The sequence below is a fragment of the Protopterus annectens genome, chromosome 8.part1 (assembly GCF_019279795.1).
Source record: "Protopterus annectens isolate FY-2018-M chromosome 8.part1, PAN1.0, whole genome shotgun sequence".
Lineage (NCBI taxonomy): Eukaryota > Metazoa > Chordata > Ceratodontiformes > Protopteridae > Protopterus > Protopterus annectens.
The window spans coordinates 255,980,669-256,052,757 of record NC_056742.1 but is presented as its reverse complement, the minus strand read 5'-3'; positions in this window follow the sequence as shown (position 1 = coordinate 256,052,757).

The following is a 72,089-nucleotide window of genomic DNA, read 5'->3' as shown; positions in this document are numbered from 1 at the left end:
ACTGATAATAGCTAGTGAGGAGTTAGTTGAGATGAAAAACAAAGAAAAACAAAGAAACATAAATAAAACATGCAAATGTTATTATAAGGATAAGGACATCAAAAATGTGAGACTGTAGTTCAGTGATTTACTTCCATTATAACACTTTTACATAGAAATAGTAAGGTATTACCCACGATGTCTTGGTGTTAACAAATCAATTACCGATTAATATGTCTGTTGTAATTCCAGGATCATACAAGTGCAGTTTAGCAGTTGAAATTATTCCAAGTAGCTGAGATATGAGATTAGAGCTAAGCAGAAATTCTATAGTTTAACATTCATTGCATCTGGAATGCCTATTGTATTTTACAAACCATGGTAAGGAGAAGTTCTACAGTTAAACATACATTGCAGCTAGAATGACTATTGAAATTATTCAAGCTATTTTAAGGAGTTATAGCAAAATGGTGATTTCTCTGTAAATGAAGTATGCAGTGCCAATAAACCCATAGTGACTAAGACTGAAATTAAAACAATGGGCTACATTCACATCCACAAGGCTGCTAGTACAATATTTAACACTGAGGAGATGTTATAATGCAGTCATAATGTAAGGTAAATGCCCTATAATGTGATAGCAGGATTCAACAAACACACTATCGTCAGTTATAACAGCCAGAGTTACAAACAGAAATCCACAGAAATATAATAGCAGTATGCATTAGTGCAGTTGCTTTTGAGTAAAATAAAAGGCAGGTAAAGTAGCCTGTTTCAATTTACTTGCGTGGCTTGAGACCAGAAACACTCAGTCAAGCCGTGGCTATCAGAAAATAGATATATAAATGCTTACCAAAGTCCCATACAAAAAATAGCTGCAGAACACAAAACACTTCTAAGTGAAGTAAATGTAGTTTGAATGCTGTAATCAACTGAAACAGTGCTAAAAACAGTCAATTACAGACCTGCACACCACTGAGATGAACTCACAGACTATTAGTAAGACGGAAAGATGGTATAGAAACACTAAGACAGTTTGAAATGCCCAAAAGGATTCTGGGTGAGAAACATTGAAAGAGGGATGTAGGGAAATGTAGTAATTGCAAGAGTGGTTATGGATCAGAAAAAGCGAGAATGGGAAGCAGGGAAATGTAGCAAACACAAGAAAGGAACAGAAAAGAAGGTAAACAAGTATTATGGACCAGAACCATCAGTTGCCACAAAAACAATCAGCAGGCCAGGAGGCAAACAGAACGGACCACACAGTTTGAGTCTGCAGGTAAGTAGAAGAGGTTGGGGAGTGAGCAGAGGTGTAGTCAGAGAAGGGCAAGATGTTGTAGCAAAGTAAGCACAGAGGCTAGCAGTTTGAAATAAATACTGTTGAAAGGAAACCTCAAACAGAAAATAAAAGACTATAGCTAACTAAGAGATTTGATACTGGGGTAGTGACTAACGTATTAATACCAGAGAGGTTAAGGTCTTTTGAGCAAGTAACCTGTGTGCCATTTGATTTGAGAATCTGCAGCATTTCCATTAAAGCTGGGTCATAGATTGCTCTATATTCAAGGCACAGGGTTCCTCTGAGCAGTCTGTATGACACAGAGTAAAGTGACAATGATTTAAGACTGTCCTCATAATTCAGATCTTGAAGACCCAGAATTTTCTTTGTAAGGATCCACTGTTGTCTCTACAATTGCTGCAGCTGTTTGGAAAGGAACAAATGAAAGGGAGAACTGTACTCTATTATTGGCCTGATGAGGGAAGAGTACATGGGAGTTATAACCTCTTTTTTTCTGGAGGCAATGCCCTTACTTATGAGATGAGCAATATTAAATGCCCTTCTTACCACTGTGGAGACATGGTGATTGAAGTTAAGTTTGCTGTCAACCTCTGTGCCCAGATCTCTCACCACTGACTGAGTGCTTAGGGTATTGGTATTGATGTGGCAGTTTGCAGGAACATCACCCTTGCTGAAGGGGATGATAATGCATATTTTTTTGCATTAAGTTTAAGACCATGACTTTGGCACCAGTCGTTAGTCCATGTAAAAGCTTCTTGCAGGATGTTGACATCAACGATTGCTCCCAGTTTGCAGTTATCTACAAACTTTGTCAGCCACAGTTCTTTAGTTTTAGCCTGTACTTTGGAGAAGTAGATTCCAAATAGTAGGGGTCCCTGAATCGATTTCTGTGGAATACCACTGTTTACAGGTCTGCTGGAGGAGGTGGAGTCCCCTATTTTGACCATATGAGTTCTATCATTGAGCCAGTTGGCAACCCACCTGACAATATATGGGTTAATACCCAGCTGGGTGAGTTTATCAATGATGCCCAAGAGGGGGATTGTAACAATGGCCTTAACTAAGTCTAGGTAGGCTGTATGCACAGATGTGCCCTCGTCTGGGGCTTTGGTGACTGTCTCAAAGAAGTCCACCAAGTTTAGCAGGCATGATCTCCCCTTGACAAAGTCAAACTGGAGTGGTCAAGCATTTGGACATTTCCTATATCTTTGTTAATAAGGTCCATGATGATTTATTCCATGGCCTTGCAGATAAGGCTGGTCAGGCTAATGGGTCTATAGTTCCTGGGGTCCATGGATATACCCCCTTTGTGTGAAGGGATGATGGTAGCTGTTTTCCATTCTGCTGAGATGAAGCCACTGGTTAGGCTGTGATTAAAACGTGTGCTCAATGGTGAAACTAATTCCTGTTTTAACACATGTAGAACACAGCCTGGGATGTTGCCTGGTCCCACAGAGGCTGTATTTTTGGCCTTGGAGAGGGCATTTAAGACTTGCTCCTCAGAGATACTAGATGGGGAACAGGTGTTAGGAATGCTTTGGAGTATATGTGGTGTGGACAGGGGAGTGAAGTGAAGATTTCAGTGAACCTATCAGCCAGCAGGTTTGCTATATCCTCAGGTTCTATATATTTAGTACCATTAACTACGAGTTCAGTGCAACTCTGGGCCTTACCTTTGAGGTTATGGATGTAACTAAAGAATGCCTTGTGATTATCCTTAGTTAGGGAAGCTAATTTGGATTCTAGTTAGCTTTGGAGGATTTCACTAGGAGTCTTATTTGCTTGTTTAAATTGAGGAGGGAGTGTTTCCAGTTTTGAGACCATTCCTTCTTACTCTTAGACAGCAATTTCTTTCTCCTGTTGTATACCCTATTAACGTCAGTTGTACACCAGGCATGTTAGTTGTTCCTCGAAGATCTTGCTTTAGTTCTATCAGGCATGGCTGAGCCAATACAATTGTAGGTGCTTGTATAAAGCATTTGTGTATAACTCAGCATATGTGTATGTTCCATCAGTAAGGGGAAGGGCTATGAAGCTATTTATGCCATCACATAACAGGTTGTAATTGGCCGTGGAGCAGTTTTTTAATGTAGTTGTTTTGTGTTATAGTTACTTCTAACAAGACTGATTTGTGGTCAGATCTCACCACTGATGGCCACACACTGGGGGTGGTGCAGCAGTCCCCCATGCTGGTGAGCACCAGGTCCAGGATGTTTGAGCTCTTTCTGGGTGTGTCAATGAGCTGGTCCAGAGCATTGGAGTTAACAAAGTCCAGGAACCTTTGGGCAAGTGAGTTAGAACACGTACAATGTACCCAGTCTATGGACGGATAATTAAAGTCACTCAAAACCAGGGTATTTGGTTGTATCTTGATTGACTCAAGTAGATCCAAGTAGGCTGAGTGGATGTCCTGATTCATGTAGGGGGTTTTATAGCTGGCAATGACCAGAAGAGGGATCTTACCTACAGTCAATTGCACCTGAAGCAATTCAAGGGAATCGTGCTGTTTAACCAATCTGGAGGTGTATTTATCTTTAATGAATATTAATACATCACCTCCTTTAGTTCTAATGCTTTCAGTTTGTGGTCTGAACATGTGAAAGGAAATGTAACCTGATATAGCTAGGGTGCTCCCCACAGCCTTAAACCAGGTCTCAATGACTGCACAAATGTCAGTATCTTCCAGGGTAAGGACTGCTTCCAGTGAGTGCAGTTTCCTGTTTAGACTCCTAGCATTTAGAAGCATAACTTTGAGGTTGTTTTTAGATAGCATTTCTACATCAGGAGTTTTGTTCTTGTGACATTGCCTAAAAAGGCACTAAGGGGATGGCAAGAGCCTTAGTCAGTAACTGAAATCCCACGGGGTGACAGATAAAGACCATCTCTGGCAAAGCATTGAGGTCTGTCGACCATGTCATCCCATGCTGACAGATACTGGATCTCCTTTGAATGACAACAGAAACTAAGACAGTTGTTGAAGTCAGTCATTTTTTACTTGTATTGAGGTGTCATCATAGGCAAAGGTAAAATGCTGCTTAAGGCTAGGGACACACCTACCTGAGGCACATAATCTGAGAGCTCAGTCATGCCTCCCTTTATATAGTCCAGTGAGGTACTTCTCAAGTCATTCACACCAACATGGATTATGACATGTGTAATGTGGTGGATACTGGCACCTGACAGACAGCTGACTGTGAACTTTTCCTTATCCACCCTGGTGAGAGGGACCTCTGTGTGTCTCACAATTGAGTCACCAATGACTAAGATGTTTGATTTTGTGTTATGCCTTAGGAGCTTGACTGGTGAGACAGTGGTGTGTGATATATTATGTGTACTATGTTCTGCAGATGATGTATTATGTGAACCATACTTGTGTTTGTGTTTTGGAGGTCTCTGATGTTTAGGTAAGTGTCTTGTAAGGACCTCCGCATATGTAGGTTTATGTGTTGTTGGTTTGGTAGGTGCAGGAGGTGAGGTGTGCATACTTACAATATGCTTAATATCACATGGACTGACTAATGAGTGAGTGAGTGAGCCTGGATTCTATGCTCTTGATATAGAGGCACCTCTCACATAATCAATGTGTGTGGACTAGAAGTGAGTTGTCAGTGTACATGAAGCAATTCCTACATTGCCTCAGGATGCCCATGTTGACCAAGCTGGCTGGAGAAACTGTGGGAAACTGTCTGTCCATAATGCTAGGTAAGTTGATAAGTGCTCAGAATACTGGGAGAGGACAGGAAGAAACAGGTAAGTATAGGACAGGAGAAGTAGACCAAAAATACAAAGGGCTAGGGCTAGGATCTGTGTCGGTACCTCAAGAGCTTCGCTGAATGTATTACCTGTCAGTGAGGGACAATCATGAGAACTCAATGGTGCGCCAGCAGAGTACTAAGGGAAACTTTGCAGGCAAAAGTGTTTGCATCTATAACCAGCAACAGTGCCCACCACTGCAGGGCATTGCAAGATGCACAAATCAGGTGTTATGTAGCAAACTAGCACAAACTGATATAAACAAATTAACCAATAAAAAAGCTCAAAAGTGAGCCTTGTTCCAGCAACCTTCAATCAGATGAGCTCTAACTGCGCATTCCTGCCATTGGGATGCAAGGGAACCCTCTCCAACAAAATATGGCCTTGTTTAGGCTCAAGTTATACAAACAGAACTAGATTCAGTGAGTCTGAATCTAGTATATGCTGCAGCAAGCAAACTACAACAATTCAAAAAAAAAAAACAAAACAGTCAAAATAAGCAGGTACAATAAGCCCTCTCCTCCCACAAGAGTGTAGACTACAAACATTCTTAATGCAAAATAACTAGCCTAAAGCCCAAGTACTTAAAACATAACCAAGACACTTTTAGAATAACAGACAGATTAAGTTTTCAACCAGTAATTCCCAACTTAGAAGGATGTGAGCTACCACTCCTGCCACGAGAGTTGTATACCACAAACCTTCCTAGTGTAAAACAACTGGCAAGAAGCCCAAGTACTTAAACTAAAAGGCTTAGATTAGCAGTTACAATTTAATCAGGCTACTAACAAGAAGTAATAAATGCAGCAGAATAAATGCAATTGAACTCTTAAGAACAAGCGGCAAAAGCAAACTAAAGTAATAAAGTAGGAAGAAACACATACAATAAAAGCAGCTGAAAAAAGTGCAGTTTTTTTTTTTCTTTTTTTTCTTTTTTAGGTTAAGTGGGAAGGGTGGAAAAGATAATTCATGGTTGAGAAACTAAGGGGGTGGGCCTTCCAAATGATCTTTCTGTACTCAGAATGAGCTGATGAGAAATCCATGACTCTTAATGTGTTAATTGTACAAGATTACCTTGATGATTTACTGTATTCCTAACATTGATTAACAGAATGATATTTTGAATTTTCATCTATCTGTGTGTGTGTGTGTGTGTGTGTGTGTGTGTGTGTGTGTGTGTGTCTGTCTATCTCTCTCTCTGTGTAAAGATATTTAATAGTTTTCGGAGCATTTTATAAAACCAGTTAGAAAGCCAGTTTTGTAAACTAGTGAACCCCAACACTCAGTTTTATTTACCAGGAACAAAAAAATAATGATCTTCTTCAGCTCAGGTGATAACATTAATAAGGGCAAATGGTTCTTGTAAACATTTCTTTCAGGAAATAAGATGTCTCAACAGTTGGTGTAGGCACTTTCATAGTTCAACACACTGACACACTTCGCATTGTTAATTGTCTTTCAGACAAACAGCTCTGTACTTACAGACAAGCACAATCTCCTCTAGTACCCAGCTTTAGCAGACTTTATAACATAATGACAGAGTCACATTCAAGTTCATTTCCTCACTCAACAGAACAGTTTCTCAAACCACTGGTAACACTTCCTCCAGTACATGGGACTAAAATACCTTCCAGTTCCATTTCGGCCCCTAGAGACGCCTCAGCTCTCTCTTCAGGAATCTACTATTTCTAGCATGAGCAACCAGTTTGTATTCTGAATGGAACTTTCTCCATTTTGTTATTGTTGGTGCCCTTTCTGTATTTGCTTAAAATTGAGCAATCTTTATAGCTATTACTACGCTGCTAAATAGATATGTATGAATCAATTAATATTCACAAAGCCAAAAAGACAAAAGGCAGCAAAGCATCAAAGCCTTTTTCACCAAAACACCAGAATGATCTTTAGCAGGAGTTGTGTAAAGTGGCAACACCTGTCTAATTTGCAGAACCCAACCACAATCATCAAATTAAGATTTAACATGAGTCCTGCATGTGTATAAGTTTTATCTTCAATGCAGACCCAGCAAAATAAACCTTTGATAGCCAGTTGATGATTTGTAAGTCTGACAAAACAGAGCATAATAGTGTATATTGATCTAGCAGCTGGTGCAGAGGTTAAGGTATAATAGAGATGTAGTCCCTGTGTTACAGGATTTGATTTTTTCAACACTCATTTGTATACTGTGTGACCTTGAACAAGTCAGTTAACCAGACATTGCTCTTGGGTCACCCCTGAAAAGGGACTTTGTGTCCAGTAGGCCTATCTGTTTAACAAATAAGACTATTTTATATATATATATATATATATATATATATATATATATATATATATATATAATGTGTGTGTGTGTGTGTGTGTGTGTGTGTGTGCGTGTGTGCGTGTGCGCGTGTGTGCCTGTGTGCGTGTCTGCACGTGTGTGTGTGTGTGTGTGTGTGTGTGTGTGTGTGTGTGTGTGTGTGTGTGTGTGCGTGTGTGTGCGTGTGTGTTTGTGTGTGCGTGTGTGCTTTTCCTGAATATATTTGCTCTTGTTTGTTTCCTCACTACACATTGTAACAGTATATTTTAGATCGTTGGGTATTCATTCCTTCTGAGGTCATGGCTTTGCAGACAAGAGAAAATAATGTTTTGTATGTTTTTTTTTTTTTTTTTTTTTTTTTACTTTTTTTCCTTAATTTCTAATGACTGCTCTTTCTTTGAGTTTCCGTTACCTTGGAGTTAGAATAATGAAGTAAGTGCAGTCTGATGCTTTCGTGTCTGAGAAATCCATTCAGATTTCAGTAGTTTCCATTTTTTTTTCTTGCACACTGTTACCTTGGGTACTACTGACATTGAAACAATATTTACATACTTGATGAAGTAGTCGTGTGCAGTTTAGGAACTGAGCTTTCACTGGAGATGCATTAGTGTGGTTTGCTGGAAACTGTTCTCCTTCAAGTCTGCTTCAGCTGAATACATACAGGAAGTGTTGGCAACATTTTTCACATGCAGTGTGAGTAGAGGCAGTGATGGATAGGTGTTCAGAAGAATCTCTCCTTTTAGTTCAGTTTTGTATATTTTCCTCAAGTACCTTTATTGTTCATGAGATAATCTTTGCTGGCTGCCTGAAATACTCTAAAAGCACTATTTTTTGGATTTAGATAACGCGTCACTACCAGTTTGAAAACGTTTGAGTAGAGGCACGTTGTTAGTGAAATGTGGTGCTGATCCAGTTAAACCTCTTACTGCTGTGTTTTATAGATATAACTTTTTTTCTGCAGAAGTGAGCAAGTAGAAAAGTGCTGCTCTGTTGTTGGACTGGAAAGACATTCCTGTGAGGCTTCCATTATTTTGCTTTTAGATGCAGGCTTTATAAATTAGATGCACATATTTTACTAAGATAATAAAAACCGTAAGTCAAAGGACAATCTCACCATGTAAGGTCACTGAATGAATTACAGTTTTAATAACAGTTGTAATTAATGTAATACTTTTATGATGATCCTTAGGAATTTTAATAATAGATGCTTAAAGACTTTGTGAACAGACAGTCAAAGCAAAATTAGATTTTTCTTTAGGAAGCTTTTATATGTATAATGAAATGTAGAATTGTATGTGTTTTCTCACATAATAAAGTCTGCAATTAAAATGAACCTGATGCTGCTTTGCTGTTCATTACAAATGTGTTTCACACTCACTGCACAGATTTGAACTGTTTCTCTGCATTTGCATTATATTTTTGGAACACTATTTGGCACTGCTATATGGCATAGATGAAAGATACTTCTGCATGTATATTCAAAACTATTTTTTTATTTATGTATGGATATTTGTATATCAATATATATATATATATATATATATATATATATATATATATATATATATATATAAATAGGGGTCTATATTATATTTTCGAAAGTTTCAAACATCAAACACCATATGGTCAACACCATATGAGTGATGCTTGAAATTTCGAAAATGTAATAAAAAAATAAAAATAAAAAAATTATACTTACCTAAATGCTGTAGGCAGGGTGGCAAGCTCCGCCCCCCACACCCCCGCTACTTAGATATTCCTACTCCAAGATCGCACTGAAGTAAAGGGAAAATATTCCCTATGGCAATTTCCATGTTATGAGCGATGTTTCGAACAAATTGGGTTCGCTCAGTATGCGTTCGCCATTTACAATTTTCGATCACGCAATAGGAACCCATACATATATATATATATATATATATATATATATATATATATATATATATAGTGGAATGTTGAAGTCAAGGAACTTGAATGGATAATTAGGCTGCAAGACAACATAGGTAATGGCATTAATGATAAAATTTGCATTAAACCAGTACTAACGGATAGAGGCATTAAATAACAGTGGCTAGATAATTATGCAGTTTATCATGTATTCTATGTATTCTGAATGCTTTTCTTTAGATAATATATGTTTTTATAATATGTATATGCATTTTTAGATAGACCCAGGTACTAGGTAAATGTTTTTGATATCTTCTTTGATGTGTATTCATTATTTTTGTAGCCTATATGTACTACTAGATGAATGTATTAGGTGCAAGATGCTTTCCATGCAGTTTTACATTTTGGATTTACTTAGGGTCAATGAATTTGGCTATGTGCGTTTAAGCTAATTAGTTTGTTAATTGATTGATTACCCAGCTTGAAGATATATAAACTACCAATTTTGATGTAAGTTTTGTCTGATGTAGTAGCCTTGAGCTACGAAAGTGCTAGTAGCTGTGGTCTGGAGCCTCCTTTGTTGCTCTACATTGTATTTTTTATTTATGTATGGATATTTGTATATTTATCTATATATATAAATATATATATATCTGTATGGATCTACCTTTAAATAAAGACTCCCATAACATCGAAATGCAAATATCAAGATCAAAACAAAAAAAAACAAAATACTGACAATTCACAAAACTGAAGCTCACAATATTGAATCCCAAAACCACAAAACAAACTACTGAAGCCTGAAATTTAGTAGGGGACTACACTTCTACTGCACCCCCCACACCAACTCCAATAAAGTAAATCAGAGACCTGCATTATTTCCATCTAAACCTGCCTTCCACAGCAGCACATACCAGACTATCTCTCCAATATTGCAGTACATTCCTGACAACAAAACAGAAACACTATAATTTCTTAACTGTACACCTGCCTTTCACAACAACAAATACAGTCCTGATACAACCTATATTTATTTTAAATAATATACACTTACCAAAACATCTCCAGAAACAAAACAAGCAGTCTACATAACTCCGCTATACTCCCAAAATAATGTACTACAAATCTTTAAAGACCATTTAAAGACCATTCTCCAACTTCCCATTAAAATATTAATGGCAAGTCAGCGCACTGCAATAAAACACTTTAAAAGTACCATACATTACAGCTACCACTTCTACAAATGTAAAACATCTCTTCTGATCTACTTTCTAAACATTGGCTATCTGAAAGTTTAGTATTTTGGAATTTTGTCATTGTGGGGATTCGTTATTTAAAAGCAGATATATATATATATATATATATATATATATATATATATATATATATATATATATATATATGTGTGTGTGTGTGTGTGTGTGTGTGTGTATAGATATGTTTGCATGTATGTCTGAATTCATAATTCTTTTATAACTATAACTTTCTAAGTATGAACCTTTACTGCAAAACATTTTGGTAAGTTTTTTTTTTTTACCCTGGTTGTTTGTAATTGAATATCTCAAGAATTTTCCAGTATGTTCTGATGAACTTTGAAGGAAATTATTTCGGAACATCTAGTTATCAAACATCTTAAGATTATGATTTATTTTAACTATTTGTTTACTTACTTAATGTTGTTAACAAGGTAAATAGACTGATATGAAGTCCCTTTAAACCACATCCTAGGCTAAATAGATCCTAGGCCAAATAGTCAAATTCAAAACACTAACAAAAAATATATAGTTGAATATAATCGGATTAAAACATCATTTAAAGTAACAAATTATTTTTACTGACTTTCTATTGGCTTGTACTTGTTTTAAAATGTTTGGTTTTTGGGAGATGCTTTATCTGATGAAGGGCAGAGGCCCGAAAGCGCTCATCACTTGTATGTCTATTTTTAATAAACAGAAGGAGTTGGTATTCGAGCAGTGTCCAGTCTTATTGTTTTTTGGATATTTACTTTGGTTTATTTGACTGGACTTTGGTGAGGCACAGAACATTTGTTTTTTTTTTTTTTTTTTTTTTTTTTATAAAGTAACAAAAAACAGTAGCATATACATGTAATATAAAGTAAATTAGAGAAGAGTTAGACAATATGATTTCCAGAGGATTGTAGCCCCCCAAACATCTCCAACGCCCAGGTGAGAACTGCCCTCACTAAGGCAAAAAACACAGCATCCATGGGACCGGATGGTGTCCCCGGCTGTGTGCTTCATGAACTCAACGAGGAATTAAACCCACAGTTAGGACAGCTGTTTAATCTTAGCCTCACCTCAGGATACGTACCCAAGGAGTGGCGCACGGCAACTGTGGTCCCACTTCATAAGGGCGGTGCCTCCACAGACCCTGGAAATTACCGCCCCATTAGCTTGACAAGCCTTATCTGCAAAGCCATGGAGAGGATCATAATGGAACTCATAAATAAAGACATAGGGAACTTGCAGACTTTGGATCCAACCCAGTTAGGCTTTGTCAAAGGCAGATCCTGCCTCTTAAACTTGGTTGACTTTTTCGAGACAGTCACCAAGGCCATTGATGAGGGAAAGGCAGTCCATACAGCCTACCTCGACCTGGCAAAGGCCTTCAACACAATACCCCACTCAGGTATCATCGAAAAACTCATCAGCTTGAATGTAAACCCATACATCACAAGATGGGTTGCAAACTGGCTAAGTGACAGAACCCACAGGGTCAGAGTTGCTGGAGCCATGTCAGACTCAAAGCCTGTCACAAGTGGTGTCCCACAGGGCTCAGTCCTGGGTCCACTCTTGTTTGGCATCTACTTTTCTGAAGTACAAGCAAACACAGGAGGGTTATGGCTGACAAAGTTTGCAGATGACTGCAAACTGGGCCATAGTCGAAAACACATCTGACACAGATATCCTCCAGAAGGGCCTCACAGAAACGGATAACTGGTGCCAGAGCCATGGCCTGAAGTTAAACGCCAAAAATGCATAGTCATACCCTTCGGGAAAAACAAGGTTACCCCTAGCTACCATATAGGTGGCAATCCACTGAGCACAGAAAAAGTCATCAGGGATCTGGGGACCCAGGTTGACAGTAGCCTTCGCTTGACACTCATGTTGCTAAAGTAGTTAGGAAAACCTTCTATATCGCCCACCTGATCATGAAGGGATTCACATCTAGATCAAGGGAGGTCATCGTCCCCTGTACTCATCACTCATTAGACCTATGATTGAGTACAATGCCCCATTCGGAATGTATCTGACCAGACACCTGCTGCAGCTTGAAAGGCCCCAAAAGTTCCTCACCAAAAGGATAAAGGGTCTCAAAATATGTCTTATGCTGCCCGACTGAAAGAACTCCAGCTCTATTCAGTCTCATACCGCTTGCTCAGAGGTGACCTGTGCCTGACATATAAGGCCATGTCAAACCCAGATTTGATGAATATGCTTCACCTCAAAAATCTAGATCCCTCAGAACCACAAGGGCGGGAGACTTAAACCTTAACACGGTTATAAATAGAACGTGCTGGAGGGACAGATTCATCACCCAGAGACTCCCTATGCTGTGGAACAAAATCCCGGTACATGTGAGGCAGAGCACCTCTCTGGCTTTGTTCAAGAGGAATCTTGACCAATGGATGGGAGATTGCAGATATACCCCAGTGATTACTTCAGTGTCACTGCTTGACAGAGGCACAGCAAAATGATAGGCATAGTTTTTATTCAAACTAAAGGGGTGGCGAAAGCCACATAACTATGGGCTAGGCTTATAAATGCCCTTGGGCAGATAGCCTAGTATGAACCTATGAACCTATGAACCTATGAACCTATGTATTCTTCTTCTTCTTTCGGCTTTTCCCGGTTAGGGGTCGTTACAGTGGATCGCCTGTCTGCTTATGATTGGCAGTAGAGCTTTACGGTGTCGAGTTGCCAGCCCGGCGCCCAACCTTCCACAGAAGGCACACACACATGCACTCACGCCTAGGGCTAGTTTAGAATGTCCAATCCACTTACAGCATGTCTTTGGGATGTGGGAGGAAACCGGAGCACCCGGAGGAAACCCATTATACCACAGCAGGGACATACAGACTCCGCAAAGAAGGCACCCCAGCCAAGGATTGAACCAGAGAACCTCTTGCTGTGAGGCAACAACGCTAACTGCTGCACCACTGTAGCCACCCTTTCAGTTGCATGTATACAGAAGGTAAATAATTCATGATGTACAATATTATCAAACACGTGTCAAGATCAGAGATAACTTCTCAGTATGATATCTTATTCAGGTGACATTCAAGGGTAAAAAGCACAGATTCAATAATAACTAATGATAGGAAGTAATGATTGTTTATAGGTTCATAAACAGTACTAGGCTTGTAGTCCAGTACCATTAAGGAGCATATCCCAAATTCCCAATTGCAAAAAGCACTGCCTGGTTAAGTGACTTGCTCATGGTCACAAGTAGGTAAATGAAGGCTTAGATCATCAAACCCATAGTACTGGGAGTTATCTTATATCTCTGAACAGTTACATTTTTTCATTGACTAGATGGACATGAAGAGATTCTTCAACAATTTAAGGATGTCAATTTGTCTATTTGTTTCAGACATGGAGTACCAGCTTGCAGGGGCAATTTTAGAGAAGAATCTCTCACAAGTGTCAAGAGTATAGGGAGACTTTTTCAATTTTAGGGAGTATGAATTTTGGTGGTAGTAGGAAGTGGATTGGATGGCCAATTTGTTGATGGGGAGCATTTTTTGTGTAGAGTAGCCCTAACACCAACAGGTAGCCATTTACCTTTGCATAGTGTAGAACAATGGTGTTAGTTTTTGTTGAAAAGTTGAATCAAATAGAATGTCTAGCTTTCTGCAGATTGGGTGTGAGCGGTATTTTTACTAGAGCATGATCATATCTTAATCAGGTAGTAGCACATTTATGGCTGTGTATCATCTGGTTTCAACAGTTACTAAATTAGAAATATTTTATGACATTCTGAGTTGATTTGATTTAGTACTTCATGTGTGTTCTGGTCAAATAAAATGTTGTTGCCTGACACAGAGGAGATGAGTACCCAAAAAATCAGTAATAATGGCACTGTGTGAATATTGGAATTTTTTGGACAGTGCTAAATAATATTTCTGAACTTTTTTTTGAGTATTGACAATTTATTGATACAAAGCCAATACCATATAGTAGTGAAGTCACTCCAAGGTTCATTTTTGAGAGATGCTGGATTTATTTTACCCCTTGTGAGGACAGTAGAGTCTGTATACAGAATATGGATTGAGAGGTGCTATGGAAGGTAATTTATGAAACAAGACAAGAGGAGAGGACTGAGTACACACCCTTGAGGTGCATCTTTTCAGGATGTTCCTGAAAGATAGATGGTAGAGAACTGTTAGCCTATTACAGGACATCAGCAGAGAAACATTTTATTTGAGTTTTTGAAGTAACAAGGAACAATCTGCAGTATTGAATCCCTGTCATGGATTTAGAAAGAATACAGCAGTTATTTTGTCTTGCTTGATATTAGAGTTGATTTGGTCTGTGACTAAGTAATTGGCTGCATTAATACTGTAAATAGTGCTGTAATTGGGTCAGAATTCATGCTGCCTATCCTTAAGAATGTTTTTATTTTGAAATGTACTCCAGGATGTACTCATAAATTATATTTTCACAATTTCTGTGAGGGGGCAAAGGTTGAAAATATATTAGAAGTCAGTTGATGAAGGGGTTGCAAAGTTGACAAGGCTTAAAGCTGTGGGGCAGAGTTTTGGTAGTGACAGTTAAACTGATATGTAAAAGACTGACAGAGTAGTTTAGTACTGTTGTGAAAATGATATTAACAAACATCATTCTGACATGATAAGAAAAACAGATGGCATTTTATTTCTCCAATGACCAACAACAATTTCTATTTTCCTACTTGCAAATAGGGAAGCATCATTTCAGAACTGTCAATGTGCAAGTTTGAAAGAACACTTAGCTAGCAGTCTGAATCTTTAATATGTTTATGTCAACTTGTAAACAGTTGGGCTTCTTATGTTATTTTAACATTTTCTGATTATTATAAAGATGTCATTTAATTTTAACTTGATATTTGTAATTTTTCCTAAAGGTTTCTATAAATAATAAGTGTGGGATTCAATTTAGAAGTGCATGTTTAGTAAACAATATGGGATGACATATTTGGCCTTGCAAAAACAATTAATTTGCATCTAAGGCAAGTTCCAGAGTACAGATGTAAGAATGTATAGTTATTAAAGAAAGTGGGAAACTCACATTTCAGGTTTAAAATCACAAATAAAAATTATTTATAGGTGACCTCAGACATATATCCTTATTTAAAAGATGCAGTATGTGATATTAAAACAGCAGGCTGGCCTTTCTGCTATCTGAGGCAGACATACACACAAATAATATGATTACAGTTATTATGAAGAACTAAGTCTTAGGTTACAAAATTGTAAGCATTAATGAGCACATTTATTTATTTATTTTACATTTGTTGACTGGGATTGTCCGACTGAGCTGAAGAGCCCTTTTTCAGCAGAGGCCTGGGGAGAAAAGCACCAACATATTAAATCATTTTCATTATAAATTAGCATTAAACAGCAATATTACAGGATTATTACAAGGCATTAAGTAGCAATACAATGTTATACAATGTTAATAATTAGGAGTATAGCAAAACTATTTCAAGATGTATAAAAATAAAGATGTCATTAAGATTAATATAGTTTTTGGAGTAAGTGGTTACAAAAACCCAGTTTTATCATAATGTAGTTGTATGAAGGCAAGACAATTACAATAGAATGTTTCTCTGAGATGATTTGCTTAAAAGATTTTAGAAGACAGTAGAAAGAGTAGTCAAGGAAGATTAGAGAGAGCTAGTGAGAAGAGTGAGTTAAGGGCAGAAAGTAGATTAAGGTATGAGAAGTAGGGGTTGTTAAGGAGGGACAGTGCAGTGGCAGAACCAGTGACTTTTAAAGTGCTCTTTGGTGGCTGTCTTAAATTGTTTAGGATGTGCAAGGGTCCTGATTTCTAGTGGGAGCCTATTCCAAGCAATAGTGGGGTGATAGCTGTACATGTTGCATCCAACTTTAGACTTGAGTTTGTAGATTTGTAGTAGGTCTTTGTTAGAGCTTTGAAGAGGTCTGGAGGGAGAATAATAGGAGATGAGAGGGGATAGTGCTGGACAATAGGAAGGCTGGTATAGGATAGAATAGATGATTTGGACCTGAGAGAGAAGAAGCTGGTGGGGTAATTAAAGCCAGTTTAGGTGTTTTAGAGAGAGACAGTGATGGGATTTGTAGGTTTGTTGGGCAGCAAATCTAGCAACCTTGTTGTAGGTAGATTCGGGTTTGGTCAGGAGTGCTGAGTTAAGATTTGTGAGAATTTGAGAATTGTACATTAGACTGGGTAGAAAGTAGGTAAGAGAGAGAGTAATCTTGGCTTCAGAGGTAAGGAATTTCTTGTTGCGGTAAAGGAGCCCTAGTATTGAATGAGTCTTTTTGATACAGTTATTAACATGCAAGTCAAATTTAAGCTGATCATCAATGGTTACATCTAAGAGCTTAGTGCTGGATTTTACCTGAAAGGGAGTGTTATTAAGGGACTGTATGGAGAAGGAGGGTTTAATATTGTTGAACTTTTTAGGTAGGAAGAGTAACAGCTTTGTTTTTTTATGGTTAAGGATGAGCTGGTTGTTGTAGTACCATGTTTCAACTAAGTTAAAAGATGCTTGAGTAGCTGAGAAAAGCTTAGAGGGAGAGTTGGCTGTGGTGATGACTGTAGAGTCATCTGCATATCGCACTAAAGATGACAGGAGGTATAGAGCTGATTAGTAAAGATATTAAAAAGTAAAGGCCCTAGGACAGACCCTTGAGGTACACCCATTTTTACAGGGAGAGGAGGGGAGAGTGCAGAGTACTGAGATCTATCAGTGAGGTAGCTGGAGAACCATGCAACAGTATCAGAGGAGAAGTTGAGGTTATGCAGTTTGTGCAGCAGACGAGAGTGTGAGACAGTGTAACACCTGATGTTCATAAGGATGATTGCAAATATCCCATATGCCTCTGATACAAGAGGTTTGGGAGGCCACTCAGTGGAAGTTTTAGCTTTTGCTGGAGTTTTCATTTTGTTTTTGCTGATTGGTTTTTGAGTGACCTTCTCACTCATTGTTTTAGTTTGTTGTTTGGGATATTTTTGCAGTGACTGTAATGATAATGGACATGTGTATAACAGCCCTGTGTTTTTAATACTTAGTCAAACATTCTGCTTGTGCTGTGCCGATGAGGTCATAACAAGGCCAAATTATGCAAATCCACAGCTTGTGGGGTTTGGCTTTATTGGCCTGAAATTGTCCATTAAAACAATGAAATTAGTCATGGGCATTCAGAATCGACAATTAGCTGAAACACCTGATGTTCATAAGGATCATTTGCATATATCCCATGTGCCTCTGATACAAGAGGTTTGGAGGTCACTCAGTGGAAGTTCTAGGTTTTGCTGGAGTTTTTGTTTTGTTTTTGCTGATAGGTTTTTCAGTGACCTTATCACTCATTGTTTGAACATGTTCTTTAGTATGTAAAACACTGTTTGAGAAAAATGATAAAACAGTCAAGGTGGTTGATTATCTACCATTCTGACATATTTTATGAATGGTATCCATACGTCTAAATTGTCCAGATTTTCACACAATGTCAAAATTTTTGTCTCATACGAGCAGTTTTTAAAATGTGTCCCTTTTTTGGGCCATTGTCCCCCAATTATTTTTGGCTTTGTCCATATTTCTTTTGCTAAGAGTGTGAAATGTACGCAGGTGTCCCACAGATATCTGTATTGCAATCACTTCTTTTTGGACTATTTTTTTATGAAAATGGAAAATGGTTTATGGGCAAACAAATATACAAATTGCTACAAACTAGGTGAATCACATACATGAAGAAACGATTCCTGAGTTGCCAAGATGATCTACATAAACTATAGAACTGGTGCAGTGGTAGCAAACTTACCTTTAATGGCAGTAAATGCAGAAAGCTGAGATTTGACAAAAAATAAGTAAATTATCTTTAATGAATTACCCTAGTATTAAAAGTCTAGAGACAATAGCAGACAATCATTCAAAGTCTAATCACTCTTTAAATTCCAATGCCAAAATGTACATGCTGCTAACCTTTTAAGTGTAAAGGGTATATCTGTTCACTCCAGAGAGATCTCTGTATCATAGTATCCTTTACTGATATGAAACATTATCAAATATGGCACCATTTATGGCCTCTTATAAACACATGAAGCAAGATAGAAAGATACTGCTCCTTACCAGTAAATCCTTCAAGCTTAAAAAAAAAGTGACCTATTCTCAGAGACATTAGGAACTGTCATCTTTTTTTCTATTTCTAATCTACTTAGGGGTGGCTCTTGTCTGATTCAGTTCTATTTAAAACGTTCTGCCTGCAATGCACCAGTGGAGGAGCTGATACCAGATGAGTGATACTGAAACGAATAATAAAAATTCTAATAATAAAAACACATGAGAGATATAGTAAAAATTTCTCCCAAATTTATGGTATAAACTTCTCCTTACCATCAGGAGAGGCCAGGTATTAACTTCCATCAAAAGTAATGAGTCTAGGAAGTAGGAAATATCAATGCAAGGTTTACTGGAATCAAAATTCTGTAAAGTTAATAATCTTTTTTTTTTTTGCCAAAACTATTCCTCTACATTTTTAAACTTGAAAACACATTAACATTTCACTGTTAAACAGCTTTCATACAAAATAAATAAATAAATAAATAAAAAGAACATATATGATTGTACAGTATAATAACTGGTGCAGGCGCAGTAATGCCTGTAGCTTTAAGCTGAGAGTTGCTGATTGAAGGCTTAGTGTCTGTTATTCTAAGAGTGTATTAGCTCTGGTTTAAGCACTTGGGCTTCGGGTCAGTTATTTTACCCTAAGAAGGTGTGGTCTGCACTATTGTGGAAGGAGAGGGTAGATTCTGCCCTTCTGAGCTGGGAGTTTCTGGTTAAAGGCTTGTTGTGCCTGCTTATCTGAACTGTTTCTTTCTGAAATTGGAAATCCTTGTTTGCTGTAGCATAGACTAAATTCAGACCTGCTGAATCTAACTTTGTTTGTATAACTTGAGCACTAATCCAGCCCATCTTTTTTTGGAGAAGGTTACCCTGCACCCTAGTGGCTGGAGTGTGCAGTTAGAATTTGTCTGATCGAAGACTGTTGGAACGGGGCTCAATTTTTAGCTTTTTATTGGTTAATTTGTTCAAATCAGTTTGCTCATTTGCTACTGTTATATTAAAAAAAATATACACTTTATACATTGCCGCTTAGCTAGGGTTAAACTATACCTTGTACCATAAAGTCTGCTCTTCAAATTTTCCCTTAGAACTAGCCCGTTATTTAGTTTCAGCACTCATCTGTTTCTTTGAGCTCAGCACTTGTTAAGAACTCTTTGTAAGCACTAAATAAGCTACAAATTACTACAACTCTCAACTTTTCTCAATTGTCTAGAGGAAAACAGTTTTTAGTACTTAATAAATAAGCATGTATCCAGGCATGTCTAAGGGTCAGCTTCTGGTGTTTTCTCCTGTCTACCTGATGAATCTGGGCATCTTGGGGCAATGCAGCAATTGCCTCATGTACACAGACAACTCTCTCCTCCTAACACCCAACACTACAACCTGTGAGAGATGCACTTATATAGCCAAACTGGAAGAAAAACTCTCTTCACCCAAGACTGGACAGTCAAGAGGAGAAGGTAAACACTTGCACCACACCACACTCATCACATAGTCCCTCAAAACCTAATCCACCAAAACACATGCATAGCAACACAAAAAACACACCTACATTCACGGAGGATCTCAGTAAAAATCTGCTCAAGCAACAGAGACCTCCAAAGCAGAAACACATGCAACCTCCACCCCCAGCACAACCCAAATGACACATAGTCCAGAAACTCAGTGTGCCACTCAGCCAAAGCCCATAAGGCATAACAACGTACCCAACACTCTAGTCATAGGTGTCTCTATAGTCAGGCACACTGATGTTGCACTCACTAGACTAAATAAGGAGAAAGTTACTGTCAGCTGCCTGTCGGGTGCCAGGATCCGCCACATAATGCATGCACTCAGCTCACTCCAAAACAAGTACAAATATGACTCTGTCATTTTCCATGTTGGTGTGAATGACCTGAGATGATGTACCTCCCTGGACTACATGAAAAGAGACACGGAGGAGCTATCCCATCTTGTAGCCCAGGCAGGTATGATCCTAGCCCTGAGTAGCATCCTGCCGTCACCCAGAATGATATCACAGTACAAGGACAAAATGATTGACTTCACCAATTAGCAAAGCTTCTGGTGTCATTCTAAGGAGATCCAGTATCTGTCTGCCTGGGATGACATGATCGACAGACCACAAGGTTTTGCCAGAGATGACCTGCACCTGCCACCCTTGGGATTCTGGGTACTGGCTAAGGCTCTGGCCACCCCTATAGTGCCTTTTTTAGGCAAGGTTCAAATGACAAATTCACCACCGTAACAGGTACAAGCAAGCAAAATCTGAGGGTAATGCTACTCAATGCTAGAATTCTAAACCTCAAAATGCATTCACTCGAGGCACTCCTTAAAATGGAGAACATTGACATCTGTGCAGTGACAGAGACCTGGTTCAAGGCTCCAGAGAGCAGCCCTGCATTACCAGGCTATAATTCATACCACACCTTTCGGCCACCTAACCTAGACTGAAACAATAAAGGTGGAGGCGTGTCCATATTCATTAAGGATATCCACACCTCCAGGCTAGTTGCTCAACATAATGCATCCAAGATTATCCAAGTGCAACTAACTCTGGGCAAGTCCACAATCCAAAGTGTAACTTGCTACAAATCCCCCACCATGCCCCAGGATTCCCACACCTCATTTCTTGATACACTGGAAAATATTAGGGTACAACTCAACATCCTAATAATGGGTGATTTCAACTACCTCAGCATTAACTGGGAAAACTACTCATTTACCAACTCTTTTGCTCAACGTTTTCTGGAGTTCATAAATTCCATCTTCTTGGATCAACTTATCTGCACCCCCAACAGGGGCAGCAATATCCTAGACCTGGTCATTACCAACATGGGCGACCGGTGATCCACACCAGAGGTCAATTACTCATTGGTCAGATCCAACCTCAAGCTAATCAGCCTAGGCATCCACATCCCACCCATTAGGGAAACCACCATAAAAAATTTCTCCAAAGCCAACTTCACACTTCTTAAGACAGAAAATACTGGTATATAATGGTTTTAGGAGAAGGAGAAAGAGTAGTTAAGACAGCTCATATTATGTAGCAGTACATTGCTGTGATTGTAGTGCACAGGGTTCTGGGTTCAAGACTTGGTAGTGATGACTTTATGGAGCCTCTACCTTTTCTTGGGGCCTGGGCTGGGGCTATGAGCACATGTTGCAGCACTGAGTGGAGGGAGCTGTTACTCTAAGTCACGGAAGGATCTGTATGGGATTACTAGGTGTTTTAAAGTTTTTTTTCCTCCCTCATGTACTTACAGTGTCTGTTTGTATTCCAGGTATTGAGCTTGAAAACATGGCAGAGGTACGGGTGTTGAGGCAGAAATGCGCGAAAATTGTGGCACAAGTGGAGGACCTATTCTGGGAGATGCCAAATGAGGATGTGGCTACCAGCATGCAGGGTCCCAAGACTCAGAAGAGATGGCAGACAGAGAGTAGTACACAAGCAATCACAGCCAATGGAGGAGGGCAGATGGTGACAGTGGAGGAGAGGACAACAGAGGTTGCAACACCAGTGGCACCACCTTCAGCCCTGACAGGTAATGATTTGATAGTCTCTGCCGGGGGGGGGGCTGAGGGACAGGTGGCAGGGAGTGAGAGTCTGGGGTGAAGTTGAGGTTGCAAGGCAGAGTTAATGCATGGTCCAGGGTTTGGCAGGACGTCAGAGGAGGCAGGGCCAGTGGGACATGTTTGCAGACATTAATGGGTCATGATTTGTGTTTTGATAGTACTCTCTAATTGCTGGAGGAAGACATGGACCCTTGTTTTAGAGGAGGTAGGGTCAGACTTTGGGACACGACTGGGGGAGTGGTTGACGATGCAGGCTTTAGGACAGGAGGGTGCAGCAATTCTTTTGACTCCTCACATCTTGCTTACAGTGAAGGAGAAGATTTGGAAGGAAGAATACATAGATATTTTTGAGTTAATTGCTGCTGATGGGGTGCAGTGCCTGATGGAAGCTGAGATGGTGAATGGGAAAGACCTTTTGGCTGCCTTGGCAGCATTAGGTCTCAGGCATGTGGGCAAGTTTTGGCAGAGGACATGGGAAAATTGTGTCCTGGATTTCATATATTACTTGGCGGTGTGGTTGTAAAGGGGATAGTACTTTGGCCCTTCTATTCCTGGCCTATTTTCTGACTATACGAGAGACACAAAGGATATGGCCAGGTAACACATGGCTATGGTATGATCAGAAATTCAGCAAGAGGAAGGCAGTTGACAAATCCATGTCCTGGGAGGTTAGTCACCCTGATATCTGGTTGTCCACTATGATGGACAGCTTTGGGTTGGGAAATAGAGCAGGTAAGCCTGCAGAAGGGGGTGTCGGAGTATGTTGGGCTTTAAATGCAGGGAGATGTTGCTGGACAGGTTGCAGATTCACTCATGCTTATTCAAAGTGCATGGGCAGGCATTCAGTGATGCAATGTGGTAGGGATGAGGGTCAGGTGTCATTCTGTTCAGATCATAGAGGATGGAGTGGGTCACCCTTGGGGCTGCAAGGGGTACGGGGCAGGGCCAATTATTATGGCCAAAGGGCGGGTCCTTTTGGGGAGCGAGGGGGCACCCAGGGGACCCATTCAACTATTAATGTGAATGTCCTGTGACAGTTGCTGGCACAGTATCCACTGCCGGCAGTGGCAGGGGAATTGGTTGAGGATTTTCCGAGGGGATTTTCGATCAAGTCTAGTTTAGTGGGTGATGGTAGGATGTGGAAAAATTTGAAGTTAGTGTGAGGGAGGTAAGATATGCTGGGAGCTTTGATTGAGAAAGAATGTCAGGCAGGCAGATTGCTGGGCCCCTTTGATAGTCCACCATTTACTCAGTTTAAAGTGTCACCTTTGGATTTGGTTCCCAAGAAGAGACCAGGTGAGTTTCATTTAATACATCATTTATCTTACCCAGATGGCAATTCTATCAATGATTTCATCCCTGGGGAGGAGGTTAAAGTGTCATATGAATCCTTGGATGATGCAGTCTGCATCATTAGAAGTTTTGAGGACTCTTGGCTGGTGAAAGTGGATATTGATATGGCCTTTCTCCTGTTACTGGTTTGGGAGGAGGATTGGCCATTATTAGGCATGGTAGTGGGGAATAGTTTTTATTTTGACAAAGCTATACCAATTGGATGTGTAGTGGCTTGTTCCACTTCGCAAAGTTTAGTACAGCCTTACATTGGGTATGGCAATAGAGGGTGAAAGGGCAGAGAGCAGTACATTACCTAGATGACTTCTTGCTAGTGCATGACAGGAAAGAAGGGACACAGGTGGTGTTGCACAGGTTTTTGGGGATGTGTGATTAGATGGGAGTGCCATTAGCTGAGGATAATCTGGAGGGCCTGGCAAAGGTGCTAGATTTCCTGGGTTTGAATGTAGATGTGGATCTAGGTTTATTTCGCTTGCCAGGAGAGAAGGTAGATAGACTACAGGATAAAATAGTATGGATGAGGTCTATGAGTAAGATTCATGTGAGAGATGTCATGGAGCTGTTGGGGTTGCTGAATTTTGCTTGTAGGGCAGTGCATCCTGGATGTATGTTTTGCAGGATGGTGGCTTTTCTTTTGAAAGGAGGAAAAAGTAAGCACCACAGGGTAAGGGTTAGCAAGTTATTATGGGAGGACTTATCTTTGTGGTTACAGTTTTTACAGCAGTTTAATGGGATCACATTTTAGCAGCCAGACTGGGTAGGTCATGGGGATTTACAGTTGTTTACGGATGCAGCCGGGGGTTTGGGTATGGGAACATTTTTTGCAGGGAGTGATTTTCAGTGCCATGGCCTCCTCATTGGTCGGATGAATGGAAGTGGGATGTTGCCTTCCTGGAGCTTATGCAGTACTATTTGAGGGGTAGGAGGGTTGTGTTTAACTCGGACAATATTGCTGTGGTGAGAGTTTTGCAAGTTAAGATGGCTAAATCTGAATGTTTGTTGTTGGTTCTTCATAAGCTAGTGCTGCAGAGTTTGTTGATTCATTTTTCTTTCACAGCGGTACATGTGCCCAGGTTGAAGAATGAGATTGCTGACGGCCTGTCTCGATTTCAGTTTTTCAGGTTTTGGCAGGTGATTCCAAAAGCAGCAAGGGACCCCATGGTGGTACCAGATGAGGTTTGGCAGATTGGGCAATGCTGATCAGCAGGTTGGTTCAGCAGTCATGGGTGGTATCCACCAGGAAAGTGTACGGTAGGGCATCGCATGATTTTGATAGTTTTGCGAGGCAGTTTTCTGAAGAGGAATGTGTGTGGTCAGAAAATTTATTGTTGCATTACTTAGCAGTGCTGAGGGTACAGGGTAAGGCAGTGAGATCAGTAAGAGTGGTTTTGGTAGCAATTGGTGTGTTTGCTTAGTCGGCTAAATTGAATGATTGGACTAAGTCCTGGACAGTTGGATGAGTGTTGAAAGGATGGGGTAGAGGAGAAGGCCTGACTAGGGGCAGGAGAGGGCAGGTGACTGTAAGAATTTTAAGAATGTTGGTACAGGGTTTAAGCAGAGTATGTGGAAGCTCAGAGGAATATGTGATGTGGGACACCTTGAGTCTATGTATGTACTGTGGAGCTTTTTGGTGTCAGAGTTGCTGGAGACCTTGGCATGGGATGATGTTTTGATGTTGCCAAGGGTGGTGCACATTAGGTTGAGGTCATCAAAACTTAATCAGGAAGGGAAAGGGGCATTGATAGTTTTGGGGGAAGTTAGGTCAGAATGGATGTGTCTGGTAATGTGAGGAAGGAGACTGCATGTGGCTAGAGAGGGTAGAGCACATTAATTAGTTTTTACATCTGTATGTGGAAGGCTGTTAATGGGGGGACAGTTGAATTTCATCAATAGAAGAGCCCTTTTCAGTGTGGGCCTTGAGGAGGACAAATTTCCTACTCATTCTTTTAGGATGGGTAGTGCATCTGACCTAGTGGAAGGAGGCAATTCAATTGAAGTCATTAAAAGAGTGTGGGGGGGGGGGGCAGCGGTTTTCCAATGCATTTTTGACATATTAAATTAGGATTGGTATTTTTTATGTTATTGTTATTTTTTTTTAGAGGAAAGGATTATCATTTTAGGCTACTCTTTCATGTATTGGGCAGCTAGGCGTGCTGCAGTTAGGAGCAATGGGACTGACTTGGGCTTGCAGCATTTTAGATGGAAGGTTACCTGGCATGGTATTAGCGAGTTGAATTGGAACTGGTTACTTCAGGTATTTACGATGTTACAAATCCAGTGGAGGTTGCCTCAAGTATTGTTGATTCACCTAGCAGGTAATGATTTGGGCATGATACCAAAGAGGCAGTTTGTTTCTCATGTTTGTGAAGACATTTTGGCCTTAAGAAAGCTTTATCCATCAGTGTGTCTGGTTTGGTTGGAGATTATTCCTTGGTTAGTTTGGAGGGATTCAAAGAAGCCTTCTACAGTTGAGAGGGCTCATAGGTATGTGAATTTTACATTAGCAAAACAACTGAAGGGGATGGAGTGTGTACTATTTGGCACTGTGAGTTTGATGATAGGGTTCCCATGTGGTTTAGGGTAGATGGGGTTCACCTTACTGAATTTGGGCTTGATTTATTTAATGTGAATTTGGGGCTGTTTTTGGAGGGTCTGTTTAGTAAGAGTAGGGTATGAGGGGGAACAGCCTATGGGGCTGGTGGGCAGAGAAGAGGGACAGGCTTGCCCCTCTTCTGTTCCTCTTCTGGCAGATAACCAGTGGAAGGAGTTTGAAGTGGTGAAAGATTAATGTTGGAGATTGTTTGGATTTGGTGGTTTAGGGTTGGTGAGGAAATGTTGAAGGTGAGCTTTGGAATGCTGCCTTGTAATTTTGAGGATAAGTTAGCAAATGGGGGATGCTGCTTCTTTCAAGAGTGAATGGTTATGCTGCCCTTATGGATAGTTATTTTATGCTTTCTCCTCCAAGGAATTGAAATGGTGTTATGCTTAATAAAGTTTCTTGCATTTATTTATTATGTTAACAATAAAGGTCATCAAAGGTTTTTGGTGTTTTGAGTGGTTTATTAAAGTGGAACGTGACAATTTGTCATTTTGCAAGCTTTCAAATATTTTGCCTTAGTAGTCAAGAAATGTGTCCATTATTGAGGCATGGTCAGGATGAGACTAGCATAGCATCAATTTTCTTCTGCCCTGCTACTACATATATTTCTGACAGGAAATTTTATGTCTAAATAATCCTAAACAACTCAGTTAAGTGAATTACTATAAATGTTGGTGTTCTACATGATTATATCAAAACATTTCTTAAAATTCAACTATTTTACTGACAAAATTTGCTAGAAAAAAAATTTCACTCTATCCTGCAGCACCTTGAGTTATACAAAGGCAGCATCTCAAGACTCTTTGTTCAAAAAAGAGCTTTAGTCATTACTGACTAATATTCAAGAATTTTCTTTGAAAATAGACAGAGTGGACATCATAATAGATGACTTCATGAAAAAATGTTCCAAACAAATGGAACAAATAAATGAAGCTCTGCAGTTACAGAGAAATGGGATTTCCAGCATTGAAGACTCCTTGAATGGTATGGGAGGAAGACCAAGTGAAGGGGAGAACAAGATTGAATTCCTGTTAAAACAGAGCAACTCTTTACTAGCCAAAATAGATGACCTTGAGAACAGGTCCTGTAAGAACATTATATTTTGGTCTACCGGAAAGAACACAAGGTAACAATATGGTTACTTTCTTGCCTATCTGTCTCCATAAAACATTAGATATGCCTGAAGCTCTCTCTTTTGGTATAGAGGGAGCACACAGATATCTGGTTAATCCTCTATCAAAGTCCAGTACTTCTCCAAGGTCCATCATGGTTAAATTTATTTTGTCTCAGGATAAAGAACTGATACTCATAACTATCTGGGCTAAGTCACCACTTAAAACAGAAGGAAATATTATTAATTTTGATAATGACTATTCAACAGTAATGTCTAAAAGCAAACAATTCCTTCCACTTAGAACTTAAGAAAAAGCAGATAAAAGTACATTTACTGTTCCCGACCAGGTTGAAGATTTTCCTTTCTAATAGGGGTTAAATTCTTTGAAGATCTTGACCTTGCATTGTCATATTTACAAACTAATAACATTTTTGAACAAACAGAGGATATGGACTGGTTCATTATATCCTTAAAAAGACAAATGAAGACAAATGGAAATAAGATAGATGAGAAAAAGAAGAAATTAAGGCAGAAACAAAGAGCTTTCTTTTTCCCTTTTCTTTATTCACAAAGGAAATAACAGGATGTCAAGGATGTTTTTTTTGTTTCTTTTTGTTTAAACAAGCTTAGTTTTACTTCTTTACATATCTTTACCAGCAAAACATGAAATGACAGCATGCTCAACTATAACATAAATAGGAATCAGAAAATCAATGAACAACCTCCTAATGTAAGGTAATTGAATTTCTTTTTTTCTGTCTTATGATTGTATAATTTAGAGATAATTAAGAATCATTTTTAATAAGTCATAACAAAATATCATTCTTCTTCTTTCGGCTTTTCCCGGTTAGGGGTCACCTCAGCGGATCACATGTCTGCTCATGATTGGCAGTTGAGTTTTACGGTGTTGAGTTGCCAGCCCGGTGTCCAACCTTCCACAGAAGGCACACACACACACACTCACACCTAAGGCCAATTTAGAATTTCTGATCCACCTACAGCATGTCTTTGGGATGTGGGAGGAAACTGGAGCACCCGGAGAAACCCACGCAACCACAGGGAGGCAGGCTCAGCACAGAAGGCACCCCAGCTGAGGATCGAACCAGAGACCCACTTGCTGTGAGGTGGCAATGCTAACTGCTGCACCACCGTGGCCACCCTCATAACAAAATATCATTATTTTCCCTTAAATGAAGCATGCAGCATTTATTTATACTAGTATATGATCTGAATGGTTGCTTGCAGAATTGCTTACTCAGGTATTAATGCACATTTGATATTTGAAGTAGAAAAAGCTGCAGTATAACACATAGCTGAATTTAAAGTTGTTTAATTTATATAAACTGTGGTTACCTACTAAAGGGAAACACACACTATGAATGACATACTTGCTTGTTATAAAAAGGAATAGACATTAACAGTGTTAAATTAAAACTGCTACTTAAATGGTATACTAAAAGAAATGACAGATAAACATCTTCACCTAAGTGTGGAAGTAACTCAATGTAATCATTAACTACAGTATCATTAGAAACACTGTTTCACTAAAACTAATACTAAAACCTAAAAGCTGCCTGTCTTCCTAGTGCATAGATTTGGATATTATGTTGCAGTTCTATTTAATAAAATGATGTATGATGTGCTGGATTGGGGGAGAGGGTGATTGTAGCTGCTATGGATGTGTGTTTTGATGTTGTTTAGCAGTGGAGAGATTGTGAAGTTTTAAATGGCTTTGAAACAGTCTCTATGCATAAATGAAATGTTAAGGTTCAATATGAAAGATATGGAAATTGTTGTGACTGATGGGTTGCCCCTGTGTGAGGTGCTTCGGTGGTAGTTAGATATGAAACCGCTCTCTCCATTGTTTGAGCTTTTTTTTTACTTCATTTAGAACACATGAAACATTCTCTGATAAACAGCTAAGAGTTCAGTTGGAATTCTCACCTAAACAAGAGAACAGAGGTGTTCATGTTCAGAGAGTCTGATTGACAGGCAGCTTTAGAAGGTTAATTTGAATAAAAGGTGGAATCTTTTAAATATGCATTAGCTCAAATTTCACTGCAACTATAGTTAGACATACAAACTTGCATTGAAGAAGGGAAACAATTATAATATTACACATACTGTGAAATACCTTTGAATACATTTATAAGTAAATATATTTGAAAGCAAGCATTTAAAGTTTGATAGTAGTTGTCAGTGAATGGCAAAATGAATATATATATATATATATATATATATATATATATATATATATATATATATATATATAATGTTTAGAGCTTTATTATTAGAAGCTTGACATGCATGATATGAATATGTTGATGATATGAATATGTTTTCAATGCACTTGAAGGTCTCATACATAAAGCCAACGAAGCACTAAACTTTATGTTTGATAGAAATGAAATAGGAGGCTTTAACGTACAGTAATAAACCAATGAATATAAACAAATAGTGAAATATTTTTTAAACATTGTAGAACAACTATTTATTTGCTTTAATATAATCCTAAAAATAGGGAAAAGAAAGGTTTGAAAGTACATTGGTCTTATGGTGGGACATACCACAAAACATTTAAATTGTTGTGCAGCAGTATTTCGTATTTTATACTATTAGTTGATCAATTTAAAAACTATGTATAGATAAACAATAATAAGAGATGTAAGCATATCTTACTTTAACACCTTAATGAACACATAACATTGGAAAATGCAGATGTTAAATAAGTTAAGATGTGAAATAGTTGTTCTAACTATTATATTTTAACAATGCTTTAAAGGATACAGGTTCATCTTTATTTTACTGTTAATGACATCATATCTGATTATAGTAGAGTAGACAGTTTTTTGTTTTGTTTTGTTTTTTGTCAGAGTATTGGATGGATGTGTTTCCTTAGATAGTTAGACTATTCAAACAAGAAGTGTTTGACTCTATGGGTGTAAGAGGGATTTTAAAAGCAAATGTTTAATGATAATTATATTTTTTAGCTTTTTCAGGTCTACACAATAGTAACTATTTTTTTCTAATCAAACCTTCAACTGTTAATGTTCAAAACCCCACTCTGGGCCAGTAATCAAGAGGTCTGAATCCTCACCACTGACACTGGAGAGGGATGTTCACTTGGGATGCAAATGGATACTCTCAGTATTTCCAGATGCAGACCTCTCTGCATCAGGCTTAATTTCCCTTAAGGGCACATAGGGGACAGACTCAGCCCAGGGTCTAAATTTCTGTCTCCCCCTAAAGTAAGACTCCCCACTGGCTTAGCTTCAGAGTTAAGTCTTCAGCTGAGTCCCCAAGCCAAGTCCTCTACCACTCTCTGTGAAACCAGTGCTTTGTGACCCTGCTCCTAGTAAATGATACACACACTTTGAGATTTGATTTGCACACACACACACGCACACACACACACACACACACACACAAACACACACGCGCGTGCACACACGCACACATGCACACACACACACACACACACACGCACATACATACACATGGGAAAGGCTGGCACAGGTATAATAACTATGCACCCTTCTGCACAGACTATAAGGTAGTTAACACTGCCACCAGGCCCTACAAAGTCAGCTACCTAAGAATCTTACAAGGGTGCACAATTATGCTGAGTAAATCAATATTAATACAAATGATAGTTTGACCAACAGCAAGGCTTTCAGGAGTGGCCAGAGTTGTCACCAAATAAATATATGCAAATTCTTTCAAAGCTTATATACTTTCTAAAAAAAAGGACCAGCCACAATGGAAATTTTAAATATATTTAATAATAAATAATAAAAGAACAAGAAAATACTAAATATCTATTCACAGTAAACACCAGAGCTTCAGTCACAGGGAATATAAAAAATAACACTGATGGAAAGTTTCACACAGTTAAAGAAAAGCAGTACTTAGCTAATCACACTATCTATTCCTGATTGACTAAGAGAATTACATTTCCTACTGACTGAATAAAGCAAGGCAAGATGGCTGATTGGTCCTTGTTGTCAGATTCAAGACAGAATGCAGAATGCTGCTGAGACTTCAGTCTCTTCTAAAATTAAATTATTATTTCTTTACAGAATGACATTACATATGTCTGGTCATTTGATTCTGTTCCTGCACTGATCCCCCATCACTAGAAGTTACTAGGGTTTAGCACCTATGTGCTATGATACACACAAATAGAGTTTTGCACAGATGTGGTGCAGCTTCTGGAAGTCATAAAACCATCAAACCATTTCACTCTTTCTACAGGAGCTACCAACTATTCTGTAGCATAGATATTGCATCTCTGGCTGCATTCAAAACTGTGGGATAACATCTTTATGGCTTAATGAATAAAGTAATTTAAATTCAAGAATATTTTGCAAAGTCAGATAGAGTAAGATCAACCTCTTCACTTCCAGTACTTGCTGTTACAATGTATACATTTAAAATGTTACAATAATGCATGTACATTTCTTTTCCTTCCAGCAGGGCACACTGTTGATGGATTTTAATGCAGGGAAACCTCACAAATACATTTTGAGTTCAAGCAGCTGTACAAATCAGTTTGATATACAAATGACATATAATTATTTACAAACTTCCAGCTAGCTGTGCCGGCATATGTTACAAATCCACTGCCCTATTTCTCTTGGCATGGCTGGCAATACCTCCTATCATCACAGTTCACATAATGATTACTAAGCAGTCTCATTATCTTTGAGACGTACATGTATACTTTTGATCAGTAGGACAAACGGCATTTATTAATTGTATTTTCATAAATGTCAGTGGATTAAATAGATGTAAGAGGGGTAACTTAAACAGATATTTGAAGTTGTTTAATTCTCTAGTTATTTTTTACAGGAAACACACTTATTAACAGAAGACATACACCGGCTAGGTTCATAGGTTGGTACTAGGCTATCGGCCCAAGGGCCTATACAAGCCTAGGCATAACAATTCCCTGGCTATTTCTTCCCATACTATTTACTTCCCTGGACCCCTGTTTAGCAGGGCAACTGACGTGATCCCCGGGGTGAATTTCCTTTCTCCCATCCAGTCATCAAGGTTCCTTTAGAAGAGGACCAAGAGGTCTCTGCTTGACATGTGTGGGCAGTCTATTCCAGAGTCTGTGGAGTCTCTGGGTCAAGAACCAATCCCTTCAGCATGTTTTGTTTATTGTGATGACAAGGTTTATATCCCTGGAGCATGTGGCTCTGAGGGATTGGGATTTCTTTAAGTGTAGCATGTCCAACAGTTCTGGGTTTGACATGGCCTTGTATGTTAAGCAGAGATCACTTCTGAGTAGATGATATGCAACAGAGTATAGCTGGAGTTTTTTAAGGTGGTCAGCATAGGGCATCTGCTTTAGGCCTGCGATTCTTTTAGTGAGGTATTTCTGTGGCCTTTCCAGTTGTTGCAGATGTCTTGAGAGGTACATATCAAATGGGGCATTGTATTCTATACCAGGTCTACTGAGGGATCAGTACAGTGGGACATTGACCTCCTTTTTCCTGGATGAAAAGCCCTTAGTGATGAGGTGTGCCACATAGAAGGATTTCCTGACTGTTGTGGTGATGTGGTTATTGAAGCTGAGACCACTGTCCACCTGTGTCCCTAAGTCTCTTATCACAGTTTTGGTGTTTAGTGTACTGCCACCTATGTGGTAATTCATGGGTACATGTTTTTTCCCAAAGGGGATAACTATACATTTCTTGGCATTGAGCTTGAGCCCATGGCTCTGGCACCAAGCATCTGTTTCTGTAAGGCCCTTTTGTAGAGTATCCACATCATTTGGGGATTCAATAATGGCTCCCAGTTTGCAGTCATCCATGAACTTTGTTAGCCAGAGTCCCTTAGTGTTGGCCTGTACTTCAGATAAGTAGATGCCAAACAAGAGCGGTTCCAGGACCGAACCCTGAGGTACTCCACTTATCACTTGTCTAGAGCTGGATTTGTAGTCGGCTACTTTTACAGTGTGGGTTCTGTCAGTAAGCCAGTTGGCAACCCATCGAGTGACGTAGGGATTAATACCCATCTTAGTAAGTCTATCTATGATTCCAGAGTGGGAGATGGTGTCAAAGGCCTTGGCGAGGTCCAGATAGGCTGTGTGAACTACCTTACCCTAGTCCACAGCTCTGGAGACTAATTTGAAGAAGTCAATCAGGTTCAGAAGACAAGATTGTCCCTTCATGAACCCAAACTGGGTGGGGTCCAGTGTTTGAAGGTTGCCAATGTTTTTGTTTATAAGTTCCATGATAATACATTCCATGGCCTTGCAGATCAGGCTCGTCAGACTGATGGGGCGGTAGTTCCTGGGATCCAAGATGAATCCCCCCTTGTGGAGTAGGATAACTGTAGCTGTGTGCCACTCAGTGGGCACGAAGCCTGAGGTGAGGCTATGATTAAACATGACACTTAGGTGAGGTGCCAGTTCATTTTGTAGTTCATGTAGTATACAGCCCGCGATGTCATTTGGTCCCATGGATGCTGTATTCTTAGCTTTCGATAGTGCGTTTTTTACCTGTGTGGCCATTATTACCAGAATTTGCTAATCTTCCGGTATTGAGATGGACCGTATAGGAGGTGAGAGGGTGGTGAATTTGGCACTGAATTGATCTGCCAGGACAATATCCTTGGGATCAGTATATTTAATGCCATTCTGTTGTAGCTCAGAGCAGATCTGAGCATTGCCATTTAGATTCTTGACATAGTTATAGAATGCCTTGTGGTTGCCTTTGGAATCTTTGACAATTTTATTTTCATAACTATCTTTGGAAGAGTTTTCTGCATCCTGAGATTTTCCTCTTTTCTGCAACAGTAAATACTTAAAACTACACTATATTATCCAGTTCACAATATAATAAAAAGGGGGTAGCTATATTATGGAGAAATTCACTGCCTATGCCCATGGTTATAGAAACATATCAAGATGATAAAGGTATGCTTTGTACTGTCACTATAAAGTATAATAACAGGATATTAACTCTTATTAACTTGTATTGGATTCCTGGATGAGGAATTAAACAGTTGTCTAACATCTAGAACAAGTAATTCAAAACTCAAAAAGAAATATCATTGTGACAGGAGACTTTAATTATTTATTGCCACCAAATAATACTAACACAATAAGTAAAATAAAAATACAGGCACCTGGAAAGGCATTGTTAACATTTACTGACTTCTTTCATTTTAGAGACATAAATGAATTTTCTGAACCAAAATCATTATTTTTAACCCATTATTCCCATAGACACAGAACACAATCCAGAATTGACAGTGTTTATGCATCTTATGACCTGACTGATACACTAGGCAAAGTCAAAACAGTAACCTGTCTGCTTTCAGATCACAATGCAATTACCTTTGAGCTGTTTTTAAAATCTAATAATAATGTTAAAATCAAAAGATTGCAGCATATATAACTTGTTTAAAAGGATTTAAGGATTTTTTTATTAAAGAAATCCTTTCCTGTATAGAAATTAATAATATAGAAGATAGTTCAGATATTTATTTATGGGATGCACTAAAAGCATATCTTTTTGACAGAGTGACTAATTGGTTGTCAAATAATAAAAAAAGAAACAATGGGAGAAAGAATTACATGAAATACAAGAAAAACTTGATAAGGTAAAATTAAAAAAATCAGAGTAATAGTAATAACACAGAAGAGATTAATAAGCTAACTGACAAATGCTTGGAAATCTTAAACCATAAAACTAAAATCAACATTGAGAAGTTTAAGATGATTAACTTTTTATTAACCCAAAATCTATGTGCAATTTAGCCACAGATAAAATTACTCAGTAAGTCCAATCACATAAAAGAAGTCTACTCACATAGGATGAAAAGAAAAGTGACAGAAAATGAAAGATATTCTAAAAGAATTCATCAATTATTATAATAAAATCAATCAAAATAAAATATTAATAAATCCAGAAGAAATAAAATATTTATAAAGAATATATAAAAACGAAACTATCTGATAACCTAAAATTAATTGACAAACCGATCTCCATGTCTGAACTTCAAATTCAAATTTATAAACTGAAACCTAAATAATGATGGGATTATATCTGAACATTATAAGATGTTATCCAAAGAAGCCCAAGATACTACACAATTTTTTTCTGTAGTCAGGGACTTAACTAAAGCTCCTCCTTCCTGGAAATATACCCTTAGCTCTCCACTTTTAAAAGTTGACAAAGCTCCTACTGAATGATTTTCAAAAAGGTCAATTTCACTTGTAAATGTAGATTATAAATTATTCAGGGCAATTCATGTTAACAGATTAAGATATATTCTGCCCTCCATGATTGATGCAGGTCGGATTGGCTGTATCATAAACACAAATATGTATGATAATATTAAAAGAATAATCACAATGACTGACTATGCAAATAAAACAAAAGAGAACATTAGTGAGTCTTGATATTAATAATGCTTTTGACCCAGTAAACTGGAGATATCTCTTGCTGGTTTTAGAAAAATATAATTTCTCAAGTAACTTCACACATATTATTAATCTTCTTTATAATAATTGTTTTTCATTTGTTAAAATAGGTACTTTTAATTCTTATTTTATACAAATTTTGAAAAGGACCAAAGAAGGATGTCCATTTTCACCTCTGCTTTTTACTCTGATTATGTAACCTTTTGCTAATTTTCTCAGATCAAATATAGATATAGAAGATATTAACATAAAGGAGAATTTATACTCTAAAATTCAACTGTTTGCTGATGACATCATACTGACATTAATGACAATGATAATTCTGTCGACAGTTTTATTAGCAATGGATGTATTTCAAAGAAAATCTGGTTTAACATTTAATGATGACAAAACAAAAATCCTACCTATAAATGCAAATAAGAATGGAATCAAAAATAAATTCATTAAATTTATTGTCAAAGAGAATAAAATTAATTATTTAGGAATAATTATAATATATGATATTAAAGATATAATAAGTCATAATTATACTGACAGTATAAACAATATAAAGAATCTAATAGACAAATGGAATACATTTTTCTTCACAATGGAAGAGAGGTTATATATAATCAAAATGATTATCATACCAAAAATCTTATAAATTATATGATCACTATTACTGCCCCACAAAAAGTTGTATTAAGGAATTTAAGACTTTAATTTTGAGATTTCTCTGATATCCTAATAAACCGAGGATTGCTTTAAACCATCATATGAGAGACTAGATCTAGAATTATATTATCATCAATTATAAAAACAATATATCTTTGGATTAATAAAACACAGCTAAAAAACATAAAAAACACAAAAACAGCAAAAAAAAATAAAAATAAAAAACATAAATATTCCTAACAATTATCTCATACTAAATGACAGTCTACATTGGTTATTAGAGGATTACCTTATAGGACAAAGTCACCAAACAAGTGACTCCTATTTCATTTCTACTTTATTAAACACAATTAAAATGTTATATATAGAAACCTGGCATATAAAGCAGGAATCCTCCTTATATTTCCTGTGGCATATACCCTAAATAACATCTCTACCTCAAAATTAGAAACAATGATCACATTTAAAGAGAAAAATCTGTTATATTGGTTTCAATTAATGAAAGATAAAAAGCTACATTCTGTTGATTTTATTAGGAACAAATATAATTTAAGTAAAGACATGAGGCTAGATGAACAGTCCTGCAGACAACATGTAGAAGAGGAAATTAAGTTAATGCAACCAAGGATTAGAGATCATATCCTAAAATTAATTGAATATATAATATTATTAATGCTACAATACATATTGGGACAGGGTCTCTTATCTATATTATATAGAATTGTGAGGAGAGAAACAAAAAGTTGCAATGACAATTATCAGAGGTATTTTACTCAAATTAATAATAGACCTCCAAGTGAAAAAGATAAAAATAATTCTAATGTCTTCTAAACATACAACTTCATCTCTAATTTGGAATCTCTTTACTTGTAAACTTCTGCATCAATCTTTTTCACACCACATAAAATTGAATTAATATTCAAGCAGAAACAAGTTGTTGGAGATGTAAACAAAAACTTAAAGTAGATTGGCAACACATGTTTTTTGACTGTACTGTCTTAAGAGCTTATTTGAATAACATTAATCTCTTTTTACATGCATTTTTTGGAGACAAATTTGTTTTATTAAATCACTAATCCATTTTAATACTCATATTCCTATATTGTTAAAAAATTAAATATTTAATTTTGTGGACTATACTATTTATAGAGAGAAAGGTTATAACTCAGAATTGGAAGAAGGAATCTATACCCTCTTTCAAAGAACTTATAAATATTGCAACTGAAGTCTGTCACTTGGAAATCATTATAATTAAGTCAAGAACAACCAGGATTACCTCTTGCTACAATGCTAAGACAAAACATAGAGATCTGCATGACAAGCAAAAATAACAGCATTTTAGATTTAATGTAATGTATAATAACTTGAATGAATTGATGGTTACTGGACAATCTTATAAATAGTTTTTTTTTGTTTGTTTTGTGTGTGAGGTTTAGTTGAATTTTTCATTTATCATGTTCACAAATATCTCACTGTAAATATTGTTGTGATTATTTTACAAATTGAAAATCCACCAAAAACTTAAAAAGAAGAAATTTGTCATTGATATCATTTGTGGTAAGCTAACAGGCTGATATTTGAAACTCTAGTAAAGCAAAAATAAAAGTTAATAATGCTGAAATGTCTTTTTTCAACAAAAAGTCAGTTTTATATGAAGTAGCAAATCTTTAAGTCCTGATTAAAAAAGGATGTACAGATATGAAGCTTAGAGTTGCTACACATCAGACATAAAATATCTGTCTTCTAAGTTGCATCTTTAATGCAAAGTTGTGGATCTTGGATAATTTTCAGCTGAAAGTAATAAACATCATGATCTTGAATCAAGTAGAAAGTTTTGTGAATGGGTTAAAGGTATGCAATTATTTCCAAAGATTTTTTTCCAGACCTTATTGCCTACCAATGAATTTTCATATTTAGTCCAAATAGATGAATAGCTAAATTACATATTTGAGGGCTGTGATGGGTTATAAGTAGTAGTAGTCTAGGGCTACAGCACCATTATTTCACATATTTTCCTTCATTTAGAATATTTCTGTCACAACTATTGTCTCTGAGATGTCATAATATTCTGTCAGAAAATATGTCTGTATTTCACTAACATATTTTGCCTTGACCCTCTGTAATTAAAATTTACATCTTCTTCTGACCCTTAAAAATCCTCTCAAAAGAAGATAGGTGACTGTATGGGGAGAAGGTGACAGGTATTGCCACATAAAAGTATTATTGCAAGTAGATTGTTTGTGTATAACTTTGAAATAACAGTTTCTCCAGACCTCAGCCAGAACCTCAATCCGATTCAATTCGAACTGCCAGTCATAACATGAAACCTGTTTTTGCAATCTTTTCTATGTTAATCCTTCATATAACAAAGAAAAAAAAACAGCTGAAGTACAATTAATCAAATCATCATTATAATAATATTTGCTTTCAAAAATAATTATAATCACTTTGTTATAGGTAGACTTCAACAAATAAGCTCACAATCAACATTGTATACAATGATGAATTGAAGTCCCCATTTTTTTCTGTAAATATCAAGTCAAAGAAAATTTAAAAAAATGTTATCTGTCAAAGAAAACAACAGTAATTCTAATGTAAAGCTCCTAATTGGGGCTAAACCAAGACACTATCTTCTTGCATTTAGACAATGCATGTTTTCAATACTGATTTAAAAGCTCATTATATCTGCTGTGATCAAAAGGTATGCATTATACCATCCAATCTCTGAACATGTTCAGGAGGTATCTGGTGTCACATATATTTGGGTCACAATTTATAACATGACAAACTAAATGATTGTCACCTTCTCTAAGTTCCCATTAAGCCAGAAAAAATGGCTTAATAGATTTGTGTTGTGTGTTTTTATGTACTATATTGTGGTGTAAGAAAGCTGAAATAGGATCAAGAGCATTTTCTGAATGTTTTTTGTTTTGTTCCTGTTGAAAATTGTTAAACGTATACCTTTATCTTAAAGAGCTATGCATGTTTGAATGGAATTCTCATATCTCTTTTATTATCTGTTTGCAACCTTTTTAAAAAGATGCTAATTATGTATATGCAAATATTTAACATTCAGAATATTCAAAAGACTCAACCTTCATGTGAAATAAAGCGCATATGCAAGGTGTGCTTTTACTTTACTTTTGCACATAATTAAATTACATATCTCTGTTGCTTTATTTTCAAATTTTTATTACAGTTCATGATAGCAATATTCTTCCTCTTAGATTTTTAATGCACAAAATGACCTTCATTTTTATTCATAGAATACTGTGGTTTCCTATTATGTTGTAGACAGTCATCATATATACTCTCAAAATGATCATCTGCTTAATGAACAACTTTAATGTCCATATGTTTCAACTTTGTAATAAAATTACTTTTCCTGTGAAGTTAATTTCATTGCTATAAAATGTAAATTATTAACATTACTGAATTAATTTAAAGTATTGTAAAACCAAAATTATCCACATTATTAATTTCACTGTCGCAAGAAAATATTTCATCCCTTTCAAGACTGACATCAGAAATCTTAAAAATAGAACAAAATTAACAGTTGTAATACCCTCTTTCACCAGAAAAATTTTGTAGTTCAATTTTCTTATAAAACCAAATTAAAAAAAATATAACTTCCTAGCAACTGATATAGATAATGATTTAATTGGTATAATATAAACAAGTTTTTGGTTATATACTTAAAGACATCATCTATCAAAACCTTCATAGTCAGGTTAATGATAGTACCATTATCAATGTCATATTAAAACTGAAACTAAGACACCTAATATAGGCACTATGTGCATTAGTCAGCGATGAAATTTAAGCAAATAATACCTGTATTAATGCAGGTGTGCTCTTGCTTCAACAGTGCTGCTAAAATTTTCAATTTCTCCATTTCTGTTTTGTACCTTGCATTTGGTTTCTAATGCTTTACATCCCAGTACACTTTTTATTATCAAACAGATTCAATTAGAGGCACTGGAAGAATAAATAGTTATTATTCAAGTAGGAAATTTCTTCCAAGCATCTTGACTTTGATTCAGTTGTGACACTGAGATCTTGACGCTGGCATGGCAATAATTTAGCTTTATCTCTTGCATCAATTTTATGCCACTCCTTTTTAAATAGAAGCCTGTGTACAAGCACTGTATCATTTTTACAGCAATTTAGTTAAAGAACACACAACCAGTATTCATTAAATTTCATTTTAATATTACTCTTAACCTGAAAGAACTTAAATTTAACTTTTTTTTAATTTTAGAAGCAAGATTAGCTGGCTTAACATTTTCTTAATCTCAATTTATAGCCACACCTTGCTACTCTTAAAATATTATACTGAATTATGAGGAATCCCCTCACTTCTCAATTGAACAGAAGAAAAAAGTAATTTGGCATTAGGTCTGCAGGTTTGTCAGCAGCTCAGTGTGGCACCTCTTCACATTCTTAAAAAAACTCATTTAAACACTTAAATCCCTAAAACCGGTTAATTAAAAAATGAACTCAGACACATATCAAGAAGTACTGATGCATCTATACTCTTACCATTCACACATTCTTTGTCTAATTGTATATATTGGCTCAGCTTCTCATTCTTTTTGTTTCAGCCATACAGTGGATAGTAATCCCTTTCCTTAGCTGAGCCAGGTTAAATGCTCAGTGCTAAACTTTAAACATAAAAATGAAGGCAAAGTATTAGAATTGCACCTGGCAGTGATAGTCACATATTCATTAAGAAAGCTCAAACTGTATTTGAAGCCATGCATCCATTATCATTCATTTGTTTATTCATTCTGCATGGTCAGCAGAAGGAAGAAGATGGAGCAGTCCACCTGCACTGAACATTCTGGTTTTCAATACTGAGTACTGTTTAGGGTAAAAGAATATGATGCTAAGTAAGATGGACCATATTTCTAATAATTAGTGGACTGTTCTTCAGCTTAAGAGACATGGGTAGTCACTGCCAATTGGGCCAATAAGTCTGATAAGCATGCACACTCCTTCTTTATTTTTTATTACATTCTCTTATATTCCACCGTTTATTTACCTTGATGCCCATACACCAACTTCAGCATTCCACTCAAATTGGCCTTAACAAATAAGGTTCATACTCTAGGTTCTGATCCAGCACACTTCCTCATCACCTTCATAGAGTAGTTACGTTTTTCTCTCACCACCACATTCAACACTTTTATGCACAATGCTAACCCACTGTGACTGTCTCTTTTTTGTCATTTCCGTACAACGTTTGCCATGTATCTCTAGGTGCACTGTATATGCTTTCTGTAACCATTCTACCCCATTGATTTTCTTCACCTTTCTCTCTATCATGGATGCATATACTGTATTCTCACATCACTAGTTCATATTTCTGTGATACCAGGAATGCCCCATTCCCATCCTGTATGACTGCCTGCAGCTCAGCCATATTTCAACCCAGATGTCTTGCTTTACAAAATGATACATCATAGCTATGGCCTGAGCCACTGTTATTATCTACCAGATTGCATGTCCATTGTTTCTTCTGTCTTCTTTCTGAGTACCTACTTCCCTCTTTTGCTTCTCTGTCTCATCCTTCCCATTCCATCTTCATTTAAAGGTGCAGTTATTGGAATGTGTCGTAACAATCAATTGTTGGGTACTGTTGTCTTCTCTAGGAAGAACTAGTGCCTATCACTGGCAGGCTTGTCCCTTGGACAGTACACCTCCTTCTTAACTGTCCCAAGCTTTCCTCCCTTGCCCATTTTCCAAAGCATGTTGTTATTATACCCCCTAATCCTCTGACTCATGAGTGTGCTGGCTGTTGGCATATGCAGCACTTATAAAAATGCGACATTATCACATGTCTCCTGTTTGGCATCTCTTCATCTTTTTTTGCACTGTTTGGCTTCGCAACATTTGTTTGCTCTGACAGGACACTGCTACCTTCATTCACCACAGCTTGCATTGTTACTTTTCCCATATCTTGCTAACTCTAAATACTGATACTGGTTTTGTTGACTGCTGTTTCAAACCTTTCATTACCTTAGTGGCTCAATCTCCAATCAACATAGTCATCTGCTGTGCCCAAAATCCTTTCATTTTCTGAAAGATGCCCCACATCTAATGTAAAGAACCTTACTCCCTCTATTTACACCATCCACTAGCACAACTCAGTGTTGATACTGACTGTCTCTCTAATTGGGCTACACCTGAATTTTTCCCCCTTTCTCCACTGAACCCTACATACAAGCCATATTCATTGTCCTGTCCTATTCACGGCCTATCCATTACATTAGGTTGATTGTCTCTCCCTGTTCACTTCTTTTTTGCTATTCTTGTAGAATTTATTCAGGCATAGCAATGTTTATTTCTGTTTTTCCTTCATCACTTGTTACTGCTGTCTGCACCTGTCTCTCCACCTTAGCCTATTTCTTTGTGTCCTTTCTTTCATTTATTTATTTATTTATTTGTTTGGCATTTGCTTACCAGGAAAGTCTGACTGGGTCATGAGGTGCCCATTTTCAGTCGAATCTCAAAAACAAAGCTCCAGCTACATATGGTTAACAGAATGAAAAACTAGACAGACATAATAAAGTCATAACATTCAAGCACAAATATGAAAACAGCACATTAGTTTGTCAGAATGAGAACTTAACAAACATAAATAAGTTATACCATTCAAGCACAAAATTTGAAAAACTACAGATTAGTTTGTCAGAATAAAAACTCAACAAATAAAATAACTTCATGGTGTTCAAGCATAAATTATATGGTAAGCCTGATAATAGGAAGATGCATCATTATTTACACAACAGATGGCAATCATAATGATTATTAATATTCTAGAGGTCATGAAATATGGTAACAGATTATATGGCTAAAGATGTAGGATAGTACAAGTAGAGAAGGCTAGGGTGTGATAGAGGTAGGTAAAGATGTGGAAAAGGTATGAGTGTAAATTCAGGGGAGTATGTATAGAGGAAGGGAGGGTAGGGTAAGTCAGCAGTGGGGATAGAGTGAGCAGAGGTAGAAAAAGGTATAAGAGTACCTCAGCCTGGACTCATACAAGAGCAAATGCAACTTTGTTAAAGTATTCCTTTATAGACGTTTTGAAGGAGTGCAGGTTAGTAGCAGTTTTGACAGTTAAAGGAACAGGGATACATAGTTTTGCCACAGGGCAGTAAAGGCTTAGACCTTGGGTTTTGTTAGGTTTATAAATTGTGAGGAGATGTTTGTCTTCAGATCTGAGATGATTTTTTGGGATATAAAAGTTGATTAATGGGCTAAGAGTAGGACAAGTTAGTGGGTTCTGGATGATTTTGTATATAGTAGCAGGTTGTATTGGAGGTGGAGGGAGTTCAAGCCATCTTAGGGTATGTAGGGCTTTACAGTGATGTGTTCGAGGTGCTGTGTTTATGGCAAATTTGGCAATTTTGTTATGGCAGCTTTGTATTTTTTTTTCTTTAGGGTAGTCTGTAACTTAGTTAGAATTAGGGACCCATATAACAGTGAGGACAAGAGGTAGGTTTTGGCCTGGGTAATTTTAGTAGCTGCTGTGAGGAATTTTTTATTTCTGTATAGCATGCCTAATTTTTGGTGTGCTTTTTTTATCCTGTTTTATATGTACAGTTCAAACTTGAGATTATCGTCAATTGTGACACACAGTAGTTTGGTATGCTGAACCAATTTAATTTCAGTATTGCTGACTGCAAAGATCTTGAAGTTTGTTTTGTTGGAGTTATGGGGCTTGTGGATGAAGAGAAGGAGCTTTTTTTTTTTTGGTTCAGTAGGAGTTCACCATTGTAGAGCCATGTTTCTATAAAGAGAATGGTTGTTGTGTTATGTGTTATAGATGAGTTAATGTGTCTAATATGCAGATGATAGTGGAGTCATCTGCACATTGGATTAGAGTGCCTTCACAGAGGGATGTTTGTAAGCTATTGATGAAGACATTAAATAGTAATATGGGCCAAGGATGGATCCTTGTGGCCACCTGCGGTGGTGATGTGATATGGGGAGATAAGAGCCCTGCCATTTTACTGCTTACTGACTATCAGCTAAGGAAGCTAAAAAACACTGAAGTGAGGAGGAGGAGAGACCAATGCTAGAAAGTTCTTTAAGGAGTTTGTGGTGAGATAACATGCCAAATGCTTTAGACAAATCTAGAAATACTGATGATACTAGTTTGCCAGTGTCACAGGCTTTGTTGACAGCGTACATGAAAGATAATAAGTCTGTTAAGGTACTGTGTGCAGGTCTAAAGCCAAGTTGAGTGTGGGATAGTAGGTTGTTGTGTGTAAGATGGTGGAGAAGTTGTAGGCACACTCATTTTTCTAGAATGTTACTAAGAAGGACAAGATTGCAAAAGGATAAAAGTTTGTGATGTCAGTGGAGTTGCCTCCTTTATAGAAAGGGATAATGTGTGATCTTTTCCTTAGGTAAGGGACATATGATTCAGCTATGGATCTATTAATTAAGACGCTAACAGGAAATGCTATTGCACCTGCGGCAAGCTTTAGGTGTTCTGACAGGAAGTTGTCTGCTCTCAGGTCTTCTTCTCATGCTTTCTCCATTCAGCTTTCTCTGCCCTGTCATTTGCATTTACTCTTCTGATTACGTTGGTCATGACCTTTTGTCACCCATGTTTTCCCCTACCTTTCCTCACCTCTTTCATTCTATTTTGGTGCTGCCTCCTCTCTAGTTTCACTCTGCCATTTTTGCCTGACTACCCACTCTGCTATCATCACTGACTCACACAATCTCCTTCTAAGTTACCCAGTTCTCTTGCAGACAAGACATGATCTGCCATTCCAATGTTTCCTGAGTCAGACTATTGCCTTATACGACGAGCACATTATCCATCTGAGTAATTCCAAGTGTCCAGCTTGTACATGCTCCTTTTTATGATGCCCAATTCTTGCAGCCCTCATTTTTTCTTCCCTCATCTCTCATCTTTATTTGCTGATCTCTGTATTTTAGTATTGCTGCCCTATTTACTGTTCCATTTTGAGATTAATAAAACCCATGTGATGTGCTTAGCACTTCTCTACACTAAACCTTAGGAGACACTTTTCAATCCTCTCTGCCGTTCTCTTCATGTTCCTTTGAAGCATTGCATCCTGCTTCTCCACCATCTCTTCCATCTTAGTGTCATCTGCAGATATGCTGATCCTCTTCAAAATGAACTTAATTATGAATTGTACAAAGCTGACAAACAGCACCGGTCCTTGGATCAACCCCATTGAACTCCACTAACAACTTCTCATCCCTTTAAAAAATTCCTTTAAATTATTATTCTTTGTTCCTGACATCTAGATAACTTTCCAGTTTAGTTGACTTAGCTCCTGCTCTACATTTCTTTATTCTACCATCTTCACACCTGCATTTGTACAGGAGTGATAAGACAAAGAGCTAGTAGTGGTTGGTGGAGCAGGCATTCCTGGGACTGCGTCAGCAAGAAATAAAGTGATTAGGGGAGCCCTCTGACACAGACATCAAGAAATTGTTTATATATAGAGCATAAGATCAAATTCAGTTATTTTGGGAGGGTGTTAAAGAGTTGTCAGGAGTGCTTCTGGGTGAAATGTATAATTCTTTAGTGATTATTGTTAACTGGGTGTTAAGGGCACTCATTTCCTTAAATAAATGCTGTTATAAAAATGAGACAGTCAGCTATAATGTCGTTAGTTCCACTTCTGATATGGGGAATGTCATTGAAAATGTTATGTGTGATATCATTACTAGAGTTATTGAATGTCAATTCTCAGGTCACCGACAGATGGCATGGTTACACAATGAAGAGGTTTTATCACTTCAGCTTGATTAATTTTATATGACTCGATCAGTAGTGCAGTTACTGATTTGAATCTTGACAAAGACATATCTGGATTTCATTAAACTTTTTAATTGAACATCTCACAGGAGGTTGGTAAGATGACTAAAAGTTAGGGGTGTGGGTTCCAAATAGTGAAATGATTTGGTTACCAATAGACAGAATAGCACCAGTTCTGCATGCTGAAGTTTCCAGTTTTTTAATAGCTGTAGTAATTGAAAGGCTCAGTTTCAGTCTTTAATGAAGTTATTGTTAAGTCTAATTTACAGAACCTTTGTCAGCTTTGCAGAGAGCTCCTATCTCTGCTGGTCCATATTTTGCTGTACTGTGCACCTCATTTCAGGGTGTGCTATGGACTGAGGGAGTCATCATCAGCCACCACAAAGTGTACATGTTTTCCCTGTTAGAAATCACTGCTTCAGCACATGAATTAAGTTGCAATGCCCAGAGTCATTTACATTAATTTTACTTTACACCTCTTTTCACTATCTTAATACCTTAATGTACTTCAGTACTGATGTTTTCTTTTTTCAGTCCTTTTTTTTTCCTGAGGGGTTGCCTTTGCTGTGAATGGCTGCCAACCTGTGCAGTGTGTGTTGAATTTCCTTCATTGGCTGTAGGTATAACATTTCAGTTTCATTATAACGTGATACATAGTTTTATTCTGTTCTTCAATGCATATGCACCTTGTAGCCACAGATTTTGACGACATCTCATGACATTCTTTTCCTGTAAGCTTGAGGAGACATTTGAATATGTTATTGCTATTGCTATTCTGCCTTTCTCTTATAACTGCAGTCATGAATCCAAGCCAGCACTACTTGTTGTCTGACTTTATTTCAGGAAAGTCTTGCTGCAACTAAAACGCTATCACAGTGCCTTGATTCTGCTCTTGTTTGAGTTTGGTTTTGTCCCAAATGCTTTATTATAGTACAATGCCTTTCCAGTCCCGGAGCAGTGACATGAATTGTTTTTTACCCCACAATCATTCTTGCAGATCCAGCTTGCAAAGCCTAAACATAAACCAGGTTGCAGTGCTCACTTGTCATGCTAATTCCTTCTGATTTTTTTATGAATTAGGGTGTGGGTTGGTATTCCAGTCAAGAGTCTTTATTTTCTGTCAGTCTGTACAGTCTGTATGTCACAGACATCTCGTGTTTTGATACAGTGGTATTTATTCTCCTTGGACAGATGTTAGAATTACTTTCATGCAGTTATGTCAGCTGGTGCTCAGATATGCAGCTACCTCTGTCCATCCTTTATGCAACTGTTTTTACTCATATTACCAAATATTTTGATTTTACAACTTTGATATTGATTTGAGTAGTGTGTCTAAATGAGATCAGTCATGCAGAGTCTACTATGTCTTTCAACCTGTTTTCTTTTTTTTTTTTTTTTAATTTTTCATGATATCTGAGAGGACATGATTATTGTATGTTCTTATTTCTGCTTTCATTGACCACTGGATATTTTCTGAAGTATTTCAAAGACAGAATATAAGTTTTCAAGCAATGTCAAATTACCATTACAGCTTATTACCTTGACAGTGCTTGTTAGCAGGTTTCACTGTACTTTTATTGACTGCTTTTTTGTTAAGACTATTAATGTTTACTGTATAGGTACATATTTATGAAGTATTACTTTCACCATTCATTTTTCTACTCTTTATTCTATCTGTTTGTGTTCATGATTTTGTTATTGTTTTTTAAGTTTGTTCCTATATTATGACTTAGTTTACTTTTCATATTGATAATTACACTAGATGTTTCCTTGATCTTTTCTAGTAAAATGTTTGGTAAATGCATGTTATAATAAACTTAAATCTGAACCTGAAATGCCAAACTCATCTTTCAAAGGTCACTGAGGGCATATCTGGAATATTTACCTTTATGGAAGTTATAAAATAAAAGGACAGTGAAATAATTAAAAGTATGTGTCTGTAAGAGTATAATCGGAGATTTAGAGACATTAGATGGAACACAAATCACCTAATTATTTTTAGGAATATTCCTGTTGCAGCATAAAACCAGCTGGGACAAGACATGCAAGGATAAAAGAGTCACATATACGTAACATTTTTGTAATTGTTACTGCTGTACTATAGGCATGGGATAGAGCTCAAAAGGGTCCATGGATCACTATGCATACTGTGTAACAAATGTAAAAATAAAAATAAATAATCGACGTGAATGGAGTAATTATATTACCTTTTTGCCAATAAAATTATGCCATCATTGTGAATGAGATGGAGAGGAAAGCAAATTATGTGAAATCCCAACTATTTTGCACCATGGGTCTATATTAGAACATCGAAGTTTCAGAACTTCGAATGTTCTAATATCAACACCTAGTAACCGAAAACCGATAAGACCGAAATTTTAGAACATCAAATTTTTTCCTAAGGAAAAAATGTGCTGTTCCAAAACACATACACACAACACAAACGCACCAAACAAACAGCAATCCACACACATGCACCTAAAATCTTATATCTAAACCTACACTAAACTGTACATATACCACTATCTACCCACTTACCTTAACCCAAACCCTAACCCTAAGGTCTGTCACTATCACACACACACACACACACACACACACACACACACACACACACACACACACACACCTCACCCGTGCCCTAAATCTAACTCAGCTATGCCACCCTAACCCTCACATCCACAAATTCGCACACTTACCTGACCCGTGCCCTAACCCTAACTCACCTATCCCACCCTAGCCCTCATGTCCACACAATCGCAGACTTAGCTGAACCCGACCGTAACTTTCCACTGCAGAGCTGAAAATAGCAAAGTGACAGGAATGGACAACCAAATTCTTTCCTAGGAAAGAATTTGGTTATCTAAAACTTTGCTATTTTCAGCTTTCGCTTATTAGGTGTCGATATTAGAACATTCAACGTTCTGAAACTTCAATATTCTAATATAGACCCTTGCACCATACACAAACAGGACACGTAGAAAAGACTGTACGAAGTATGGAATGTAGACAAGAGTAAATGGGAGGTGGCTGCAGGTACACGTGGCTCTATAAAGATACAAATAACTGTCATGCAATCTGGTGGATGATTTATTGCAACTAATCCAACAAACTGAAACAATCACTCAGTTTCACCTTGCCATGAGACAGCAAAAAGACTGTTTAGAGAGTCCCAGAAATAAGTAAATAATAATAATCAAGGAATGATGCAGGCTAAAACAGTGCAGTGGATATATTTAGCAACTTGATGGGTTTAAGGAAACTGAAGAACTGTACAAATAACAAAATTGTATGCAGCCAAGGGATTTTATCTAAGTACAAAACTGATACTGCAAGGAAGATTGTTTTTAGATATTTTTGAACTTTTTTCTGTCCTGTTTTATTAGTTTAAGGTGGAGCTTATCTCCCTGGGCCTCTACTGAAAATGGACATGTATCCAGTTAGACTAGCCCGGTCAACAAATGTAAAATAAAAAATAAATAAATAAAAAATAAAGATCCAGGAGACCAGTGGTAAGAATAACGAACAAAATGTTAAATATTTTATATATTTCTATAAAAATATTTTTGTAACCATACTTTTGGATCTTTTTCATCAATGAAAATGTTGACTGCATCTGAGGTTAAACGTTTGTTATCCATGGAATGAATGTGACTTTTCGGGATTGAGATTGCAATGTAATAAAAGAAAAGTATGTATGCACTTTTGGACTGATGAAACAAACAATATTTAGTCAATTATTTAGAGACAATGTGAGCTGTGCTGAACTAAAATATTAAGATAACTAATTATAATGTATGGGCTAGGTGTTGAGAAGATAAGGTAATTTTGAAAATGGGGGACAATAATGTTTGTCATTTGCCCAGTTGTTAATTGGAGACAATCAAAGAAATGTTGATTTTGTAGTAAGAGGGAGCATTTAATTAGTGAATTCCCACAAAAGGAGATGTTAGCGGGATGGAGAAAAGGACTATATTATTAACAACTGTAAAATGGAATGCAGAAGGTATATAAAAGTAAGCATTTATGGCTTGACAGTATATAACAAGAAGAGAGGTTTGTGAAATAAACCTGATAATACAGATGAAATATATTCTGATAAAGAGCAAAAAATCAGGTTGTCGGGACCAATAATGTAAATTATGTGACTGAACTATAGTCACATGTTAAAGATAAAAAAATAAAAGGGCAAAAAATGAAGAGGGAGGGATACATTACATGTAACAGCAAAATATGGAGATTTTCATTCAGACAAGGGTTCAAGAAATTGAAGTAATGTTATAAAATAGGTTTGAAATGTTGTGTAAAGATGGGTGCATTAAAAATAAAGAAGAAATAAAGAAATATGAGAACAGCTGAATTAGTGAAAAAGGAAAGCTTTGCAAAAGAAAAAGAAAAATGAAAATATTTCAAGAAAACTTAAAAAAGAAAGGAAATAATAACTATGATATCAAATGGTGTTTGAAATTGGATGTGGCATTTCAATTTTAAGATACTTTATTTAGGTGTTCGGACATATTAATGATGAAGGAAGACATATTATGCAATGTGGGAGTGATGCATGTGCAGGGGTAACATTTCTTTTGCAAAGGTCAGATACATAATTTTGGATTTTATGTAGTAAAGGTTTGCAGAGTATCAGTAATGGCTGTGAGGGTAAAATTGTTGTGAATAGTACTCTTTATGCATGCACAATAATGAGAGATGAATTGGTCATTTGAGGATATAAAATCTTATATTTTAGTAAACGTTTATAAGAATATTATGATTTTAGAAAGCAAACAAAAGAAAATGCACATGTATTATTAATATGTTGGCAGTTAATGCAGAGAACTAAACCTGTCATCTATTAATAGACTGTTTTCCCCTGCTGATTGTATTTCCAGTTTGGCTTTCCTGCTGTTTAATACTGAGGAAAATGCTTAACCAAACATTGATTTGGGACAACTGGGAATTTGGGCTACGCATATTAATGTCTATAGTGGTTAAATCCATATTTGTGGCAAAGCTATGCACAGAGATAGATTATTTTATGTTATCAGAGGGAATATAAGAAAATGATGGTGCATCTTGTGTAAATGGTTTGTCAGTATGTGAGAATGGGCATGTAATAAAATAAGGAAGAGGAGGAATTAAGATGTTGATACTAAGTATGATACAAAAAGATATTATAGAAGAAAAACAGAAGAAGGGCGGCCACGGTGGTGCAGTGGTTAGCATTGCCGCCTCACAGCAAAAGGTTCTCTGGTTCGATCCTCGGCTGGGGTACCTTCTGTGCGGAGTCTGCATGTCCTCCCTGTGGTTGCGTGGGTTTCCTCCTGGTGCTCCAGTTTCCCCCCACATCCCAAAGACATGCTGTAGGTGGATTGGACACTCTAAATTGGCCCTAGGTGTGAGTGTTTGCATGCCTGTGCCTTCTGTGGAAGGTTGGGCGCCGGGCTGGCAACTTGACACTGTAAAACTCCACTGCCAATCATGAGCGGACAAGGTGATCCGCTGTGGCGACCCCTCACCAGGAAAAGCTGAAAGAAGAAGAACAGAAGAAGTAAAAACTTATGGGCAGACCATGTTACAACATGAAATTGTTCACCTTGGACTGAATGGTATGTTGGCTTTAAGGAAAACTTTAAGAAAGTCTACATGAGAGAAAGAAAACAATATAAATACGAATAAAAATAAATATTTGAGTGTCAGTAGAGAGTTAGAAAAGCAATTAGGAAAAAGGAGTAGGTTTATAAATGTTTATAAAAAAAAACGAGGTTTCTGAAAAGAATAGGAGCAATACTGTTATTTAAAGGGGAGAAAAGAGGAGACAGTTGTATATTTACCAAAGTAGTAATGAAAGAAGAAGTCTTAATGAAGTGAATGAAAGATGAGGTAGGTCAGGAGAGGTATAGATATGATGAAATATAAAAATAATTGTCGATTATGCAAGCAAAATGTACAACCCAATGACAATGGATGATTTTTATTGGAACTTAAAGAAGTTTAAGAAAGAGACATCAATAACTTTGGAAAGAGAAGTAACATCAAAAGAACTGAATGATATTGTGAGCCAGATTAACGAACACTAGGCAGATACTTAATAAAGTATTGAATGAATTAATGGATTGATGATGAAATATGCAAAGGGGTAATAATGTCTATGTGGAAGAAGGGAGATATTAAAACTGGATAAAGATTACTTTGAAGAATACAGAATATAAAGGTAGGATGAAAACCTAACAAAAAAGATTTGAAAATGTTTTTGAGGCAGAATTACTACAGGAGCTGTGGTGGGTGTAAAAAAGCCTGAGTTAGGCAATGTTTATTTTGATAAAATAAATAAACAGTAGATGAAATTATGACCAAAAATATAATTTGTTAAGGTGGTAGTATAGGATGTTACAAAGGCCTTTGATAATGTTGAACAGAGGTGGTTATTAAGAATTAAGGAAGCATACAGCACAGGAGGTAAATGTTGAGATTACTTCAGGCTGCAAATGGAAGAAATTAAGTTGCAGCAGTGGTTAATAGGTTGTATAGGGATATATATGTATATATATGTATATATATATATATATATATATATATATATATGTTCACTTTATAATCCAGAAATCCTGAAATATCGAATTTCAGAATCTCAAAATCATAAAGCCAAAACCTTAAAATCCTGAAACCCTATTCCGTTGAGACAGAAAAAATCAAATATTATAGCATGATGGATAAAATTGATGAATTATGTTCAGTTAATATTAAAAGGAAGATTAAAAACTGAACAGGGATATTTTAGAATACAAGGAGAAGCAATGCTACCCTGCACCTAGAAAAAATAGTAGTGCTAAAGTTTGGGAAAATTATGGGGAAAATGTTAATTTGGAAGAGGTACTGGAGAATGATGAAGTGTTAGATGAGACAAATCACTTGGACTCCTTAGAGTATCCCCCTCTCCGATGTTCCAAAAGGCTGATGAACCAGAGGGCCCCTCAATATTACCATCAGGTTCAGAAGGGAGGAGAGGTGAATACCGGGGGAAAGGGAGATTTTCACGGTATTAGCCTTTGATGAAGCTTCTAATGAATTGAGGATGACTGGGTCACTTACAAGTACCTCAGAAACAATTCTTTGTAATGATAATACATATACTTATAAAACTATAACATATTTAATTACACTTGTGTGGAATTAACTGTGGATCATTTTAGCTTACTATCTAGAGGTTTTAAGTTTGTACCATATAGGAAACATGATACTGTAAGGTTGTTATTGGATTTCAAAATGTTCATTAGGCAGCTCAGCTTGGAGGTTGTATTTCAAGGAAAGGTTAAGTCAGACTTACAGTCCTGTTTGAAATGGAAAAGTGAATACAACCCACCAACACACACCCAATTAAGAAATTTTGAGTTGCTAGTGGAAAAAGAATTAGGACAAGTTATGAGTAAATCTAGAAGGTATAATTTGAGTCAAAAAGAGAAAAGGGTACTTAATGAACTTCAGCAGAATTCACAGGCTAGGGTCATGAAACCGGATAAAGGAGGGGGATCTGTCCTTATGGACCAGGTGATATAAGAAGGAAAAATGCAGGATATTTTAGGTGATTTCTTTACTTACAATAGGGTTTCTAGGAATGAGGTTCATGTGGCCTATAAGAAAATTGAGTTGGCCCTTAATGATTTACTTTTGGAAGGATTAATTAATATAGAAACTTTCAAATTTTTACAGGTGCCTCAACCTAGAATACCTACTATGTTTGGGATTCCTAAGGTCCATAAGGATCAATGTAATCCCCCTCTCAGTCCTATTGTGTCTGCTGAAGGCTCCAAGACCGCGCCTTAAGCAAAATATATGGATGCAAAATTTTAAAAAGTACTGGGGTAAGGAAAAAAATATTTTTAAAGATTCCTGGGGATTCCTTCAGGGAATTGATTTAAAACAGGTTTATGATGATATTTTATTTTTGACAGTGGACATCAAAGATTGTTCACAGTAATACCCCAGGAATGTGGGTTAAATTGGCTAGAGGCTGCTTTGGTAGACAAATGTAATATTACCGGTGATGAACTATAAGTTATTCTTAACATTATAGAATTGATATTAAAAAATAATTATATTTACTATGGGGGTGAGTATTTTCACAAGATGAGCGGGGTGGCTATGGGAGCCAATTGTGCCCGAGCATATGCCAACATAATTTTAGCCTGGTGGGAAAAACAATATGTCTTTAATTCTAGATTCTTTGATTCCTATACAAGCGATTTCTTGATGATATTTGCATTTTTGGAAGGAATCTGAGGAAAAGTTAAAATAATTTTTAGAGTATTTAAACACAACTACTTCTTTTTTACAATTTACAAGTTCAATTACTTATAATAAAGTAGATTTTTGGATGTATCATTAAGGTAACTAATGGCATAAAATCTAAAGTCTTTTGAAAGGAGACCTTCTCAAACTTGTATCATCACTTTGAGAGTGCCCATCCATATGTACAAAAGAAGAATATTTTTAAGGGGCAATTGGTAAGAGCTAGTAGGCTAATCTCATTAGATGAAGATTTTGAGGAAGAATGTTATTTCCTAGAAAAACTTTTTTTGGAGAAGGGATACCCATTAAAATTAATTGAGGACACCACTAGGTATGTTAAAGATCAGTGGAGGACAAGATTTATGCCCATTTTAGGTAAAGGCGATGAATTTACGTTTACCTCTGGTGAGAAAAATGATAGTAGATTTAGTAGGTCATTCACAATGGAATACAACAGTGATTCATAATTGGTAGTTGGTGTGGTTATAAGAGAGTGGAATAGATTTAAGTTTTTCACTGACCTTAAGGGGTTGAAAAATAAGCCTTTAAACATTATTTTAAAAAAAGGTACAACTTTGACGGAATTATTTGATATGAGGAGTACTAGATCTAGGGTTAAGAGATTTGGTACTTATAGATGTGGGGCATGCTCCCAGTGTAAGCATATAGCCAATGTTGACCAAGTATACATTAAAGCTAGGAATAGGACTGTTAAAGGCATTTATTACAGTAATTGTAACACTAGTGGTTTCGTTTATTTAGTAATATGTGAAGTTTGTAGCACCTTTTATGTAGAAAAGACAGAAAGATGTCTGAAAAGGCGCATTTATGAACATTTTTATGATATAGGGGAAAGGAATGACAAGAATGCTTTATTTAAACATTCACAAAATTGTGCCCAAACACACTTTTTATTTTTTGTGTTGGAAGTTGTTCTTATTGATGCCAGGGGGGGCTCTTGGGAAACCCGTTTGGAATATCGAGAATTATATTGGCAGATTTTATTGGATGCTGGGAGGTAGCCTGGCTTGAATGAGAGCATTTTCCTGGCACCATTAGTGACGTTAAGGGCAGCCAAACTTTAAACTTGTTAAAGCTTATATTCAGTTCTAACCACTAGAGGGTAGCAATGCATTAGAAATGTTAATGAAATAATTTTATATATGTTCAAACATTTAATATATATAAGAATATATATATATATATATATATATATATATATATATATATATATATATATATATATATACACACATATACATATACATATATATATATATATATATATATATATATATATATATGTATATATATATATATATATATATATATATATATATATATATACATATATATATATATATATATATATATATATATATATATATATATACTTTTATAATATGCATAAAGTGATTTTTAATGTTGAGTATTTTAAAGTTTTGGGGTTTTAATATATATTTTTTAACATATTCTTAGTATTGTATTAAGTGTCTTGAGGATGTTTAAAATAAGGTGCTTCTGTTTCTTTATTTCTTAGGCTGTAATTAATAGATATTAAGTTTCTATTGAGTGATTTTTTTAAATTTTGATGTATTTAAGGACTTGTATTTAGTTGAATGATATTATTTGATGAAGTCTTGGTGGACAAAAACGTATTTGGAATCATCAGCGTTAATATTTTTGTGTGTTCCCGAGTGTTTCCTGGAATAAAGAGCTTAACTATCGTGGTTGTGGAGCATGTTTTCCAGCAACACCTGCTTGTTCTATTTGTTGTTGGTTTGGAGTTGCCATTCCCCTTTTTCATTGGTTTTGATTATTTTATACTGAACTAACTAAACATCGTTCAAATAATTTCTATAACTGAGTGACTCTAGGCTACTACTTTCCAATGATTGTACTTGCTGTCATCACTCAACTGGAAGTCTTGAATTTCTGGCTTTCTTTCTATTTACAGGATTTTTATTTCACAAGATTTTGTCAACTTTTATTACCTCACTAAGACAGAATCTAGGTGGGTGTTTCCTTGGCTATTCCTTTTAATGTCATTAGCTATTTAAACATCAGGATGTGTTTATGTTTATTATTTATTTGCTACTATGGTTCCACATGTCTTTAGCTCATTTATAGTCAATATCTTTAGTACTGTGTTTCAGCTTTCTTAAGTAAGGCTCATACTTAAACTTGTGATCTTTATAGTCTGTTAATTCACTAGAACCTGTATTTTTTATTTCATTGTGATTCAATGTATTATTTTATACTCTTTATATTGAATGGAATGCTGTGATTATTCTCCAAAATTTTAAAAAATGCAAAGTAGTTAATGATGTCCCAAGTATGAGACTCAGTTTTAATAGTACTTAGGAATGCTTAATAAAAACTGGTAAAGGACACCTAAGCACTGTTTAGACTGGATCTCATAGCATTAATGTGAACAGTGCCAGCAGGAAAAGAACAGCAGCTGAAGGTATAACAGCTTTTAAAAGCTGACAAAACTTTTCTAAGTAGTGAGGCAGTTCATGCCAATTCAAAACCTTAAGGGCAAACAGTGTTCGCTGCAGTGTTGTTTGTTAGTGGCAAATTTTGCAACTTTATTATAGTATGCCTCCAAATTATTTTTAACTGTAGCCTGAAAGTTGGCTAGGATGAGTGTACCACATAAAAGAGATGGGTGAAGGTAAGTAGTGACGAGTGGTTTTGTTTGTGTTATTAAGGATGTTTCTATGCCTGTAGAGCATTCCATTTTTGGTGAGACTTTTTATGTTATTTTTAATATGCAGATCAAGTTTAAAGTTAATATCTGTAATACACCAATAAGTTTTGTATGGGAGAATACTTCAATTTCAGTATTGTTTAGCAAATATATTTTGAAATTTGCTTCATCAGGCATGTGTAATTTGGGAAAAAATAACAGTAGCTTTGTTTTTCTAGGATTGAGTAGTAGCTGAGCATTGTGCAGCCACTTCATAACTGAGGAAAAAGATTTGTGTGTGATATGGAGGAGCTGAGTCAAGTTATTAGATGCACATATAAGCATAGAATCATCAGCATATTGTATATGAGAGGCTGGACCTACTGAGGTATAGAGGTCATTAATAATGGTATTAGAGAGGAGAGGACTAAGATTAGAGCCACGGGGTATACCCGTGGAGATGTGCATGTAAGGAGAGAGAGCATTGTGTCATTTCACAGACCGGAGCTTGTCTGTTAAATGCTACATATAAAGAAGAGAATAGTCCAAGCTGAAAAAGTTTATACAGGAGTTCAGGTGATAAACTCTACTGAAAATTTTGACAAATCAAGGAATAAAGAGGAAACAAGTCTATCAAGAGTCCTTGTATTTCTATATGGTGTCAGGGATTGATAAGAGGGCAGTAGTTGTGCTCATTGCTGTGTGGAAACCATCTCAGGTGGATGGTAAATAAAAAAAATGAATGAAATAATGAATGTATGAATGCATGAATAAATAAGTATCTTACTTGACACATTTAGATTAAATGTTATACCATCCACATATATAGCTATTTCACAGATTCCACAATCCCAGGCACTCCTTTTAATTAATATGGAACAAGTTCTATCAGCCATCTCTGTGAGCCCTAATGCTATAGCATTTTGCCTGATTATCAGTGCCAAATATAGCATATCTGAATCCCCTAAGTAACTTCTTGAATACAAGTCTCTCCATTGGTTGCAGTTCTAAAGCCCAGGAATCAGCCATTGCAATGCTGTTACCCAAGTGTGGCCGATCCACAGACCCTGGTAGTTGTAAACCCATTAGTCTCACTTGCCTCATGTATAACACTATGGAACATTTTATTTCATACCTCATTAATCTGGGAATTGAAAATTACTTAATCCTGGATCCTCACCAGTTTGTATTTCCCAGAGGAAGTCCGGCCTCCTTAAGCTCATTAATTTTATTGGACAAGTAACAAAGCTATAAATAGCAGCTATGTAGCACATATGCCTGGCCAATACATTTGATGTTATTCACTATGCAGGCATTAATGAAAGACCTGTAAATCTGAATATAAATCTTTATGTTGTGCTGCGAATAGCTAGCTTGTTGTCTAGCAGAACCCATGTGGTTAGAATCACAGGTGCGTGCCACTTTAGAAAGCAAAAAGGTCACCAGTGGTCTATCAGAGACTCAGTGCTGGGCTGTTTGTCAGACCTTGAGGCAAACACTCTTAGCCAATGCTTATTAGAGTTTGCAGATGACTGTAAATTAGGTGTTTCTATTTGGTCTTCTACTGGTTCACAATTGCTTCAGAATGTATTAGACCATCTTAGCAATTAGTGAATGGACAGTGGTTTCACACTAAATGTGAAAAGTGTAATGTAATTAATTTTCGTAAGCAAAACAATTTCACATGCCATATCGGTGACAAGCCTCTCCAATCAAATCTCGCTATCCTTTTGGATAATTCCCTATAATTGGACATCATGCCTGTGCAGCAGTTCATAAAGCCGTCTTACCCATTTTCCAAAGGTATCTCCCCTACATCCAATGGAGTCTGAAGTCCCCTTGATTTGTATCTCACTGAACCTTTTTACAGAATATATTGCATCATTGTGCATGTATTTGTTTAAACATATCACTCAACTGGATAGCTCTCAAAGATTCATACTTAAAAAGATCAGTGGCTACAAAATTCTTAGCTATCAAGACAAACTGGTACCCCTCTTTTTGTGCAGAGTCTCTTATGAACTCCACTGTGGATATATGTGTCTAGTCTTATAGCCATGAAAGATCCAGCTCTCTTTGACCTGTTATCCATTCATAAAATAAATGGTACCTCACATATCCAGGTAAAAAAAAAAAACTAATTATTCATCAACATATAAGTAAGATGTGTCAGCATTAGAGATTTGCATCCCAATATATTCCACAGTTCTGGAACAAACTTCCACTGCAGCTTAAGCAAAGTGGCACCTTGCGAGCTTCAGGTAAACCTAGATAACTGGATTGGCAAATTTTCCCCTGGTTTGTCTTGTCTTACCTTGCCTTCCCTGAGGCTGGATAGAAGTTTTGAAGATGGATGTTGTCTAGGATTTTAATGCTTTGCAGACTGATTGCTTCTGAATGTATAACTGTATGATTAGTTCAATCTTGTGACATTGGCTGGCTCACCCAGCACCCTGTGCTAGTACCATGAACCAATGCCCCCTCCCATCAGCTCTTCAGATGAAGAGAAACAAAACAAAGGAGGACTTAACTTTATTATGCTGATCTAGTCACTGGTTTATTACAGATCCACCACCCTCACAGCCAGCTCTTACAATGAGGAGCAAAAATGTATTTATACATTTACAAATTACATTAAAAATGTAATTATATATATATATATATATATATATATATATATATATATATATATATATATAAATTGCCTTTACATCGTGCTTCGATGATCCATTTTGTTTGAACTTAAAATGTATATTTTCAGTTAATAGTCAAAAGTATTTTCTAAGTCTAAGTAACCATATTTCCTTAGTTGAAATGGATACTCATGTAATTAATGACAAGGCTTTCTAGATGTGTTCTGTTTTCTTTTCTCCCAGATGAACCAGTTTGATGAATCAGCCCTTTCTCACGTATACCTAACCTACATGCAGTTATTGTCATAGTTAGATAAAAACCCTGGTTCAAGACTAGTGGCATGAATTGGGACTTTCACAGAATACAAAACATGTTTCTGATTTAATACACACGTGTAGTTTGGGTTCATAACATGTTATGGTAGTTTTTCAGCCTGATCTACAGTGGTATGCAGCATATCTCATAATTCAAGTGTTTTTTATATTAAGGGACTTTCATCTACAGTGTCATTCAATTTTTTAAGATTCATATTTTAGTAAGAACATTGAGAGGTGAAACTTCCCCTGTTCCTCAACAAGTATAAGGTAGAGAACTGGTCTTGGCTGAAACAGCAGGTCATTTCATGACACATGCACACACGCGCACACACACACACACACACACACACACACACACACACACACACACACACACACAGACACACACACATACACACACATACACACACATACACACACACACACACACACACACACACACACACACACACACACACACACACACACACACCATAATATTCAAGAAATGCTATTACACATCTAATAATGACTTCATGATGTGGTATTTTTCTTGCATTTACTCTGAAAACAGTACACAAAATGTGTAGCAATAAAAAAATGAAATTATAACAATGTTCTTAACAAAGTGTGAGACTCTCAGGATAAAAAAGAATACAATAATGTGAAAGGCATATTAGTGGTAGATCTAAGAAAACTAAAAAAAAACAGTACAATTAAAAGGTTCTCTTATCAAAGCAAGTAATTTTAAGAATTAAAACAAATCATACAGATTATATTTATATTTTCCATAGGTACTGTTTTTCAGAGTTGCAACTAGGATTTTAAGAAATATACATAACCTCTGCAACTTCTAAATTATTACCTCTCCCTTGAATCTACCCAGTTCTAGGGTAGTAGGCAGAAGTTACTGATTTTTACAATGAAATCCTCTTTATCTACCCACTCCAAATATAACTGCCCATTTTCCTTTCATATATACATACTTTAAATATGGATTAAGGATTCTAACATAATATAAAATGCAATACATTATGTGTAGGCATTTAAGCAATAGACAGATCCCCTATTGTGCACACATTTGTTTATGGACTAGACAATTTGTAGTCCTTGTAAATTCTTTATGTGTTCAAAACTGGTATGTGGTACCCTTGTGCTGGCAGAATGTTGACTACTTAAATATTATTCTATACAATGTGACCTACATTAAATATGCCTGGCAATATTCATGGTATATTTAAAAATTATTTGAAATCAGTCCCTAATGATTGACTTTTTCTTTGTTACATCATGTAATTACAAGGGGCTGGGCATTGACTACTTTAAACAAAGCTGGAATTTTCAGTAGGTACAGGAATTACTAATAATATGATTAGGGGAGCGAGGCATTGTAGAATTTGTGGTACTTGACAAATCAGAAATCTACCTTAAATAAAGTCCCTTACAAAGTGAATATAAACTACTGTACCCAGGGCAAAAATGATGACCAATAATAGTTAAGAAATTACCATGCAAAATAAGTTTAGTTGCAATTCAAAATGAAACACATTTTTTTTTTTATGATTAAGGCATTCAGTTTGTCTAAAGGTTCTATCCATTTGTAGTGGCACAAGTGGCCTGATTTAATCTTTTTTTAATGTGTTTTGGACTGAAATATTCCAAATCTCATTATAAGTTTTAAACAAGTATTAGAAACTGTGACTTATTGCATTCACTGACCTGACCTTTGTGACATGTACTTTCCAGGGTGAGATGACTGCAACAAAGGCCTACCAAGCCAAGCACTAGAAGGACCTATTAGCAGGTGTCAGCATGCCATGCCCTGGGGTTTTTTACAGTGATTGTTATGAAACATAACAGCTAAGGCTGCAAGACATCTGACTGGCAGAGCTAAACTGAATCTTATAATTTTATTAATAAACTTTCCCATAAAAGCTTTCATGTCTTGCTTTGATTATGTTTTCATAAATAGCAATGTGTACAGTGACATTAATTTGACAGAAAACTTATTTTTCTCAAATATTTCCTTTGCAATTTTAGCCATGTTATTGCTTTTACTTAAATTGTTTCTGCTTATCTTTTTGCAAACTGATGGTAAGTGTAAAAAGACTTACTGAATCAAGGCACCCCCAAGGGGCAACATTAATCTTAGATCTGCAGAGTCAGGTAGAATAAGAAAATTACCAAACGTGCTCCTGACTTTATAGTAGCACGTCTCCTTTGCGTGCTTACCTTTAAGTCAAGGCACAGTTAGTTATCATGGAAGTGAAAAACAAGATAATTAGGCCCAACCAGGAGAGGGATGTTCAGTTCTGCAGTTTTAAGAATTCTTAATGGAGTAGATTGCTTTTGTTTTTTTACAAAAATGTGGCATTTTCCTCTTTATTACCTGTTAGTCTGAAACAAGGTTCTGGCTGGAACAAATATGACAGGCAGAATTTCAAAGTGTGAGTAATATCGGTGTTCTCAGCTTTCACTTGTGGTCATTTTGCTTTGTATAAATTCATATTAAAATTAACACTTTCCACTGAATTAGACAGCAGTAGTACCAGATCCAATATTATCAGTCATCCTTAGATGGGGAAGAGCTTGGCAGCACCACAGAGACAGGCTAGGCAAAGGCGTGGTGGGGGTGCAGAAAGGTGACGCAGGCAAGGCTGAACTCTCTGTTAATGAAAGATGGAGGGGTGTCATATTAGTTTTCCACTGCCTCCTCAGGGACATACTCATTTCATGAACTTTAATTTTATTCAAACTTAGGAAAAAGAGTCTATTCCTGACAAGGTATTAGAAACCCTGAACATGTGCAGAAATTTAAAAAATAGTGTGAAAAGGTTATAATAAGGAAACCGAGTGTGTGTGTGTGACCGAGTGTGTGTGTGTGTGTGTGTGTGTGTGTGTGTGTGTGTGTGTGTGTGTGTGTGCGCATGTGCGTGTGTGTGTGTGTGCGTCTGTGCGTCTGTGCCTGTGTGTGCATCTGTGTGTGTGTGTGTGTGTGTGTGTGTGTGTGTGTGTGTGTGTGTGTGTGTGTGTGTGTGTATGTGTGTGTGTGTGCCTGTGTGTGCATGTGTGCATGCGTGTGTATGTGTGTGTGTGTGTGTGTGTGTGTGTGTGTGTGTGTGTGTGTGTGTGTGTGTGTGTGTGTGTGTGTATGTGTGTATGTGTGTATACTATAGTATATTTAAGATACTGGAGACTCCATATGTTTGAAGTGCAGTATATTTACAGTGCAAGTATGTTTACTCAATCATATTTCCTATCATACTAAAAGAAAAGTGCACTGTTCGGGTCACTTAAAATTAGTTTCAGGTTTCTCTCTCACAGAAACCCAGCAATCCATATAGTTCCTTTTTGTTTTGATAATGCAGTTCAGAATAATGTAAGAATGAACATATTTACAATTTAAACTTTTGGTAAATCTAAAAGAAAAATAGCACCACCACATTAAATCAGTCTAACTTACTATATTTGTATATAGTGATAACTGTGCATTCTTCCAATAAGCCTTGTACAAGTACAAGTCCTGTGACTATGAATACCACTCTATATTTTATTTCTCTGAAAGCAATTGCAGAAGACTTTCTTTTAATTTAAAGTTGCATTTTACAGCCACTGCAGTAGTTCAGCTTCACTTCCTTTAGGCACTGAGTTAGTCTGCTTCATGACCAGAGAAATAAGCATGTCTATACTATTTAAAAGTCTTTAGTTTAAGTGGAATGTCTCAGTTCCTCATATCTTTTCTATATTCCTCTCATGATTTATCAAAGCATCCTTTTCACATTGTACTGCAGTAGACAGGTCTGCTAGTACAATCACACAATTCCTAAGGCACAGGCTAGGCAAGGCCAACAAGAAACAGGATGTAGTATTACAGGTTTGCTGGCTCCATTAGCATAAATGGATAAAGCCCGGGGTGTGGAGAGGGACTCGTGCTCATGAGCACGTACTCTGTTGTAGAATCCATGGTGGTCAGCAGGGATTATGAGGAAGTGCTTATCTACAAAGGGGACAGGGACAATTGATAAAATCAAACAGAGATTTAGTATGCATTGCACTGGCCCATTGATACCATAGGTATAGCAATCATAGCAGAACATTGAGGAGCCAGCCCAATTTTCCAATTGCCCAAAAGCACTGCCTGGTTAAGTGACTCACTCAAGGCCATACAGTGGACAAATGCTGGCTGAGAATCAAACCCTGTATCACAGGAGCAGCTCATTAACCACTGATAGTTTTAAATCTCTCTGCTAACTGACAAATTCTTAAACCACTGGGAACAAAACCCAGAGCCATGTGCTCCCAAATCCAATGCCTAAATGACTAAAAAATAAAGAAAACAGACATTATTGATGGCTGGCATAATTATAACCCTTGTCTGTTGGCTGTCATCCTGGTGATTTGGAACATATGGGCCAGCTGACTGAATATGGCAAGATGATTAGAAGGCAATATGGCCCAAAATATAAAAGTCAAACAAATGTAAAAACACATTGCAATTAGTTCTTACAATTGACTTAGTGATCCTACATGTGAGACAAATAAGAAAAGAACTTAGACTTTTAACAAGGAAGGTAGAGAATAAGACTCTGTAATAGATTATTATGTCTTATTATCAGATTTCATATCCCACTTCAAATGAAGAATACATATTTAATCTTGGAGTTGTCATCTATTGTTAATGATGATAATAAAACATCAGGATGAAACCTATAGAAGAAGAGGGTTAACTCAGGGAAGGTTGTTTCATAAACTGACAGTGAGAGACTGTACAGCAATAATGAGGCAATGCATAAATGAAAAGTTAAAATGAGTTCTCAGTAATGGTGAGCAGAATACTATTCAAGAGTTAATATCAGAAATATGTCATAAGATATTAAACTATAAGATGGTGGAGGACAGTGTTATAGACATACATGCAATTTACCAATGAGTGTCTATGGCAAACAATGAGGTACAGAGCTGGAATAAAGAAATGCATTAAGAGAAAGGATGAAGAAATGTATAAGAAACTATGGAAATTAAAACTAGAATATAGGAGTAGTTTAATACATAAGCAATTAAGCTATGTTGAAGTAAATAGATTTCAAATACAACGCATGCCTAATTTTAATGAAAGGAAGTTGGCATTAAATATGATCTTGTGCACGAAAGTTGCAAACAGAAGATGATTACAGAGAAAGTATCAGGCATAAAGGAACATTTGAGTTAACATTCTTTGATGCAGATTATAAAGGGAAGCCACCAATAAATAGCTTGGACTAAGTTAAGGAGTAAGTTTGGTTGTATCAAGACAAAAAAGGGGAAAAAAAGTCTGTAAAAAAAACTGAAGAAAGAAGAAACCAACAAGGTGTGATGTAATGCACAAAGGAGGTTTATTTGCATGATCTTCATGAGTTGGAATATTCTAGCTAAGCAATCTGAGTGTAGGACAAGTAAGACAGCAGTTCAAACAAATGTGAACAAGCGACACCAAGCACATCCAATTCTTCCCTTACAATGCAAAATGTGACTTCATCAGAACAAAACAACCCTACGACTGTGTCACTCTTTAATAATAAGTACTATGATTATATGAACAAATCCAAATAGTACTTTTCCTTTGAAGGATGATTAACATTAATTAAGATGATATTACTATTAAAAATATCATGTGTAATGCTAACCACATCATGAATACCAGAAAATGGACACGTATTTAGGATTATTAATGAGTGAGCAATGATGGGTAGACATATATTAGTAAGCAATGAGTTTAGTGAGCACTTTCATCAACAAAAAATGTGACTTAATGTGGTGACAAAAATGCTCAATAAAATGTTTGGTACTTCTTTCTGGTTGTTTTGAATCTTTTGGAATCCATCATGTGGTGTTATATTTTCATTAATTACTAGTGTTTATTTGTAATGCCACATTGTTTTTAACTTGTTGTGTAGACATATATTGCCTATTTGGAATTGAATAATGAAATTAAATGAAGAACATGAATGAATGGAAAAGGTATTCTGGGGTAAAAAAGGAATATAAAAAGCTGATTATTTTGAACAATAAGAATAATTGGTTAACTCTGAAAAAGGAGATCCTGTTATGTAGAAAATGCATTGCATTTTTTTAAATATGCTAATTAGAAAGTTTAAATTTGTGAATGATAGAGCAGTCTTACAAAATTTTAGAATTATCTAAATTATGTGAAGAGAGATTGAGTTTGCAGAGAGATAATGAGGATCTGTTTTAAAAGAAAGAGGTCTTAAAGGTATATATGCAACATACACATTTGAAATTGACATTGACATTTTAGAGAGATATATAAGATAAGTGGAGGGGAAACAGCACTAGTTCATGAGGGATACATGAAAAGGAAGATGTAACATTATGTAAATAGTAAAATGTCTTACATATGAGCATCAAAGACAATATTAGATGAATGAAGTATTTGGATATGATGCAATGAAAGTTTACTTGAAATCCTTACTTGATTTGGTGACCAAATGTCCCATTAAAGAGTAATCCATCATAGCAATGCTTAACTTATATACTTTAAACTATGCTAAGAAATACAACTAAGTCATGCAGAAATCAGGAAGAAAATAACACAAGTTGATAGTAAGAATCTCCAGGCAGAAGCATTCAAGGGGAAAAGAAAGACAGTTTTGGTTTCAGCTTGCTAATATATCCTGCAACATTATTAGATATTCAAAGTTTTGAAAGTTGTGTAAGTTTTAATTAAAAAGGTTATTAGAAATGTTTAATTATGAGAAGGATTTGAATTTTAGCATGTTGTAACAAAAAAGGTGAAACAAATGATTAATAAATTGAATTAATCGACCAATTGTATTCCTTTTTCTTTTACTTATTTAATGAGTGTTGCTTCAGTTAAAAACAGACTCATTCATATAACCCTGAACATTTCATCATGTTGGTTACAATTGTTTCAATACAGTCATAAATCTGCTCTGATGGAAAAGAAAACTACATAACTCCTAGCTATAAATTTCAAGTATGGAAAATGGAAGCTCACATATGACATAAAAATACACTGCTAGTTCAAAGGTTACATTGGTTCAACTGTTTCCATTTTATCAATAAAAGGAATCAAATTGATACTATAAATACTGCATGTTTTATATTCCAGGGTAATTGCACATGCAAACACAAATATTCATGATAATTAATTAATTAATTACTTAATTAATTAATTAACTACTTGATAAATACAGGAAATAAAAAAACATGAAACATGCACTAATATTAACAATAGGAAAACAAACTCCAGACCCAGGGCAGTGAATTTAGCCTTAAATAGCTATATCATTAAATAACTAAAATAAGAACATGACTTGAAAAAAAACTAACTGGAGACTTTACTGAATAAATTTGGAAGATAATGGCTTTGTCATTATTCAAATCAATGCCAATACCAGAGTAAGAGAGTAACAGTGCTTCTTAACTGTATCTGTTCCTTGAAAAGTAAGAGAATAACAGTGCTTCTTAACTGTATTTGTTCCTTGAAAAGTATTGAGATTAAGTCACATTCCAGCAGTTTGAATAAAATTAGCACCCTATCACTAGCTCATATATGTGATGCACATAGAAGTTAGGATGCGGTGGGGGTGTTATGATCAGGTTAGGGCAGAGTGTGAGTGCAGGAGATAAGGAAGGAATTGTGCATGATAGTGGAATTGGTTCTGGAACATGAATTTGGAAAGGCAAAATATGGACTGGCCAGGCTGGGAAGACAATGAGCTTTCACCCATTTGCTGGGCTTCTTCAGGTATCTGCAAAATGTTCATCTAGCTTTTAGTAATACACAATGTGAAGTTGTTCTATCTCGCCGTTCATTCTTACAGATGGGTTCAGAGCCGATCCTTGGCTCTGATTAAAAAGTGTTAATTCTCTCTTAGCTTTAGCTTTAACTTCTTTACATTTATATATCTTTAGTGTGCTATTCCTTGGCCTTCTTGTTTTCTAAAAGCCTTTATATTTAGTATAGTTAGAGTAGTTATATAGTTATATAGTTATTGTGTGCTTTGATAACTTTTCATATTTAGAAGTGCTTAGATATAGTTACAGTGTGTGTGTGTGTTTATAGTGACGTGTCACAAGATATTTAGCCCATAGTTTTTTATTAGGGCTGGTTTAAATAGCTTTTGGTGTGTCTTTCACATATTGTTGTAGTTTCACTGATTTTGTCCTTTTCATTATAGCTGACCAGAATAGGGATAAACATCCTAAGTCAGGATTCAAGAAATGTCCAAAATGTGGACAGAAAATGTCTGTAATAGATAGCCATGTAAATTGTGTTTACTGCTTGGGAGCTTTACACCTTCAGGAAAGTTGCTCCATTTGTCATTCTTTCTCTTCCAGGGTCCTTCAGGAGAGAAGGACAAAGTTAATTGACAGAGGTTTAGTCAAACCATCTTTTCAAGAAGCTTTGAGCAACCAGGACAGGTCTAGGAAATCCTCAAGGTCTTCTAAGGATTCTACTTCTTCTGAAGTAAAGAAATCTAAAAAAAAGTCGAAATCGGCTCCACAGCCCTCGGAGCCGACTGTCTTGTCCTTTTGGTGCCAGTCCCCGGTCCTGTATCCGGTATCTGAAGTGACTAAATCTCCACTCCTGCAATCTGCACCTCCATCTATCCACTCATCTCGGTCTTCGATAAGCCTTTCCGATTTGGATGTGGATCGTGTGGTGCAGAAGCTTTTACAGACACCGGTCTTTGCTAAATTTTTATTGGCTCTGAGCCAAATGGCTTCGGAACCAAAGACCCTCTTACCATCTACTACTTTTCCTCCTCCAAGCCATACCGGTCCTTCAGAGCCAGAGGAGTTGGACTTGATGATCATTGAGCCTTTAGAGCTGATGCCTGCTTTGGGGTCTTCGGCTCTGTTTACTCTGATGTCCTCGGTGATGATCGAGGAATATAGGAGCCGACACTCTCAGGTCGGGTCCAGGGAGGATAGTCGGACCGACTTTTTGGTTCTGATTCTGCCTCTCAGGGCTTCAGCTCAGATGAGCTCGGCTCCTACCTCTGGCTCAGAGCCCACTGTCCCAGTGCTGGGGGTTTTGATGGTTTCCTCAGATCCATCGGTCCCTTCTCATCAGAGCAGAGGTGCCTTTGAAGCCATGAGGAGAGTTATGTCTCCTAAGACATCTTCAACTTCAGGTGCAGCTACCTCCTCCACAAAAGTGCCTGTGTCTGCTTCTGCTTCACAGATCTTTGCTAAGCGCAGCGATCCAGAGCCTCAGGAAGCCCTGATGAGGTTCCCATGAAGAGAATCTGTAAGAGGAAGCATTTAGACTCCCCACAGGAGTCTCTCACATCCAACACCGACTTTGATGAATCAGAAGGGTCCCCAAGGTTCCCCTCTGAGGATATCTCATTTGCTGAGATATTAGAAATCCTTAGGCAGAGGGGTGATTGGCAGTCCACCAACCCTACTGAAGATGAGTCAGGTCTCCTGAAAGTTTTCAGGTTTCAGCCCTCCACCTCCTGGGTGTCTCTGCCCTTCAATGAGCTTATGAAGCTGGTCTCATGAAGGGCGTGGGAGTCTCCGGACACCATGGAGCCTGTCCCCAGGAGGCCTAATAAATTTATTTCTGCCCCCCAGGAAAAATCTTTTCTTACCAAGGGAGTGCCAGTTGATGCCATGTTGGTGGTGGCAGCCACCAAAAAGGAAATTTTGGAAGCTTCTTCCTCTAGCCATCCTCCTAACCGAGATTCTAGGATCATGGATAGATATAGGAAGTGCACGTACAGTTCAGTACTTTTGCACTGTGCTCGCTCAACTATCTCACCCATTTTACTAGACTGCAAAGAGATCTCCTAAAAGAGCCCGGAGATACTCTTCAGGGTACAGTAGCTGCAGGAGCTTCAGATAAAGTCGCCTTCCAGCTTGCTACCCTCAATTCCATAGTAAACTCGTCCATGCGCCTCATTTCATATGCAGCTGATGGAACGAGCAGAGCAGCAGGTACAGGAATTGCTCTTAGGAGACACTCCTGGATGCGCTTGTGTCCTTCTTGAAGCCCTTTAAGTCATCCTTTGTCAACACCCCTTTGGATGGCTCATCCCTTTTCGGGTCCAAAGTTAAAGAAACTTTGACCAGGTGTGAACAGGAAGGAAATACTCTGTCTGCCATCGGAGTCCATTTTTATACCCCTACCAGACCCTACCCCAAGGGTCAAAGGGGAGGAAAGATGTGGTTCCATAAAGCACAAGGAGTCTTTCAGGATACATGTGGTGAACCCCCCCTCCAGGGGTAGAGGAGGGGGGCAATAATGGAAGACGCCACCCTCACAGCAGAGGGGGGGTCAGCAAAACCAGGGCGACAGAGATCATTTCTTTGGGAAGCCCTACCAGCACTCCTGAAAGGAGGCCCAACTGTCCTACTCTGGAGGCAGTCGGGGGTCACTTATTTTTGTATCTGGATGCCTGGCTCAAAATAACAAAAGATAACTGGGTGCAAAGTATCATTTCCAGAGGATATGTCATTCCTTTCGCCACACCCCTTCCATTGACAAGAAAAATCCCAGACGTTCCACCCAGTTACAGGGAACAGGCAACAATAGAGGTCCAAACGTTGCTAAGAAAAATAGTCATCCAACCAGTCCCAGCAGACTAGATATGATCCGGAACTTACTCAACATTCTTTTTAGTTCCAAAAAAGACAGGGGACTGGAGACCTATTTTGGACCTCAGCAAACTAAACAGATCTGTCAAGAAAGAGAAATTCCAGATTGTCATGCTTAAGTCAATACTTCCCTTTTTAGGGAAAGACAATTGGATGTGCTCGATAGATCTTCAGGATGTGTGCTACCACATAAAAATGGCCAGACCATCCAGGAATCATCTGCACTTCTGGCTGGGAACCAATCATTACCAGTTTTGAACCCTGCCCTTTGGATTCACTACAGCCCCCAGAGTGTTCACCAAATGTATGGCAGTGGTCACGGCTCACCTGAGACATTTAGGATTCCAGGTGTTACCATACATAGACAACTGGGTCCTCACCGCCACCACCAGGCATCAGCTCATACAAGCCAGGGGCACCACTCTTTCACTCTCCAGTCATCTGGGCATTACAACAAACTCAGAAAAATCTGCCTTGTCACCACCGCAACATACCATTTTTATCAGAGTAGAATTGGACACCACCACCACCACTTTGAGACTTCCAGAAGAAAGAGTCTTAATACTCCATCAGCATGTCCACAATATCATATCCAAAAACAAGGCTCCAGCATTAGAAGTACTAAAATTGTTAGGCATGATGGCAGCTACAATATTAGCCATATCGTTGGGTCGCATGCACATGCGGATTCTGCAATGGCTGTTGTTCACTCAATGGTCTTACCAAGAGCTCCCAATGTCTCACCTTATAATGATCACAAACACATGCAAAAAGGATCTTCAGTGGTGGTTGACCTATCTTCATGTTACAATAGGTTGTCCTTTTGTTCTTCGCTCCAGTGGCCACAGTGACCATGGATGCTTCTCTGATAGAGCGGGGGGCATTTTCAGGGAAGAACAGCCCGAGGCACATGGACTGATCAGGAGATACATCTGCATATCAATGTCCTGGAGATGAGAGCAGTACTTTTAGTACTGCAGTACTTCTAGGACTCTCTTCCTCTGCGAACAATTGTGATTCAGATGGACAACATGTCAGTGGTCTGGTACTTGAACAAACAAGGAGGAACCAGGTCCTACCCCCTTTGTCACGAGGCCCTAAGAGTATGGCAATCAGCTACATCCACCCAGCGCTTTCTGTTAGCAACACACATCCTGGGGAAATCCAATGTGATAGCAGACAAGCTTAGCAGAGCAATTTTGTGCCTCACGAGTGGTCCCTCAAGAAAGAAATAGCGGGCAAGATATTCTGCAGGTGGTCTTTTTAGCCGACCACATGAACACCAAATGCAGATGCTACTTTACCCTGATTACCCATCCAGGAGAAGCCCCAAGGGAAGCACTAGTACACGATTGGCCTCCGGGTCTCCTCTATGCATTCCCACCAAATCCCCTGATAGCCAAAGTACTACAGAAAGCAAAAACCCTGGGAAGGACCATCATTCTAATAGCCCCTCATTGGCCTCATCA